Source organism: Lactuca serriola, chromosome 5 (genome assembly GCF_051521515.1).
Source record: "Lactuca serriola cultivar US96UC23 chromosome 5, Lser_US96UC23_V15, whole genome shotgun sequence".
NCBI lineage: Eukaryota > Viridiplantae > Streptophyta > Magnoliopsida > Asterales > Asteraceae > Lactuca > Lactuca serriola.
In genome coordinates, this window is record NC_136412.1 from 348,431,919 (window position 1) to 348,504,007 (window position 72,089).

General features: G+C 37.8%; 1 non-coding gene across 1 annotated transcript; it reads left to right on the plus strand.

Annotated features, from left to right (window-relative positions):
• Window positions 1–14,409: 14,409 nt before the first annotated feature.
• Window positions 14,410–14,516, plus strand: LOC145056162 (small nucleolar RNA R71). Its single transcript, XR_013685695.1, has one exon. It is a non-coding gene; the product is annotated as a small nucleolar RNA R71 (small nucleolar RNA).
• Window positions 14,517–72,089: the final 57,573 nt, after the last annotated feature.

The following is a 72,089-nucleotide window of genomic DNA, read 5'->3' on the forward strand; positions in this document are numbered from 1 at the left end:
ATTAAGATCAGAAAAGTTGCATTAATCTCTTTGAAAAATTCCCAACAATACCCAATACTTATCACAAGCTCGAAAGTGTAAAGGTATCATTTTTACAGTTTATAATAAAGTTAAATCCCAAACACGGAACCAATTTATTACTTTTTACTTATTACCAATTAATTAGAACAATTACGGATTCTCTTAATTGATTAACTGGAATGATAAAACCCTAGCTAGGTGATCAAACTAACAAGAATCAAAATCAAACATTCATTAAGAACAAAACTGAAGACTCTAGATAGAAACACAAATCAAAAACCAGATCTAATGATTAATCACATGAAAAGTACTTGTCTTTGCAGAACTGAAAACTAGGGTTTAGCCAAACATGGCTAAAATATGATCAAAACAGATAAAAAAACATCAAACAACTAATCTTACTAATCTACTTGAAGGAGATGATCCACAGTCTTCAGATCTTCAGAAATTGATGAAATCAGAGAAGAAACGCCTCCAAAATCGTATTTTCGTCGTCTGATACCTTTGGAATCGTCCACCCCCGTTACTGGAAGGCTATCAGGGTCTTTTTATACGTCTAAAAACAAAAACGACGCACCTGCGATCGCAAGGGGACAACCTGCAATCGCAGGTTTTGAAATAAATGCATCTGATGCTGTTTTTGTTGGATTAGTGTCTAAGTCCATAACTATTTTGGTATGTACTTGACCCGATGCTGGTACTTTTGGGTTGCCTTCACCAAAGCAACTTGATAGGATGAATCATGGAGAGAAAGGATTAAATATGGTTTATTAATATATTATGAGAATAATATATTAAAGGAGAAATCATATTGTTTAATTAATATTAGTGAAGAATTAATAAGAATTAAGTTTGTGACTAAAAGACATTAATTAAACTAAAGGGACTAGAACTGTCAATTGTATGATAGTTGAATATTGAGCTAATGGACTCCTTATTAAAAGGGTGGACGCATTCTATGGGAAACCCATTAGAAATTGTCCCAAGGCCTTTAAGGGAGGAACCCATGGGTTGCTTAGGGCTTAAGCGTCCAAATTAGGGTTTCCTTGTTAGATAACCCTAATAGCCTCACTATTTAAGGAACCCTTATGCCCCAAAAACGTGGACAAGCTTCCTTCTAGGGTTTCCACACGTTTTGGGCAGCCTCCTTCTCTTCTCTTCTTCATCCTCTTGCTTTTGGTGTTTGTGAACCATTAGAGGAGTGACATTTGTGACTCTAAGCTTTCTAAAGTCATTACAAGGAGAATTGTGATTGTTATTGCTACATAACAATCAAGGTAATATCTTAAACCCATTCTTATGTTAATATGATTACTTGTATGCTAGAATTAGGGTTTATAGTCTTGGATAAATTGCATGTACAATAGAGAAACCTAGATCCAAGTATTAGGGTTTGTATGAGCACATAGGATGTACTTATGACCAAAGCCCATCAGCGGTATCAGAGACTAGATTGGTTTCTATTGTATTGATGCCTTGTATGTTAAAAAAATTCGATTTTTGTGTTTCTGCATGATGGATTCGGCGAGTTGCCCCCTACTCGGCGAGTCCATGGGGGTACTCGGCGAGTTCGAGCGTCAGATGGAGCTATTTTCGGGATTTCTTGCTGTTTATCTTTGAGATACTTGCCTTTATCATATTAGATCAATATAAATCCGATTTTATGATATATATATGAGTATATTCTTGATCTAATTGAAGATATTTATCAATTAATAAAATATTTATTTCCTTATGTGATAATTGATTAATTATTTTGATTAAATTGGTAAATTGTTTTGCAAAAATCATTAAATAAATCAAATATGGATAATTATGTGATTAAATGTTAATTTAGATTATTTGTTATTTGATCCTTGTGTTATTAAAAGTTTCAATTTTCCCCTTTAGGTGTTATAGTTTAAATTTGAACTCAAAAGTTTAGTTTTGAAATTTAAATAGTTGAAACCCTAATGTTTTGAAAGGTTTCAAAACTTGCCCTCAAGTTTTGGAATTTAAATTTTGATTAAAAGTTTAATTTTGATTAAAAGTTTAATTTTGATGTATATTTAAATTCTAAACCTAATGTTTTGAAATGTTTCAAAACTTGCCCTCAAGTTTTGGAATTTAAAAGTTGATTAAACGTTTAATTAGGAATGTTAAATTCTAAAACCCTAGTATTGTTTTGAAAAGTTCAAATCACACCCTTATGGTTTTATTAATTAATTAAGGAGTATAATTAAAAGAAGTTTAATAATTCCATAAAAGTTTTGGTTTACAATTTAATTGAATTAAAAGTATAATTGTTAAATTTGACAACCTAGTATTTCAAAAGTGTAAAATACACCCTATACTATATATAACATTAAAAGTCTAACATTATATATATGTATGAGTAAAAGTCAGTCTTACCGTTAGTAGGCCTCATTTAGGAAGCTGGTCTATAACGGGTGTTTAAGGAAATTGCCTATAAAAGGGCGATTGAATGGGTATCCACTCTTACCCACCGCACTCTTGACTAGTGGAGGGTCGTTAGCCGAATGGGTAGGATAGGACGAAACCTTCCATTATAAGTATAATGAAGTACAAAAGTAACTAAATGTTTTACAAATTCCCAATCTTAGTTACTTAGGCAAAAGTGAATTGATGCAATTCCATGAAATTACACTTTGTGCCCTTGCGAGGACGTTAGTGGAGCGCGTGTGGTTTACCGGCACACTAAATGGTTCTAAGCAAAGGTAGCAAAGGGTGACTCAATGTTTGTCATAGTTCGGTGGAGCGTGTGTGGTTTACCGGCACATCGAATAGGTGACTGTAACATGTGAGGGCACTATGTAAGTTTGCATGGTTATTCACACCCGCTTTGTGATCCTTGACATCGCAGTCACAAACTAAAGGGGCATATCGAGATTTAAACATGCCATTGAAATGTTCAATGAATCTCAAAGGATCTAGGAGTTTTCATAGATTTAAAACTTAAATTTCTTTTTCGTGTTTCATGGTGGAAATTAGTGAATCGTCATTCACTTACCTTCAAATATTCTGCAACTAGATTACGACATCCCTTTTCTAAGTTGTAGCATATTGTGTTGGGTCCTAGCCTTAGTATCTCATTTGGGTGATTTACTAAGGACTTAATCAATCAACTAACTTGAATTCGTTTTCTCCCGTTTTATAGATGTCAAAGTACGACAACTATGGCCTTCCCAAATCCCATGGAACAAGCATTCCACATGAAGATGATATTCCACGATTCGATCGAGGAACAAGAGATCATGCTTCACTTCCTCCACCTCCTCCAATTATTCTCCCTAACCCACAAGTTCGAAGACTTGAAAAGTTCAAGCTCACTCAAACCCTTTTGGCAAGTAAACATAAAGAAGGAAAGTCGGTGTGTGCACACATCCTAGGGATGAAGTCACACATTGATAGGTTAAGAATGTCAGGATCCGTTGTCTGTGAGGAGATGGTTGTTGATTGGGTTCTTCAGTCACTTCCTAACTCGTATAGTGAGTTCGTAAGAGAGTACTATATGATGAACCACGGCGTGACCCTTATAGATCTTACCTACATGCTTATTGCCGCTGAATCAGCAATGATTTGGCGCAATGGAAAATCAAAGTTGATTGGTGAATCTGCCTTCCAGACCTCTATGGATATAGGCAATGGCAACGAAAGACATGCCATGATCGAAGAGTTTGATCATAAGAGAAAGGCAATATCTGAAATAGTTCCATGTGCTGTTCGAAAAGAGTCAACTTGCTTTTATTGCCAAGAGAAGGGGCATTGGAGACGAAGCTGCCCTATTTACTTAAGAGATCTAAGAGATGGGAGATTCAAAATGTATGGCTCTACGTTAGGTAAAAAATCCATTGACTAACTCTTTTAAGCTTCTATTCTAGATTCTTAATACATAATGTGATAAGATTACAATTGATGTTTTGAAGGATCGAAGAAAAGAAAGGAAGCTTAAGGGAAGAAGTGAGCAGAATCTAACCGTGAATGAATGGATTTCGATCGCATTACTTGAAGATTAGATTCTTGAGCTACTACTTAGAGTTAGAATAAGATTGCTAAGAAAGATGTATTAGCATAGTTTTTCAAAGAATTGCATTGTAAGGACAAATTTTTCCGCAATAAAATAAATTTTGATTTTATATTATTTATTTATCCTTGCAATGGCGTGTATGAAAAATTGATGTTAAAATGTTTCTATTATTAGCAATAATGGATTTGATTCTTAATTATGTTATATGTGGAAATGTCGGAAATTTACCGAATAGGGAAGGTTTCTCATCGCCCAAGTTTCAATTGGACAGAAACTTGGAATCATGCAACTTGGTTGCACGATGAATGAGGAATTTCACATTTGGAAATTAGACTAATTCATTGACAAAGTGTCGAGTGAAGGACTAGGAGATCAAGTACACAAAGTTGTGTGTTGATCAAGTCCACCATAAGAGTAACAAGATATTCGTCATGATTTACTAAAGGTTTAGTAAATATGATTATACTTATAATATTAAGTGTAATTCTGAATTGATTGAAAAAGTTTAAATCGATATCAGAACGAATAAGAAGAATCAAGTAGACAGAAAGATAAAAGTTTCTCCATTCTAAGAAGAAGGGAGAGTACCTTTATGCTTTATGATAGGTCTTAATGATTAAGAACCATATCTCAATTGATCCTCTAAGTGAGTCTTAGTACAATTGTATGTCTAAGAAGAGGATTCAAGAATTAAAGAAATGGTTAAATCAAGAAGTCAATCATACTTCGTTCCAAAACAAGTCTTAGAGTTAAGATTGTGATATTGAGTGGCAAGTATTAGGAAGGTTTATAACATTCATCAAATGTGGAAAGTTGTGATATCTTGGATAAGACAAAGACCAACTAGGACCAATTTATGAAATGTTTTGTCTTGATAAAAGCTACACTAACTCTTGAATATTTGGTTGTCAAAAAATGTTTATTGACAAAAGAATCTTATATGTCAAGGAGTCAGTGGGAGTCTTAATGGTCTTGAAAGGTTTCAAGAACAAATCAAAATAGACCTTATCGATCATCACTAGCACACGAGTTGAGGTTTACAACCTATCGTTTTGACACTATATTGTTTCTGTGTCGTTCTAATTGAGTTAATTATGCATGTGAGCCCTATGAGTTCTCATTTGAATGCATAAAAGGCAAGGGCCTTGATCAATGAAAAGTACATTGATAAGAAAAGGTGAGCTGCTTAACTACTTGGAAGACATGGTGGGCAGCTATGCTACCATAAGGCAAGAAGTCAAGATTAAGCAAGATCGGTCCATATGAGTTTGAATTTGTCGTAAACTTTGGTTTTGACAAATTCACATGGATAGGAACACATACACCATTAAAATCTAAGTGTCATAAGATTCCCTCCTTCATGAAAATGACTGTGAGGAAATGCTTTCACTAAGAAAGATTTTAAAAAGATAATGATTGTGAAAATTGTATTCTCGAATTCGATTATGGTTACGGTATCCCTTTCCATGATTTGAATTGTGAGGTTTGGCAATTAGTCTGAATTGTTTAGACACACATATGAGCTATCAAAGGCAAAGGTGTAGAAGCTTAGATAAAAGATTATCAAAGCATTAGAAACATGGACTTAAGAAAATTCAATAAGTATTGTTTTTCTGAAAGTTAAGCTGTTTCTGAATACATGTCAAAGCTAGTGGGAGCATAAGTGTTATGCTTATAATAATCATCATGATAGTGGGAGCATAAATGTTATGATTACATGATTATTATGGAAAGTATTGCAAGTTAGCAATATTAATTATAGAAAAACAAAAGTCATACTTTGAAAAGTTGTAAAGGTTGAATAGTTGTTTTGCTATAATTAAGGGAGAGAATACTATGCTTCATTTCAAATCTAAAGGCTTAGGTTGTGGAATGTTAATAATTTAGTCAAGGAAACATAGTTTGTTCTCAAATTTCGATTATGATTACGGCATTCCTCTTCATAGTTCGAATTTTGAGAACGTAGCACATAAAATATTATGGCAGAAGATTGATAAAGTATCGAATCTTCATTATGCATCGTGTCCCATACGCTTCGGGTATAGGATTGATTGCAAATGCTATAATATTTGACCATTCTAAAATTTTCAAAAAATGTCTAGCGCATCTAGAGGGAAAAAGGACAAGAATCGGTTTTGACTAAGATAATTAAACAACTATCAAAGGACAATCCAAAGTTCGACGAGGATTGGTCGCTTGTGAGTAGTTGGAAGTATAGTATTGGATGGACCATATCGACATTATTATGAATAGATAAGATTCTATTGAGAATGAGTTTTCATATGGTAAGTATGGAAAGGTTTCCATATTGGGAGTTGGATATTGAGAATAAATGTGTAGATTAGAAATTTTATGCAAAAGGATGTTCAAAGGAATGTACTTTGAGTGAGAGACATCACATCTAAGGAATTGTATTATAACAATCTACGATAGAGGAATTTGTGATTTCATTGGCAATAGTCATTGTGACTTTAGTGCAGTGACATTACAAAAGGATCGTTGCATAAAATGTTAGAATCTAGCATATTCAATAAGTGGCAAGAATTTGATATTATTTCACTTATGAAAAAGGATTTGGAGTTGTAAAATGAGTATGATTGGAAATGTGTTCGTTTGATCTATTTCACAAAGTAAGAACCATAGGTAAACATTGTGTGCATGCTAAGAGCATGGGACAAGTGTAATAATTCAAGTGGGAAGTTGATTACCCGAAACAACAAATAATGAGTAATCGTTCTGGTGATAAGTAAAAGGTGTTTTATTTATGCTCAAAGGTTTGAGGCCATATGGGATTAGTATTATTCTTGTGTTTCACTTTGCATGTTTTGACTTCCTGAATAATTTAATTGGTTAAGAACGACCAAATTATTCGAACGGGCCACAGTCGTTCATATGTTGGAAGTAGATATGAATGAAGACTGTCATGAATTGGTGTGTGGATTGTCTAAAGAGTATTAGACATAAGCAAATGATTGCTGCAATGTTCATGAGTGCTTATGAATATGATTTGAGCATTGGATTAAACCCACGCTCACTTGGATCACTCCATGAATTGTATCACGAGTGATTGGTGAGACGATAACATCTTATATTCTTGAAACCGAGATGTGTGAGTTGTATCTTGCAAATCGGTTGCACATTGATAATATGTAAACGCACTAGTAACTTGGTGTTATAAAACATATTGTTGTGTGTAATTTGGTGAGTGAGTGCAAGCAAGCATTGAATCAAAGTTTATTCGTTCCTTTTATCCAAAGTAGGATAAAAGCGATATCTTTGGGCCCCTCGATGATTTAGTGATGACAAACGTAAATGCTCGGCCGGGCTAGGGATAATTTGATTTGTTCAATTAGTCAGTCGTCATAAATTGGAAGTCGAGAAATAGTACAGAGAGAACGATTAGAAATCATGTCTCATGCGATATATAGAATGGAGGAATATATGATCCCTTATCTAAAGGACACGCGTATCTGATAGGATCAGAGTTGACAGCGGCTTTGGAAAGCTACGATTGCAGATCAGGATCTGAAGTCATAGGCAGGATAGTTATTAGACTTATCCAAGTGGGAGACTGTTGGATTAGTGTCTAAGTCCATAACTATTTTGGTATGTACTTGACCTGATGGTGCATGGTCCTTTTGGGTTGCCTTCACCAAAGCAACTTGATAGAATGAATTATGGAGAGAAAGGATTAAATATGATTTATTAATATATTATGAGAATAATATATTAAAGGATAAATCATATTGTTTAATTAATATTAGTGAAGAATTAATAAGAATTAAGTTTGTAACTAAAAGACATTAATTAAACTAAAGGGACTAGAACTGTCAATTGTATGATAGTTGAATATTGAGCTAATGGACTCCTTATTAAAAGGGTGGACGAATTCTATAGGAAACCCATTAGAAATCGTCCCAAGGCCTTTAAGGGAGGAACCCATGGGTTGCTTAGGGCTTAAGCATCCAAATTAGGGTTTCCTTGTTAGATAACCCTAATAGCCTCACTATTTAAGGAACCCTTATGCCCCAAAAACGTGGACAAGCTTCCTTCTAGGGTTTCCACACGTTTTGGGCAGCCTCCTTCTCTTCTCTTCTTCATCCTCTTGCTTTTGGTGTTTGTGAACCATTAGAGGAGCGACATTTGTGACTCTAAGCTTTCTAAAGTCATTACAAGGAGAATTGTGATTGTTATTGCTACATAACAATCAAGGTAATATGTTAAACCCATTCTTATGTTAATATGATTACTTGTATGCTAGAATTAGGGTTTATAGTCTTGGATAAATTGCATGTACAATAGAGAAACCTAGATCCAAGTATTAGGGTTTGTATGAGCACATAGGATGTTCTTATGACCAAAACCCATCAGTGGTATCAGAGACTAGATTGGTTTCTATTGTATTGATGCCTTGTATGTTAAAAAAATTCGATTTTTGTGTTTCTGCATGATGGACTCGGCGAGTTGCCCCCTACTCGGCGAGTCCATGGGGGTACTCGGCGAGTTCGAGCGTCAGATGGAGCTATTTTCGGGATTTCTTGCTGTTTATCTTTGAGATACTTGCCTTTATCATATTAGATCAATATAAATCCGATTTTATGATATATATATGAGTATATTCTTGATCTAATTGAAGATATTTATCAATTAATAAAATATTTATTTCCTTATGTGATAATTGATTAATTATTTTGATTAAATTGGTAAATTGTTTTGCAAAAATCATTAAATAAATCAAATATGGATAATTATGTGATTAAATGTTAATTTAGATTATTTGTTATTTGATCCTTGTGTTATTAAAAGTTTCAATTTTCCCCTTTAGGTGTTATAGTTTAAATTTGAACTCAAAAGTTTAGTTTTGAAATTTAAATAGTTGAAACCCTAATGTTTTGAAAGGTTTCAAAACTTGCCCTCAAGTTTTGGAATTTAAATTTTGATTAAAAGTTTAATTTTGATTAAAAGTTTAATTTTGATGTATATTTAAATTCTAAACCTAATGTTTTGAAATGTTTCAAAACTTGCCCTCAAGTTTTGGAATTTAAAAGTTGATTAAACGTTTAATTAGGAATGTTAAATTCTAAAACCCTAGTATTGTTTTGAAAAGTTCAAATCACACCCTTATGGTTTTATTAATTAATTAAGGAGTATAACTAAAAGAAGTTTAATAATTCCATAAAAGTTTTGGTTTACAATTTAATTGAATTAAAAGTATAATTGTTAAATTTGACAACCTAGTATTTCAAAAGTGTAAAATACACCCTATACTATATATAACATTAAAAGTCTAACATTATATATATGTATGAGTAAAAGTCAGTCTTACCGTTAGTAGGCCTCATTTAGGAAGCTGGTCTATAAGGGGTGTTTAAGGAAATTGCCTATAAAAGGGCGATTGAATGGGTATCCACTCTTACCCACCGCACTCTTGACTAGTGGAGGGTCGTTAGCCGAACGGGTAGGATAGGACGAAACCTTCCATTATAAGTATAATGAAGTACAAAAGTAACTAAATGTTTTACAAATTCCCAATCTTAGTTACTTAGGCAAAAGTGAATTGATGCAATTCCATGAAATTACACTTTGTGCCCTTGCGAGGACATTAGTGGAGCGCGTGTGGTTTACCGGCACACTAAATGGTTCTAAGCAAAGGTAGCAAAGGGTGACTCAATGTTTGTCATAGTTCGGTGGAGCGTGTGTGGTTTACCGGCACATCTAATAGGTGACTGTAACATGTGAGGGCACCATGTAAGTTTGCATGGTTATTCACACCCGCTTTGTGATCCTCGGCATCCCAGTCACAAACTAGAGGGGCATATCGAGATTTAAACATGCCATTGAAATGTTCAATGAATCTCAAAGGATCTAGGAGTTTTCATAGATTTAAAACTTAAATTTCTTTTTCGTGTTTCATGGTGGAAATTAGTGAATCGTCATTCACTTACCTTCAAATATTCTACAACTAGATTACGGCATCCCTTTTCTAAGTTGTAGCATATTGTGTTGGGTCCTAGCCTTAGTATCTCATTTGGGTGATTTACTAAGGACTCAATCAATCAACTAACTTGAATTCATTTTCTCCCGTTTTATAGATGTCAAAGTACGACAACTATGGCCTTCCCAAATCCCATGGAACAAGCATTCCACATGAAGATGATATTCCACGATTCGATCGAGGAACAAGAGATCATGCTTCACTTCCTCCACCTCCTCCAATTATTCTCCCTAACCCACAAGTTCGAAGACTTGAAAAGTTCAAGCTCACTCAAGCCCTTTTGGCAAGTAAACATAAAGAAGGAAAGTCGGTGTGTGCACACGTCCTAGGGATGAAGTCACACATTGATAGGTTAAGAATGTCAGGATCCGTTGTCTGTGAGGAGATGGCTGTTGATTGGGTTCTTCAGTCACTTCCTAACTCGTATAGTGAGTTCGTAAGAGAGTACTATATGATGAATCACGGCGTGACCCTTATAGATCTTACCTACATGCTTATTGCCGCTGAATCAGCAATGATTTGGCGCAATGGAAAAGCAAAGTTGATTGGTGAATCTGCCTTCCAGACCTCTATGGATATAGGCAATGGCAACGAAAGACATGCCATGATCGAAGAGTTTGATCATAAGAGAAAGGCAATATCTGAAATAGTTCCATGTGTTGTTCGAAAAGAGTCAACTTGCTTTTATTACCAAGAGAAGGGGCATTGGAGACGAAGCTGCCCTATTTACTTAAGAGATCTAAGAGATGGGAGAGTCAAAATGTATGGCTCTACGTTAGGTAAAAAAATCCATTGACTAACTCTTTTAAGCTTCTATTCTAGATTCTTAATACATAATGTGATAAGATTACAATTGATGTTTTGAAGGATCGAAGAAAAGAAAGGAAGCTTAAGGGAAGAAGTGAGCAGAATCTAACCGTGAATGAACGGATTTCGATCGCATTACTTGAAGATTAGATTCTTGAGCTACTACTTAGAGTTAGAATAAGATTGCTAAGAAAGATGTATTAGCATAGTTTTTCAAAGAATTGCATTGTAAGGACAAATTTTTCCGCAATAAAATAAATTTTGATTTTATATTATTTATTTATCCTTGCAATGGCGTGTATGAAAAATTGATGTTAAAATGTTTCCATTATGGACAGAAAATCCAAGCTTACCCCTATAATTCCGCTATTGAGGGATCAATCTCATTATACCACACATCTTCTTTGTCTTGATCAAATCTTTAGATTTAACTTGTTTGCTTCTTGATTTCGACTAGAACTTGACTTGGATTTGACTTTGAATTGCAGATTTCTTCAAGTTGCTTGATATATCATTTCTAACATATATATTGACTAGGCACATATTTTACTTTGAGGCCCTCCATATCTTCAATACTTCAAAAATGATAACTATTTTGTGGGTATAACAAGAGTTCCCTCCCAACCTCAAAAGACGTAGAAACTATAGGGTTCAGTACTTCAAGGAATGATAAGGGTTATCCAATCTAGGTTCTATTTAAGGCATTCAAGGAAATTATTTTCAAAACACTGTTTGTTTTTCTATCTCACACTTCCATTGTAAAAATTATCTGACTCATATGTTGATTCATATTGAAAACATTTAAAGCACTTGAAACGATAATTATTAAAATTGATTGTAATGAGACTGTTATTTTCAGTAACTATCACACTTCATCTTAACAGAGCTATCGAATGTAAAAATATATCCTCATCTCATGTAAAATTTTTTTTTTTTGGAATGCAGAAAATAAAAATAAAAATAACTAAAAATAAAATCTTTTTGGGTTTTTCTTTGTTTTTATGAATGCAGAAAAATAAAAACAGAAAATAAATTTTTTTGGATTTTCGAATTTTTATGTGCAAATGGAATAGAATAAAATGCAAATAGAAAAAACAAAATTTGAAAAATTTAAATAAAAAAATGAATTTTTTTTTTTTTAACAAAAATGCAAATAAATTTGTTTATAAATTTGTTTACACTAACCCCCTCCCCAAGCTTAAAATGATGCATTGTCCTCCATGCTTAGAGAGAAATGAACAACTCAATAAAGAATATAAGCAAAAATGTGCAGCCAGAAAATAATGTACCTGATAAGTTTGCAGAAATCTGATTTGGACAATGAATGTTGACGAAAAATCTGAATTTCAGCAACTCTGTCGATCCTCTGATTTCCCCAAGCTTGCTTGGAACTGTGATCATCTCTTTATTGAAAGCATAAAAACTAAAAACTACTCATCGGGTTGCCTCCCGGAAAGCCGCCCTTTTTTAAGGTCGTTGGCTCGACTTTGCCTAACCAGATTTACGAACTAGTGCGGTTGAGACTTCTCTGAAGCTCAACTCGTTTTCTTGTAACTCCAGATCCCTTCAAATATGGCAATATGGATAGATCTGGAACTTGTTCAGCAAACTGGAAAGTCTACAAATTTTTATCAAATGACTCAAAATTTAGATTTTTGAGTCGTTTTCTTTTTCCATTATTCTTGACAGCACCCAACTTCTTCTTTTTCTTTTTTAGCTTCATGTCAGAAATCACCTTTTTCTCATCTTCCCCAAGCTTAGCTTTTTCCATTAGCAGAATTTACATGATCTTTCATCTACCCAAGGTTATCTATGTTCAGCTCCTTTAATGTATAATTATCTAGTTTCCTGTCTAAAAATAAATCTTGCACAAAACCATTAGAAAAATCACAACAGTCCTCAGAAAAAGGACTGCTGATACCTAGATAATTAATAGAAAATTTATCAATTGGAATTTCAACATCATTAATTTTAAAGTGCACAATATCACCATCAAACTCCATAGAAAGAGTACCAGCAAAAACATCAATCTTGGTTTAGCAGTTTTCAAAAAAGGTCTTCCCAAAATAATTGAGTTTGCATCTAAAGTGTCCAAGTTTCCCATGTCCAAAATGTAAAAATCAGCGAGAAAAATCAAATTATCCACTTGAACAAGAACATCCTCCAGTACACCTTTTAGGTGTACTGTTGAGTAGTCAGCCAACTATAATTGTCCCGGTCTTTTTTAAAGTTCCCATTTTTAATTTTTCAAAAACAGAATAGGAAAGAACATTGACTAAAGCTCCTAAATCAAGCATGGCTTTTGGAAAATCAAGGTTCCCCAATTTACAAGGAACTGAGAAAATCCCCGGATCCTTGCACTTTGGAGGCAAACCTTTTTGTAAAATAGAGGATATATTTTTGCCAGCTTTTAAAATCTCATTAAATTTCATTTTTTTTCTTAAAAACACATAAAATTTTCAGAAATTTAGCATAGCAAGGGATGTGCTTTATCACATCTAAAAGTGGGATGTTTACCTCAACCTTGTGAAGAATTTCCATAATATCTTCATCATCTCTTTCATGCTTCGTACTCTTCAGTCTTGATGGGAATGGAGGTAATGGCTAGTACTCCTTCAGAATTGGCTTGGGTAGTGTTGGAGTTTCTTTTTCTTCCAGCTTTTCAGATTCTTCTTCAACCAAAACCTCTTCAAACTCTTCAGGTTCAGCTTTTTTTTCTATCCCTTCCACACCTCCTTCTTCTATCAGAACCTCTTCAAACTCTTCTTCATCTTTGTTTTCTGGTTCAGATGAGCTTGGGCCTTCATATGTATTTCTGCTTCTCAAGGAAATAGCACTCACATTGTGCTTTGGATTATTTTCTGTATGCCCTGGTAACTTTCCTTGAGACTCCAAATGACCCATAGAAGTGGCAAGTTGAGACACCTGTTGCTCCAGATTCTTGATACTAGCTCTAGTTTCGGGCTGGAATGCTTGGGTGCTCGTGGCAAGACTCATCACTATATCTTCTAAGGCCATGCTGGAACTACTGGGTTGCTGATGTGTGTTCTGATTCTGGAAATTTTGCTGCTGAAAGTTTTGCTGAAAGCCTGGCTGCTGAAAATTTCGCTGCTGCTGAAATCCGGGTGGAGGCTAAAATTGTTGTTTCTGCTGATAATTATTTTGAAAATTCTATTGGTAGCCCTCGACAACTTTGATTGCAACTGTATCCTCTTGCAATATTGGGCACATATCTGTAGGGTGATCAGTCTTTAAGCAAATCCCACATTGTTTCTTTGCAGTTGCATTTTCTTTAGTCAAGAGCAGAACAGCTTTTGTCAATTCAGATATCTGAGCTTCCAGATGAACATTGTTGAGTTCCTTGACCCCTCTTGGCTGATCTGGACACCACTCGTCTTCATTCCCAAAATGTTTAGACTCGATCGCCAGCTTCTCAATCAGCTCTCTGATTTCAGTTGGGGTCATGTCACCCAAAGAACCACCACTGGAAGCATTTATAAGCCGTATTTCCATGGGTGTTAGACCTTCACAGAAACAATTATAGAGCTGGTAATCATTAATTCCATGTTGGGGGCAACGGACCAACAACTTCTTGAATCTCTCCCAGTAGGTATGTAAAGCTTCTCTTTTTCCTTATTTGATACCAAGGATTTCTCTTCTGAGACTGGAGACTCGCGTTTCAGGAAAGTATTTCTCTAAAAACAGCTTTGCGAGTTCTGTCCAAGTGGTGATGGAACCTGATGGGAGTTCATACAACCATTCTCTTGCAGAATCTTGAAGCGAAAAGGGGAATGCCCTTAACTTTATCTGGTCTTCTGTGACAACATGAGACTTCATTCCTGAGCAAACCACATGAAATTCCTTGAGGAATTTATGTGGGTCTTCGTTTTCCAATCCTCTGAAAGTGGGAAGAAGATGAATCAGCCTAGATTTAAGTTCGAAGTTCTGGGCTTCTAGAAACGTAATGCAAAGGGGCTGTTGGTTGACCTCTTGAGTGGCCCACTCTCTAAGGGTCTTTTCTGCTTTGTCTCCACTCATAACTAAGTCTTCAGATTCGGTTTCTGAAGAGTCTGTGGTTTTAGTTTTAACGGAAGGGGGTGGGGAGTAAGTTTTATATGGGCTGTTTTGAGGAGAAGATGGGGGTACTTTTGGAAAAAACGGATCTGATTCGTTCCATAAGGGAATGCCTTGTGGTGTGGAGGTTTCTGGGGGTATGGAAGATGATGAACCAAAGTGTAACATCCGGATTCCCATGTATATTATTTTATTCCTTTATTTTTGGAGGTTGAGAGGGGACTCAGCGAGTTGGTGTTTTGACTCGCCGAGTATGGTCGCGGATTCTTATCCGGGTTCATAGCTGGACTCGCCGAGTTCATGAGTGGACTCGATGAGTCCATGCTGTTTAATGAAACCCTAATTTCCTGGGTTTGGGACCTATTTAAAGGCCCTTAGGGCAGGAATTTGCGGCTACCAAACCCCAGAGAGAAACCCTAAGAGATCTAGAGCGTTTGTGAGGAAGGAGAGGCTATTTTTGATCATTTTGTTGGTGTAATTGCAAGAAGGAGGTGACCAAGGCAAGAGGAGGCTGAAGGAGGTGCGATTCTGGTGATTTCAGAGTTCAGAGACTTCATCTTGAGGTATTTATTCGGACCTTCTTCAGATTTGGTGTTGATTCTTAGAGTTAGGGTTTTCTAACCCCTTTAGAGGATGGAAATGTGGAATAATTGGTCCCTTCTCGAGTTTATGCTTTGGATCTGGACTCAAAGAGGTCCAGAGACCTTAACCCTTGGATCTTTATGAGTTATTTTGGGAGCCATGAACTTAGGATGTTATTTTTGGGGCTAAATCACCAAGTGAGACCATCTAGATGTTATATGAGTGTCAAGGTCTGAACTTTACGTGATTATCTTGCTTGGGAAGGTTAGATCTATGGATTAAAGGAACAGATCTGACCTCAGGAGGTCAATGGAGTTTGTGCATGGCATGAACTCGCCGAGTCCAAAGATCAGACTCGGCGAGTAGGGTTAGGGTTTCCCGTAAATCACCCAGTGAGTAGACTTGCCGAGTTGGGGAAATAACTCAGTGAGTCAGAGGGGGATTAGAGGACTGGAGTTCAAGGCGGAACTCGCCGAGTTGTTCTTGAGACTCGGCGAGTTGAGTCGGGATGGCCCCGCGATTCATGCCAGGTGTGACTCGTCGAGCAAGGGGAGGAACTCGACGTGCCAAGCGGGACTCAAGAGTTAGTGGACACGTGTAGACTCGTCGAGTCGCCCAAGTGCACTCGACGATTCGGGTCAAAGTTTGACCGTTGACTTTTGTTGACTTTTAGGGTTTGGTCAACAATGTGCCCTTTAAGCCAAGAGAGGGGTAAAATTGTCTTTTACCCTTCTGAGGGTGCTAAGAGAGGGTTGAGTATAGTTTTATTTATGAGAGTATTTACTTTATGTGATTAGGCGGAGGCTAGATCATATTTCTACCGAGTCAGAGATTTACCGAGACATCTGAGGTGAGTCTTCTCACTATACACTACCTAGTGTAGTAACAGAGTTATGTGACCGAGTATTTTAGAGTTATATGCCAGTGTATGTGCATGTTATTATGTGTTGTGATTTATTATGATATGTGATATGCATGATTCAGAGTTTACAGAGTTAGGACCACTGGGTCCACAGAGTTATGGGACCAAAAGGGCCCCACAGAGATATTCGACCAGAGGGTCAGCAGAGTTACAGCCTTGAGTGGCTGATATGTGTTTATGTGGTATTTTGGGGAACTCACTAAGCATTTATGCTTACAGTGTTATGTGTGGTGTTTCAGGTACCATCGATGATCACGGGAAGGCGCCAACATGACTCGTACACACGCACACTGGAGTTCATATGTTTTGATCTTGGGGTTTTGTACTGAGATGATGTTGATACAATGTTTTGAAAAATGAATGTGAATGATACTTTATGTTTTTTTTAAAAAGGTGAAAATTTGTTTAAATTTTTACGGTGTCACACAAAGAGACCAGTTGATTGTTTTTTTCTTGCTACTTCTTTCTTCAGTTTCCTTGCAGTTCGCTCGATTTCTGGATCAAAAACTAAAGGTGTACCTGATCGAAAAATTCTTGGCATAAAACTATTAGAAAGCACCGTGCCCCCGGCAACGGCGCCAATTTGTTAACACGCTGTCGCGCGCGTATTAAACAAGTAAATTATCACTGCTTGTTGCACTAAAAATATAGCACAGGGAAGCAGGGTCGAATCCTCAGAGACACAACCTAATAGTCAATGCATTTTTGCATCAGGCATAATCTAGTCAAGACAGAAATTATTAAAAGGGGGATTTGAGTTAAACTAAAAACTAAAACTGCAGTGATATTAAACTAAACGAAAATCAATATAAAAAACGATTTCAGTTCTGCTGCGACTTTCCTAATCATGTAACTGATCCAGATCTGATTATTTGAGATGTATTCTATCTAAGCTGATACTGAGAAAAACTAACAAGCTCTAGTAATTTCTCTTTTAGCTAAATTAGTTAATCAAAACAAGCTCTTCAATTAACCCTAACTTTTTACCGGCTAATCAAACAAGCTCTTAATTAAGATCAGAAAAGTTGAACTAAGCTCTTTGTAAAATTCCCAGCAATACCCAATACTTATCACAAGCTTGGAAGCGTAAAGGTATAATTTTTACAAATTATAATAAAGTTAAATCCCAAACACGGAACCGATTTATTACTTGTTACTTATTACCAATTAATTAGAACAATTACGGATTCTATTAATTGATTAACTGGAATGATAAAACCCTAGCTAGGTGATCAAACTAACAAGAATCAAAATCAAACATTCATTAAGAACAAAACTGAAGACTCTAGATAGAAACACAAATCAAAAACCAGATCTAATGATCAATCACATGAAAAGTACTTGTCTTTGCAGAACTGAAAACTAGGGTTTAGCCAAACATGGCTAAAATATGATCAAAACAGATAAAAAAACCATCAAACAACTAATCTTACTAATCTACTTGAAGGAGATGATCCACAGTCTTCAGATCTTCATAAATTGATGAAATCAGAGAAGAATCGCCTTCAAAATCGTATTTTCATCGTTTGATACCTCTGGAATCGTCCACCCCCGTTACTGGAAGGCTATCAGGGTCTTTTGATATGTCTAGCAACAAAAACGACGCACCTGCGATCGCAGGTTTTGAAATAAATGCATCTTATGTTGTTTTAATGAAATAGGATGCTATTTTGATACTTTTTGGCCAACCTGCAATCGCAAGGAGACAACCTGCGATCGCAGGTATTGAGTTTTCACTTCCGGGTGAATTTTGGGCACAAAAGAACCTCGAAGGCAACCTGCGATCAAACTTGCGATCGCAAAAAGGTCACCTGCGATTGTAAGGAGACAACCTGCGATCGCAGGTTGTTCCTATGACGTCCGAAATTTTGTCTACTTTTCAGATCATTTTGAATCGCATCAATCGGAGTTACGGTTCTCGAGATATGGTCAAAACACTGACAGGGGGTCAAAGCTGCCAGCAACATCCTTTAACTTTGATAATGTATATTCTATCTTCGTGTGATCAATTCAATCGAATGTTTCTTGACCAAAGCATCTTCCAAACATTCCTCAACATACTCCATAAGTTTCAAGCTCCATTTTAAGCTCCAAACGCGCATCCAACTGCTCCCAAAGCACTATACCACTCGAACTATTTGAAATCAACATAAAACATGAGCAGTATAGGAATTCTAACGAAAGACATGATCTGAACATTATTTAAATAAATGACATGCAAATGTACAAAATATGATGCTAAAATGATGATAAAAACTACCCTAAAAGATGCATAAAATGGTATCTAACAGTTTGAATAAGTCTTATTATTCTGGAAGTCAAAACATACAAAGTGAAACAATAGTAAACAATTGACAAAAGACAGCAACTTTACTTATAAATAAAACTCCTTTTATTCATCATCAAGTGTCAATTACAATTTAGCTATTACAAGTTTCGGTTTATCTAATCACTAAAACTAATATCGTCCGTTAGCCCAATGCCCCTTGCATGCTGCAAGTGCTTAACCATAGTCAGTCCCTTTGTAAGGGGATCTGATGGGTTGTCCTCTAACGATATCCTCTTCACCAAGAGGTGCCCTTCTTCTACTTGATGTCTTATGAAGTGATATTTTCTGTTGATATGCTTCGATCTTCCATGATCTCTTGGTTCCTTGATTAAGGCAACCGCCCTTCATTATCGCAGAAAATCTCCACAAGCTCCTTTTTGGATGGAATGACTCCAAGGTCTCCGATGAAGTTTTTCAACCATATTGCCTCCTTCGATGCTTCGCTTGCTGCTATGTACTCTGATTCACACGTTGAATCAACTACAGTCTCTTGCATGGAACTTTTCCATGTCACCGTTCCTCCATTCAGGGTAAATATCCAGCTCGAATGAGAGTGGAAATTATCTTTGTCAGTTTGAAAGCTTGCGTCGCTATACCCTGTTACTCTCAAGTCATCACTCCCACTAAGATTAAGGACCCTGTCCTTAGTCCTTCGCAGGTACTTAAGCATCTTCTTAACCACAGTCCAATGAGCTTTACCAGGGTTCCCTTGATATATGCTCACCATGCTAAAAAAAAGGCTACATCAGGGCGAGTACAATTCATAGCATACATGATCGAACCAACTGCGAAAGCATATGGTATATGACTCATTTCTGCTATCTCAACCTCTATACTCGGACTCCGAGTCTTACTCAGTTTTGTATTGCCTTGGATAGATAAGTCACCTTTATTGGAGTTCTCCATGCTGAAACGTTTCAACACCTTGTCCAAGTAGGTACTTTGACTAAGTCCTATTAGTCTTTTACTCCTGTCTCTTAATATCCTTATCCCTAGGATGTAAGCAGCTTCTCCGAGGTACTTCATAGCGAAACACTTCCCAAGCCAGGACTTAACCTCCTGCAAGGTTGGGATGCCATTTCCTATGAGTAGTATGTCATCTACATACAATACCAGAAAGCTCACTATACTCCCACTAGCTTTAACATATATGCAGGACTCAAACTCGCTTCTCGAAAATCCAAACTATTTGACTTTATCATCAAAACAAAGATTCCATCTGCGAGATGCTTGTTTTAATCCATAAATCGATTTCTCAAGGTTACACACTCTATTAGAGTACTTTGCATTGACAAAACCATCTGGTTGACTCATGTAAACATCTTCAGCCAACTTTCCATTAAGGAAAGCGGTTTTGACATCCATTTGCCATATTTCATAGTCATGAAATACAATTATGGCTAGATTTAATCTTCTCTACTGGTGAGAAGGTCTCATCATAGTCAACTCTCGGAGTTTGAGTAAATCCCTTTGCAACCATTCACGTCTTATATGTGTGTACTTTCCCATCCATGTCGGTCTTTTTCTTGAGATCCATTTGCACCCGACTGTCTTAGGACCTGATACATTGTCAACCAAGTTCCAAACTTGATTGTCATACATGGACTGAATCTTGTTGTCCATAGCCTCTTTCCATTTTGAAGACTCGGGGGCTGCCATGGCTTCTCTGTTGTTATTAGGTTCATCCAAATTTACCAGTGTGCTATCACTGATAAATGATCACCTTCATCTGTTATATGAAAAGCATATAACACAGTTGGAACACTAACTATACTGGAATGCCTGCGAGGTACGGACTCGTCAATTGGCTCAACTGGATTTTCCTCCTCAGGTTGATTGCTAGTGTTTGAGGTTCCTTCACCGCTTGACTCTTGAAGCTCTTCAAGGTCAATTTGCCTCTCACTGTCCCCTTGGCATATGAGTTCTCTCTCACAAAGACTCCTCTCCTCGCAACGAAGACAACATTGTCACTCGGTCTATAGAAGAGATATTCACAGGACTTCTATGGGTAGATTATGAAAATACATCGCTCACTCCGAGGTTCGAGCTTGTCATGAGTCTCGCATCTCACGAAAGCCTCGCAACCCCAAACTATGATGTGGTCTAACGAGGTAACCTTCCTTGTCTACATCTCGTGAGGTGTTTTGGAAACCTTTTTGGTAGGGACTATATTAAGGATATGGGTGGAAGTCTCTAAGGCATACCCCCATAATGAGATAGGTAACGAAGCGCGACTCATCATGGAACGAATTATGTCTAGCAAGGTTCTATTCCTCTCAGCCACACCATTAAGCTGTGGTATTCTAGGTGTCGTAAATTGTGAAACAATTCCACACTCCTTAAGATAGTCAAGGAACTCGATACTAAGATACTCTTCTCCTCGATCGGATCACAACATCTTTATCTTCCTGTCCAATTGATTCTCCACTTCCTACTTAAACTCTTTGAACTTTTCAAAGGTTTTTGACTTGTGCTTGATTAAGTAGACATAGCCATATGTACTGTAATCATTAGTAAAAGTCACATAGAAGCGGTTAGCATCCCTTACGGCGGTTCTGAATGGTCCACACACATCAGTGTGTATGAGATCCAACAGACCTTCACCCCTTTCACAAGTATCGGTGACGGGTGACTTGGTCATCTTTCCAATTAAACAAGATTTTCAAGTGTCATCCAAATTTAAGTCGAATGACTCCAAAACTCCATCCTTTTGGATTTGGGCTATGCACTTCTTGTTGACATGTCCAAGACTACAATGCCACAAGCATGCCTTTTCCAAATCATTGGAAGAATCAATGTGTAACACATTAATCCCTAAGTTATCTACAACATTCATAGTTTCATATACACCATTGCAAGGTAATGCTTCAAAATAAAATACACCATTGTAATAAGCATTAATACCACCAATTTCTTTATTAAAAGAAAAGGTAAAAACTTGTTTATACAAACTGTGAAAGGAAATATATTTCTCGCCATATCGGCCGAGTAACAACAATTATTCAAATATAAATCCAAACCTTTACTAAACAATAAATAATAAACTCCAATCTTGGTTACATGCGACACTTTCTTATTTCCCGTGATTAAGTTTATCTTCCCGTGCATCCTTACTTCTTTTTAGTCCCTACAAATAAGAACAAATGTGAAATCCACAACATGTATCAAGGACCCAAGAATTAGCATGTGATGAGTTATTAGATTGAATAGTGTAAATACTTGCAAAGGAGGGTTTGATCTTCCCATCCTTTATGTCCTGCAAGTACTTGGGGCAGCTTTGTTTCTAGTGCCCTTATTCATGACAATGGAAGCAATCAGCATCCTTCGGATTGGAAGAGGAATTAGCCGAACCAACTTTGGTCCCACTAGAAGAGGATCCATCAAGTGACTTTCCTTTGCATCTCTTGGAGGGAGACTTCCTCTTCTTTCCCTTTCCATGTCCTATTGAAAGAACAGGGGTAGAAGTAGTAGGAGTGGAGTAGACACAACCGACTTTCCTTTAAGGTTGGTCTTTACAGTCCTTAGAAGGCCTTGAAGCTTGCTGAGAGTGACCTCCTCCTTGTTCATATGATAGGTCATACGAAACTGATCATAACAAGAAGGTAAAGAGTGTAAAATTATATCTATGGCCAACTCTTTATCAAAATTGACATTCAATTTAAGCAAGCCATCCACATATCTTTGCATTTTCTGCTGGTGGGCCGTGATGGGTTCACTATCCTTCATTTTGGTTGTGATCATGGAGGCAATGATCTCATACCTCTCCTGCCAAGCACTTTGATGGTATTTTTCCATCAAATCATAATACATTTCATAGGGATAGTAGTCCTCATAGGACTTCTGCAGCCCAACGGTCATGGTAGCAATCATTAGACACGACACCTTGTTCGTATCCCTCTCATCAGTAGTGTGTTCAACGATTTGTTCAGGAGTGGCAACGGTTACATCAATCTCCTTAAGCGCTTTTTTCAGTACATATTCTTTGTTGTCATAGCGAATAGCCATTATGATGTTAAGAATCCAGTCATTGAAGTTCGAGCCATCGAAAATGACCCTCCCACATGGGTTCATGAGGGAGAAAGAGCTTGAAGGAATTGGTGTGGAAGCATTGTTTGGGATAGACATCTGAAAAGAAGAAGAAGAAAGTTTAGGTTAGATGATAATGCTTAATATTACAACCAATATGAAATATTAAGGCTAGGACCCAACACAATATTTTACAATTGCGAAGAGGGATGCCGTAATCCAATTGTAAAATATTTGAAGGTAGGTAATGACGATTTACCAATTTCCACCATGAAAAACGAAATAGATTATTAGGTTTTAAATAGTTTGAAATTCCTATATCTTTGAGATTCATTGAACTTTTCAATGGCATGTTTAAATCTCGATTTTTCCCTTCAAGTTTGTGACTGGGATGCCGAGGATCACAGACAATGAGTGAATAACCATGCAAATTAACTTGGTACACCTAAATTCCAGATCACCTAATCAATGTGTCGGTTAACCAGACACGCTCCATTGATCTATGATTAACATCCAGCTACCCATTGCCACATATTGTCAGTCCAGATTAGTGTGTCGATTAACCACACACGCTCCAGTAACGACTTAACAAGGTGCAAAGTGTAATTTCATGGATTAGCACCATTTTCACATTTTTCCTAAAGTATCTAAGATTGGGAATTTAATAAAAAAATTAGTTACTTTATATTTATCATTATACTTTTAATGAGGGAGAATTAATGTCCTATCCTACCCGTTCGGCTAACGACCCTCCACCAACCAAGGAAGCGGTGAGTGAGAGTGGACACCCGTTAAACCACCATTTTATTGGCAATAACCTTATACCCCCTTATAGACCGGCTTCGTGAATAAGGGTTGAATTTTAACTTATAAAACTCTAGGGTTTGGAATTAAAGTTTTATTGATGAGACTTTACAAATTCCAAAACTTGAGGGCAATTTTTGAAACTTGTCAAAACTCTTCACATTTATAACTTATGAGTTTAATACGATTTTAATGTATGAGACCTTTCATTTTCCATAACTTGAGGACAAGTTATGGAGGTCATTAAAATTCATTTAGATCATTTTCTAACAACTAAAATTATCACATAATTTATGATCTAACTAAACTCATAATAAAGATAATTTCAAGTCAACAATTTGAAAGCAATTTTGTTTATCATATAAAAACAACAATTATTTTAAAACTTTGACAATTATCTTGCGGTTGGATGAGTATAAGCACTACCATATCATAAAAAACATTTACAATGATCCAAAATAGTTTGTGGTAGTGTTCCCAATCCAAACCAGGCCAAGAAATTCGAAATTCTGCAAACAGAGCCTTCAACTCGTCGAGTGCATGAACTGGACTCGGCGAGTTGCTCTGTTATTAAGTGGACTCGTCAAGTCTGTTCATGGACTCGGCGAGTTCACCAGTCAGAGGCCAAAATTTTGATTTTTTCAGCTTTAAAAAACTAGTAAGCATCAAATATAATAGAAAACAATCCTAGGCTCTAATACCACTGTTGGGTTTTGAGCACTATAACACTCCTATGGTGCACATGCAACCCTAAATGATTTGGATCTATGTTTTCTCTAATTATATGCATTTTGTTTTACCAAAGCATTCACCCTAGCTAGCATACAATTGAAGCTATATATAATAAAACTTAGTTTGGATGCTTACCCTTGAGTAGGATAGAGTTCTTGACCTTTGAAATCTTGAGCACCTCAAGTGTGATGCCTCTAATGCTTCACAAACACCAATAAGAGGACTCTTTAAGAGAATAAGTTACTTGACTCAAAAGAGTGTGTAGCCGATTTTGGCTCATGGGGGGGGTCTATTTATAATGTGGCAATTGCTAGGGTTACACTTTGTAAACCCTAATGCTCCATGACTTTTCACATTCTTATGCTCCATATGTTTAACCTCCATGGATGATCTTATTGGTTTAGCCCATAATCATGGACCATTAACCCACATTATAAGAATCAATGATTTACATAATCAATCCCCGTATATTGAATTAGTCTCTTTTGACCATAAAATTAATTCAAAGTTAATTCTTGATCAATACTAATTAAATAACTTCATATTAATATATTATACTTGTAATATATTAATAAACCATAAATAACCTTATTCTCAAAATTCCATCCTGTTAAATTGCACTAGTGAAGGCAACCCAAAAGGACCATGCTACTATCAGGTCAAGTACATCCCAAATATAGTTATGGGTTTAGACACCAAATCTAACACAAAGTGCTCGTCAGGAAAAGTTTGAAATCATTGCCTCCACGACCCACTTGCAGAAAATGCAAAGGTTTGTGGACAGCTTGCTGAAGTTGAATGTGAACTTCGATGAAGAGTTGGCCATTGATATTATTCTACACTCTTTGCCTCCTTGTTATGATCAGTTTTGTAATGACTTATCATGTGAACAAGGAGGAGGTCACTCTTAGCAAGCTTTATGAAGCTTTTGAGAACTGCTGAAAGTAGTCTAAAAGGAAAATATGTTGTATCTACACCTACTCCTACTGCTGCTGCCCTAGTCCTGGCAATTGTACATGGGAAAGAGAAGAAGAGGAAGGCTCCTTCTAAGAGCTGCAAGGGAAAGTCTCATGATGGATCCTCTTCTAGTGGGACCAAACTTGGTTCTGCTAATCTCTCTACCAATCTGAAAGAAGCAGAGTGTTCTATTGTCATGATAAAGGGAACAGGAAGCGAAATTGTCCCAAATACTTGCAGGATGTGAAGGATGGGAAGGTTAAGCCCACCCATGCAGGTATTAATATTATTCTATCTAATAACTCATCACATTCTTGTTCTTGGTTCCTTGATACAGGTTGTGGTTTCCACATTTGTACTGATTTGCAGGGACTAAAAAGAAATATGGATGTGGAGCATGAGAAAATGAACTTGATCATTGTGACAACCGTCAATTTTCGGTCAAGTTAAAGTCAAATAAAGTCAACAAGTCAAATCGGTCAACTCAACTAACCCTTGTGTACTAGGGCTTACGTTAGGTAATTACTATAAAACTCGCTATTCTAATGAGAAATCATAAATTGAAAAGTCCGTACATCTAGATTTCCTTAACCTAAAATTGTGGTAAGTAACGAACAAAACCGATAAAACAATGTTGCATACTCATCAGGAGTGTGTAAGATCCTTAAACATGGCTTAACGGGGCTTACGGACCTTGCGTTGCGGAGCCAATCACTCAAAAAGGTCACAAAAGAAATCTATCCATGTATGTCAAATCTCTCCCAAATCTCTCCACGTATGTCAAATCTCTCCCAAATCTCTCCAAGTATGTGAAATCTCTCCCAAATCTCTCCACATATGTCAAATCTCTCCCAAATCTCTCCACATATGCCAAATCTCTCCCAAATCTCTCTAAGTATGAGAAATCTCTCCAAGTATGTGAAATCTCTCCACGTATGCCAAATCTCTCCCAAATCTCTCTAAGTATGAAAAATCTCTCCAAGTATGTGAAATCTCTCCCAAATCTCTCTCAAAAGTTCCTTAAACTTTTTATAGTCTTTCGGGCCATCCCGACCCTTAACCGGGTCAAAAAACAGCTCGAAAACGGAAGTCTACGCGAAAATCAGTCTTAAGCAGCAGAACCCTCTTAGGAACCAAACTTGTCAGAAGCGAACTACCCTATCTCGGACTGAAGGCTTGCATAGACCGAACCCGAAGGTCCCTTCGGACCGAACCTCGCCTGAGCACCGAACCTCCCTTCGGACCGAGCCTTCCTTTCAGCTTCGCTCCATTTCGCCTTCGGGCTATTTCGCTCCAAGCTCACCTTTGGCCCAGCAGCAGTAAGGACCGAACCTCGGCCTAGTACCGAGAGGTCTCACAGAAAAGCTTCTTCTTCCCGGTTTTCGACTAGTTTTGCGTTTTAGCCCCGTTTTTAATTGTTTTAACGCAGGATTTTCACCAAAAACTTTATTTTAACATATAAGGCCCCATATTTATTAATTTATCACGTTTTTTGGGATAAATCTTATCCAAGAAGAGTGGGTGAAGTACAAGAGGTGGAGTGTTGACCTTTCTTTGTTTTATAACACAAGCAACCACCCATACCCCCTCCATGACCAACCCACACCCCTCCCCACCATCCCTAGTCATGTCAATGTCCTTTATCATCATTTCTATCCATTCTCACGTTCTAAGATCTGGGAAAACTCACCCTCTCTCCTCACTTCACTCATTTTCTCTCATTTCCACCAAAAGATCAAACACTTTTCTCTTAACTCTTCTCTCTCAATTTCGAGATTTCCAAGGCTTTCCTTCTACTTTTGGTAAGTATATTCATCCTCCACATAATTATTTCACTTCCTTCTACTCAAATCATAGATATTTTACACAAACATCATCGCATTCATGTTAGATCTTCGAACCTTCAAGACATCTTCTTAGTGTTCTTGAGTGGAACACTCCCTTTCTCCATCATCCATCTACTGAAATCATATAAGGTGAGTTCATGCCCCTATCTTTTCATGTTTTTCTTAACTTTTAAGGAGGGGGGGATACAAGTTAAAACACCAAGAACATAACTAAACTTTTCCAACAGCTTTCATCAAGAAAGTTTAACTCCATTCATGGACTGTTTTGGTCAACTTAATTAGATGCAAATAGTTCAGGTTTATACCTTTAAAATGACTACTTGCACACCTCGATACGATTTTTCTACAATTTATGGTGATTTTTACAAAACTGCCTATCATTTCAAGAGCAAATCCAGACCAGTCTGTGATTATGGACCTTTTCACACAAGTTGGAGGTCATTAAAAATCATAATAAAATTTATGAACAAACTAGACTCATTTCCCAAATTCTCAGAATTTACGGATTCTAATTTGGACATTTGATGATTTTTCTATAAATTTTCTAAGAACAGTAAGAGAAATGTTAACATTAGAAATATGTTATCAACTTCATTTGCACCTTGTAACTTGTTGAGCAAGGTGTGTATCGTTATGTGAATATATGTTTTTACATTACATGTCATTTTGTCTTGGTGTATTGGCATACATCAGAAAACAAATGGATTTTTACCTTCATAAGTATGGAAATTAATTAGTTGTTATATTGCATGTTATTTCATTTTAGTAAAAGGTATATATACTTATCGGTAAACAAAAGGGTTTTTACCTTCACAAATATAGTAGTTAACCATAGTAAACAAAGTTATAACTATTACATTTAAACATTTTGATAAACTATAATAGGTATGGTTTATGTTTCCATTAACACAACAAACACATTTCAGAAGGTTTTATTCCCACAAAAAAAGGTTTTACACTCACGCACACCACACGTAAACTTATTAACTTAAATTGTGAGATATTCTTCTCAGTACTCCTAGAGTACGGGTTAAAATTCCTGGTAGTTATAACCAGAGTCTCTTGTAGGGAGAACGTGATAGTTGTGTATAGATCTATATTGGGTTTGACACCCCACACCTTGCTGCTAGCTACAGTGGGATCTACAGGTCTACAGGTGACAAGTGTCATAACATTCTTTCGACGCCTGAGAAACGTCGTGGCAGGTTCATTCAGTCATAGTATGGTTATAGCGACTCACATAGGGAGTTAACAACACATAAAGTTTACGGGGATTTTCATAAATCAAAAGGGGTTTTATGTCGATTTAAAATCACTTTTTATATCAATAAGTATGGATATTACTGTACACTTTCGGTCTTGGTACTTAAGACTACGCATCATTCATTACGGGATTTTCCTCAAATCAAAAAGGGTTTTTCTACCGATTTAAAACCACTTTTATATCTTTAAGTATGGAAAATACTTGTTTATTCTCGGTCCTGGGATTTAGGACCACATAACTTTTATAAGGAAAATATTGGATTTTTCTTGGTAACACACGACACATTACAAAGAACGGTTTCCAAACTCTTTATCTAAAAAGCTTATGAACTCACCAACTTAATTGTTGACACTTTTCAAAACTACTTGTATTCGCAGGAAGTCAACGAAACCAAGTAACCACAACCTTTTGAGGATGGAACGCTACGGCGTTGAACAACTATTTTTATATCATGTCGTGATCAATCATTGAAATATGTAATACTTGAAACCATGTAATTCTTTTCTGATTATATTTATGATTGGTTGTATTTACTTTGAGCACTATTATACTCATTGTTGTGATACTATACATGAAGTCCTCCACCCCTGAACGTTTCCGCCATCCTTGGTTTAGGGGTGTGACAATCATGGGGAATAGGAGAATGTCTTCTGTCACCAAGATTGAAGTTTATTCTTTATTGCTTAGTAGTGGGTTAGAATTAGATTTGAATAATTGTTGCTACTCATCCGACATGATGAAGAATATTATTTCCTTTCATGGTGTGTACAAACAAGGTTTTAGATTTTCATTTGATAATGAAACTGGTTCTATTAATGCTTTTTATAATAATGTATTTTATTTTAAAGCATTGCCTTGTAATGGTGTATATGAAACTGTGAAGGTTGTAGACAACATAGGAAATAATGTGTTGTATATTGATTTGTCGAATAGTTTGGACAAGGCATGCTTGTGGCATTGTCGTCTTGGACATGGCAACATGAAGAGCATAGGCCAACTCCAAAAGGCTGGTGTGTTGGAGTCATTCGACTTAAGGTCATATGACACATGTGAATCTTGTTTACTTGGAAAGATGACCAAGTCACCCTTCACTGGTACTTGTGAAAGAGGTGAGGGTTTGTTGGATCTCATACACACCGATGTGTGTGGACCCTTCAGAACCGCCTCAAGGGATGCTAACCGCTTCTATGTGACTTTTACTAACGATTACAACAGATATGGTTATATCTACTTAATCAAGCATAAGTCAGAAACCTTTGAAAAGTTCAAAGAGTTTAAACAAGAAGTGGAGAATCAACTGGGCAGGAAGATAAAGATGCTCCGATCCGATCAAGGTGGTGAGTATCTTAGTATTGAGTTCCTAGACTATCTTACGGAGTGTGGAATTATTTCACAATTGACGCCACCCAGGACACCACAGATTAATGATGTGGCTGAGAGGCGCAATCGAACCTTGTTGGACATGGTTCGTTCCATGATGAGTCGAGCTTCATTACCTATCTCATTCTGGGGGTATGCCTTAGAGACTGCCTCCCATATCCTTAATCTAGTCCCAACTATGAAGATGCCAAAACACCTCCCGAGATGTGGATAGGGAAGGTTCCCTCGTTAGCACACATCAAGGTTTGGGGTTGCAAGGCTTTCTTGAGACGCGAGACTCATGATAGGCTCGAACCTCGTAGTGAGCGTTGTATTTTCATCGGCTACCCACATAAGTCCTTTGGATATCTCTTCTATAGACCAAGTAACAATGTTGTCTTCATTGCGAGGAGAGGAGTCTTTCGCGAGAGAGAACTCATATGCTTAGAGGACAGTGGGAGGCAAATTGACCTTAAGAGCTTCAAAAGTTGAGTGATGAAGGAACCTCAAACACTAGCGATCAACCTGAAGAGGAAACTCCTATTGAAACAATTGACGAGTCCATACCTCTGAGGTGTTCCAGTAGAGTTAGTGTTCCACCTGTTTTATATGGTTTCCATATAACATCTGAGGGTGATACATTTACAAGGAAGCCATGGCAGGTCCCGAGTCTACAAAGTGGAAAAAGGCTATGGACAGCGAGATTCAATCCATGTATGACAATGAAGTTCGGAACTTGGTTGACAATATACCGGGTCATAATACAATCGGGTGAAAATGGATCTTCAAGAAGAAGACTGACATGGATGGGAATGTACACACATATAACACATGATTGGTTGCGAAGGGCTTTACTCAAACTCATGGAGTTGATTATGATGAGACCTTCTCACCAGTAGCGAAGATTAAATCTATAAGGGTTATGGTAGCCATAGCTGCATTTCATGACTATGAAATATGGAAAATGGATGTCAAAACCGCTTTCCTTAATGGTAAGTTGGCTGAAGATGTTCACATGAGTCAGCCAGAGGGTTTCGTTAATGCAAAGTACCTTAATAGAGTGTGTAAGCTTGATAAATCCATTTATGGAATGAAACAAGCGTCTCATAGATGGAATCTTTGTTTCAATGAGAAATTCAAAGAGTTTGAATTTTCGAGAAGAGAGGATGAGTCCTATGTATATGTCAAAGCTAGTGGAAGTATAGTTATCTTTCTAGTGTTGTATGTGGATGACATACTACTCATAGGAAATGACATTCCAACCTTGTAGGAGGTTAAGTCTTGGCTTGGGAAGTGTTTCGCTATGAAGGACCTTGGAGAAGCTGCTTACATCCTAGGGATAAGGAGATTGAGAAACAGGAGTAAACGACTAATTGGACTTAGTCAAAGTACCTACTTGGACAAGGTGTTGAAACGATTTAGCATGGAGAATTCCAAGAAAGGTGACTTACCCATCCAAGGCAATACCAAACTGAGTAAGTCTCAAAGTCCGAGTATAGAGGCTAAGATAGCTGAGATGAGTCGAGTATCATATGCTTCCGCAGTTGGCTCGATCATGTATGTTATGACTTGTACTCGCCCTGATGTGGCCTTTGCTTTGAGCATAGTCAATAGATATCAAGGGAATCATGGTAAAGCTCACTTGACTACGGTAAAGAATATTCTTAACTACCTACGTAGGACTAAGGACCGGGTCCTTACTCTTGGTGGGAGTGATGACTTAAGAGTCACAGGGTATAGTGACGCCAGCTTTTATACTGACATAGATAATTTTCGCTCTCATTCGGGCTGGATTTTTACCCTGAATGTAGGAGCAATAACTTGGAAAAATTCCAAACATGAGATTGTAGCTAATTCAACGTGCGAATCAGAGTACATAGCAGCAAGCGAAGCGTTGAAGGAGGCGATATGGATGAAGAACTTCATTGGAGACCTTAGAGTTGTACCAGCTGTAAAGAAGCCTATGAAGATTTTCTATGACAATGAGGGTGTGGTCGCCTTAACCAAGGAACCAAGGGATCATGGCAAATCCAGGCACATTGACAAAAAAATATAACTTCATAAGACATCGTGTGGAAGAAGGACTCCTCATGGTAAAGAGGGTATCGTCAGATGAGAACCCAACAGATCTCCTCATGAAGGGACTGATTAGGGGTAAGCACTTGCAGCATGCGAGGAGAATTGGGCTGAAGGACGATATTAGTTTCAACGATTAAGATAACTGTTTAGAAACTTGTAATAGATAAAATGTAATTGACATTTGATGATTAAATAAAAGGTGTTTTATTTAGAAGTAAAGTTACTATCTTGTGTCAATTGTTTACTATTGTTTCATTTTTCATTTTTGACTTCCAGAATAAGAAGATTATTCAATCTATCCACGGTCAATCATACTTTGGAAGTAGGTATTGAGGCAAGACTATCATGAATTTGGCTTGTAGATTGTATGAAGTGTTTAGACATAGCAAAAGATTGCTAGAACATTCATGAGTGCTCATAGGTCTGAGTATTGGATTAAACCCAGGCTCACATGAATCACTTCATGGAATTTATCACGAGTGATTGTGAGACGATAATATCATATAAATATTCAAACCCAGATATATGAATTGTTGACTATGAGTTCATTGTACATTGATAGTGTGAAAACGCATCAGTAACTTGGTGTTATAAAATGCACTATTGTGTATGATTTAATGAATAGTTAGTACAAGCATATAATGTCGAAGTTTATCTACTCCTTTTAATTCTTGGAGGATTAAAAGCGATATCTTGGGCCTCTCGATGATTTTGTCTTGACTTATGTGTTGGGCCCGATCAGGACTTAATTGATGTGTTCAATTAACTTCTATGTCAAACAAATCGGAAATCGGGAAACAGACTGTTGGACAATAAGTATGACATTGTTCCATGTATTTGTCCGACTGATATCTTGAAGAATAGAGGATTATATGATCCCTTATCCAAAGGACGCATCAGAGTTCGACAACGGCTTTTAAGAGATACGATTGCTAGTCGGTTTTTGAGTCGTACTTGCAATTATAGTTAATAGACTTATCCAAGTGGGAGACTGTTGGATTAGGTGTCTAAGCGCATAAGTATTATTGGTATGTACTTGACCCGAGAGTAGCATGGTCCTTTTGGGTTGCTTTTACCAGAACAATCTGATAGGATGGACATTTGAGAAAGAGGTTATTTATGATTTATTAATATATTACAAGTATAATATATTAATATGAAATCATGTTATTTAGTTAGTATTGATCAAGAATTAATTTAGTGATCAAAAGATAGACTAATTAAATCAACGGGGACTGATTATGTAAATCAATGATATATATATATATATATATATATATATATATATATATATATATATATATATATATATATATATATATGGTTTGGGCTATTGATCCATGATGGGCTAAGTTTATGTAAGTTTCCATGAAGAGTTAGCCCACATGAGATATGAATCATAACCCAATTGTATGGATTAGGGTTTACCCATGACTCTTGGATTAGTGCATTGGAACCTCTCTTTCAAGTCATCCAATTGTTGGTGGTGTTTGTGACTTATTAGAGGCATCACATTTGAGGTGCTAAGTTCTTAAAGGTCAAAGATAACAAGCTACAACAAGAGGTAAACAATCTAACTAGTCTTATGATTCAATAATCAAATTTTGTATGCTAGTTTAGACTTCATGCTTTGGAAAACAATAATGCATGTATATGTAGAGAAAACTTAGATCCAAATCATCTAGGGTTGTATGAGCACCATAGGAGTGTTATAGTGCTCAAAACCCTTCACTATGTTGGAGTTTGAGTCATTTCCATGAAAGTATAATGCTATTTGGTCTTTTTGGGGCATGCAAAGTCACCAAGTCATTGACTTTATGAGTTTAGACGTTATTTGGGACTCAAATATGTGGTTTGGACTTATGGTTTAAGCATTAAGTGCTTAATGGCAAAAGTGAGATTAAGAGGAAAGTACGTTGGGCATACAAGCCAGTACGCGCAACGTACAAGCCATTAAGCGAGTAAGCATAGCGTACAGCTGAGTACGCCCTACATACTCAGTCAGATTGGACTTCAAATTTATGGGCCTCGGGTTGGGCCATTTCTTGGACTAAGCTGTTGTGGGCCTTCGTGGGCCAATTGGGAACAAGTTTATGGACTAAGGAAATTATTGGGCTTTAGGATAAGGCCCATTGGAAAGGCTTGGGCTCAATTTGGAAAATTCGACCATAAGTGAGCCATAATTGGGCTTTGATGATTATGAGATATTGGACCATCGGAATGCGTAGTGTTTGGACTAGAATAAATTGTTGGGCCTTAAGGTAAGACCATGTAGAGGTTTGGGCATCGGTTGATTATTTGGCTTTTGGGCCTTCAAAGTGTGAGTTTGGGTCTTGGTTTTTAACCAATATAGGTTAGGGGTAAAATGGTCCTTTTACCCCAAGTGTGAATTTATGGTTATGCATTGAAACCCAAATGGTTAATTGGGTGTTGTTTAGATATTGACATTTCGGGGATTTGTCCGCCAATAACTAAAGATTAATTCGCGGGACTTCGGCCGTGTGATGTGAGTCTCCTCACCATACCAATAGGTCGAAGGCACCAAGGCCGGCCCATTATGTTATATGTAGTATGCTAGTTGATTATGTGATATGCGGTATCCTAGTTGTTTATGTGATATGTGATATGCTAGTTGTCTTTGTGATACTTGCATGGAAGACCCCGGGAGGAGCCCGTGACACTTGGATATCCGACCATGTGGGGGAGCCCATAACATTCTAGGTAAAGACCATGGGGGAGCCCATGGCACTTGGATATTAGACTATGTAGGGGATCATATGGCATTCCAAGTAAGACCATGGGGGAGCCCATGACACATAGGTATAAGACCCTGGGGGAGCCCACGACATCCTGGAGTAAGACCCTGGAGGGAGTCCACGACATCCTTATATGTTTATATGCATGGCTTATGTGATTGATATGGTTTATGTGATTAGGTGGATTATGTGGGGTATGCTCTGGGGAACTTACTAAGCTTCATGATTACAATTTTGTTTATGGTTTCAGGTATCATTGGTTTGGAAAGGAAGGGCCCGACTTGATCGCAGCGCATACACCCATGTTTTCCGTATTTTGTGATTTTGGGATGAACTATGATAAATGTTTTTAATTAGAAATGATTTGGAATGTTGAATTAAACGATATATGTGTTTTGACCATAATAAAAATGAATTTTTTACCCCAAATTTTTGGGTTGTTACATGCGATGATTAGACAATTCCACGAAAATCCTGAACTGGAGAAATCTGGCTGAGAACTGAACCTTGGCATCTAGTCTTCCAGCTATGAGGTCTTCACTCTTCCCCACTTGTAGTAGGCTAGAATCTAACCACTTCAACAATCCTTCTAAATTTCTGGCCGACTTGAACTCTACTACTTGATCTCACCCTTTACATCCAGATGCTCAGGAAAACCTACACCCACAACAGCATTCACAAATTCCAACACATAAACAAAAACTTCAAGGACAATAATCAATCCATTAAAAATAAGAAATCACATAACACCAGAGCCAAATATGATAATTTCATTCAACTGATCATTCAAGATTACAACTGAACTTACAGAACATAAACATAAAATACAATGATATAAACAATGTAGTACCCGACCAAATCGAAGAACTGATAACTCAAACCTCGGTCTCTAGGACTCTGGTAGTCCCATAACTTCCATCAGGTAGCTGCCAAGCTAGGGGTGTAAGGTTCTGAACCTCGCCAAAAATAAGAAGGGAACAATGAGCTCTAATGTGGCCCTCCTGGCCGCAATGGAAACACATATGTATACTCTGCCTATAGTCACTGCCAAATTGCCCCTCCTTGCTACACTTATGACATGCAAAAGATATACACCTCCCACTATCAAACTTCCCGCACTGCCACACTCAGAACTCCTCCCCTCAGCTGGTCCTGAACTCGGATCGGCGGACTTGAATCGCTTAGCCGCCCACTGATACTGCCCTAAAGTTGCCATGTCCTCATTCTTCTGGATATCCAACTCAATCTCCCTCTTTCTGGCGCATGACTGCAACCCGGTCAAGGTCCGATATGGTTGATTCGATACAAACTCTCGATTCTCCGTCTTGAGCATACTCAAGTATCGAGACATCTGTAGCTGCTCTGAAGCGGCATACTCCAGGCAAAAAAGGGCTCTCTCTATAAACATCTTGGTGATCTCCATCACCAAATCAATCGTCTGCTTAATCAGAAGACATGCTTGTGCTAGTCGCACGTGCTCCACAAGAGAAATATAATCCACATGGAACATATCTAAAAACTACTCCTAAGTCACCATGGCCCGCTCTGCATGCGAAAATCCATGGGTCACAAACTTTCACCAATCCTTCGCACCCCATCGAAGAAGATTCAATGCTAATTTCACCTTTTGGTCCTCGGGACACGGCCACGTGTAGAAACATCCCTCCACATCTGATATCCATCTTAGAGAAATAATCAGGTCCTTGTCAATTCTAAACTCCGTAGGCTTCGTATAACCGAACTCTCGGTACTACATCACCCCGACTATCTGGAATCCTACAATCGTGACGGATGCAGTGGCTACAACAACAGCAACCAACATGACGGTGGCATAATGCCGATCAAACTCCTCGATCATCGCAATCTTGATCGACCTAAACAACTCAAGAATCACATCGGCCTTTTCAGCAGCAATGATCCCACAGATCTCCTCATCACTCAGACCTACCCTCACAATGCCACCAACACCTGATCCTACACCTCCGGTAGCCACCATACTAAAAATATACAACGGAAAGACCAGACATCAAAACACAGTGCTCAATACACCAAATGTGCACCTATTAGTTCCTTAGTAACCTCAAGATTCCTTCTAACTCTCATACAGATCCTATGCTTTCAGTAGTACGGACCCATACTACCTTCCACACCTATTCGTATTCGATTCATAATTCATCCCAAGGTCCTAAGTCAATGCACTAGACCACTCCTAGGTGTGCTAAGACCTACATGTTCCTATGAGTTACAACTAACTTCATAAGCACTCCCCTAGGATCATCCTCGCTCCTGCACCGTTGGTTGCTTTGTGAATGCTTGTTGTACACAACATGGGGTTAGATAGACTTTCGAATAATCAAATCTACCCTAAATCCACAAACAAACAAGGAACTAGAAATATGGATAAGTCAATCATTCTAAGGCTATTTAATCCTGGCCGTATACAACTATACAACATACATTTAGAAATCACACAATCAAATATCATATGTCAAGCAATTCTTTGTACCATAAGGTATTCCTATCCAATAGTTCCTATAAGAACTTTAGCTTATCCATCAACATGTTTTTCTAACAATTCACATATCAACAAATTCAAAATTCAACACATATAACAAGTATGTGTATTTTGGAAACCATTCTCCTGTTCGGGCTTTAGCTGACTGTACACACCGCATCTTCTTGTAAAACGAAGATTAAGTAAAGGTCCATATTTCCGATCCCAAGCCAACAATCAAACAAAAACATGACAAGAGATCGAGCCCATGCCCCTAACCCAAACCTTTTATTATAAATTTCTTTTTCAAAAACATTTTGTGAAAATTCTTGGATCCTAGTTTGAGTTTGGATTCTCGCAAGTGTTCCTCCAAATCCCTCAAACCAGGGCTTTGATACCAACTTGTAACATCCCATTTTCACAACCAAAAATTTTCATTTTATTTAAGATAAAACTTCACAGTTATAAATCCATTTTAAGAATACCATTTATTCCAAATTACAATTGTCGAAAATCAGAGTAATATAATAAACACAGAATCCTCAATGCTACTGATGTGTGTGTACAGTTATGCCTTTGCCTTCCCGCTATCACCGATAGAACCTGAAAACATAAACAACTGGATAAGTATAAAGCTTAATTAGTTCCCCCAAAATATTGCACACAACAGAATACATAATGCATACAACAGACTATAGCTCAAAATACCCAAAATACCCTTATGTCAAACTTGGTCAAAATCTAGTCCGAGTCAAGAGGTCAAAAGGTCAAAAAGTCAACCCAACTCAGAATATACATGAATCATAACATCATTCATCACCATGCATTGAAATATTACAAATGGTATTGTTTACATTCAGTACATTGTTTCAAAACATTACAATTCCAAAACATAAACCGTTCGATATTATTTAAACAAACATCATGACATAATTGGACACATTTTTCTTCGATTTACCTGTTACCTGAGAATACAAGTATTTTGGAAAACGTCAACATATGAAATGTTGGTGAGTTCATAAGTAAGGTTTGAAAAGAAATGATTTGTATAGTTTTGAAAACCTCAGAAAATCCGATATTTTCTAAAAAAAATGTTGTATATGAGAAAAAGTGTGAAGACCCGTAAGTATGCTTGTTGATTATTATAAACGTGAATAATTGTTAGACTTTGTATATATATCACATAATTAAGGGTGTTGAATTTCCCAGGGAAAACCCGATGTTTTCCCAATACATCAAATTACGTGGCTTAGTTAGTATTATTCCGATACGACGTTGTTTTCTATAATTCCAGGTGACATTGGATTAATTATGGGTTGTGAGTCGTTATAATCACGCATGCATTAATGAAATGACTAGTTTACAACTATACAAACGATCCCTTAGGCGTCGTCCGTACTACTCACTTAATCCAACCACCCTGACTTCTCATAGCCCCACAACCGAGGAGAAAAGCGGGTGCGAAGCCCCCGTTATTTCCATAAGTCGTTCAAGGCTATCGTGAATGCAAAAGGCACTTGGCCCGACTCGCATTTGACTTCTCGGCTTTGCTAGCAGTACCAAAGGACCCTTGGGGCCCAACAGCACAATAAAGCTATTGAAAGTCCTTTTACACGGAATTAGGTCATATAAGGCCCAATAACATGTAAGCGCGTTCCCTTCGGGCCTAAAGATCATGTCATTGGGCTAGCTAGGCCCAACAAACACGATTTGAAACTTTCGAGCCCAAAGATGGTGTATTGACTTCTCGTAAACTTCCGCGTGTGTATTGAAGTGTCATTGTTTATTGATTTTTGATTCGTTATTGATTCGAGACCGAATCAATTCGTTTGGTAACGATTTTGGTGTTGAAGGTGTATTTATTATTACGTTTCGCCGGTAGACGTAGTACTCGTATTTTTATTTTAAGGGATCCATTGTTTTAAGAATGTGAGTTTATCTTCTTAAGCCCTTCCCCGGATAAAATTTACACTTTTAACCCTTTGAGTATAAAAGAATTTCCGGTTTAGTCCTTAAACTATTTTTCTTGACACTTTAGTATCAAAACTTATTGGAAAGACATTTTTAGCACAAATTTACTTGATAAATAGCTTAAGTCCTTCAAAAATGAATTTTTTTCGGTTGAAACCTCCATTTTCGTAACTTTTACAATTTTGACCCAAAATGGAAATTTTTTGCATCTTTGGTCCCTTTTTAATTGGAAAAGCATTTTTGACCCATGAAATATTTGGTACACTAGTAATCCCCTGTTTTACAGAAATGTGCAGTTTCAGCCCCTCCAACTCAAAATTTTCGCAATTTGGGGCTTTATTGGGCCGAAAAGCCCATTTTGGCCCATTATGTTTAAATTTCACATTTTTAACCCTTCAAAAGTGTTAATATTCAGAAAATACATATTAGAAACTGTTTAGTCTCATCTCAACCTTCAGAATCTATATTTTGTCGTTTTGGGCCCCTTAGTTTTGTATTTTAGCATTTTGAGCCCAAAAATGGGTTTTAAGTCCAAAAATGTTCATATTAACCAACTTGGTTATTTTTTCTAGAATTGATTAGTGTGAAATGGTATAAGTTATACTTATTTCATTCATCATATTGTAGATCTCGGTTTTTAGGTTCTTTTGGCTAGTATAAACATCACAATCACATAAGACCATACATATAAGCATAAAAATCACACAAGGCATACATATACTCATAGATCTACACATTTGCTTGTATTCTCCCCCACAAAACCTATAAATACTGAAAAAGAGGGGTATGAAGCTCACCTTTGGGTGTGATTTCGGTTTTTGGAAGAAAATGAGAAGAATTTCGGCCTTAGCAACCTTCCTTGGAAGATTTCGAACTTGGATGCTTCTTAGGTGCTAGATCATGAGTTTGAATGAATTAAGAGGTGATTTTTGGATGAAATGAAGTAGCTAGCTTAAGGATCTAAGAGATTTCTTACCTTAGATGATGATTTTTGTGTAAAAATCCCCTTGATTCCTTCTTAGATCTCGAAATATGGATGAGTTATGAGAGTGTTTCCTTGAGAGAAAAGTGAGTGAAATGTGTGTGTGTATGTGCTTGAACTCGGCCGAGAGCAAGAGAGAGAGGGAGAAAAAGAGTAGCTAGACTTGGAAGTATGTGAGTGCATGGATGTTTGAGTCTTCATGCATGGATGTCCCTTGAACAATTGTGAGGTGTCACTCACAAAGTCAACTCTCCTCTTCTTTTGGGCTTGGGCCGAGAATGGGGAGGGTGAGAGGAGGTTTTTGGGATTTTTGCCCTTAAGCCCATGTTATATCTAGGTTGGATGATTTTTGGCCTAAAAAAATATAAATATGATTTTTATGACCCATTAGGTTAGATTAGGTTAATTATGGTCTAAAATGGTTCATATAATTAATCTATCTCATTCTAGGCCCAATATGACCCAAAATATTGAATTAAATGGAAGTGGGTCCAATTAGAGCCCATTTAAGAGTTCTAAGCCCAAGATAGCCAAATTGGAAGCTTATTGGTCCATTGGGCCCAATAAGGAAGTCCTAGTCCAAAATGGACTTAAACAAGAACTTCTAGGGTTTCCAATTGCTTAATGACTATTTGAATTGCTTGCATGGGTGTTTGATTGAAATTTTGCTAACATAGAGTATGCATCATTCATGCTCTTATGTTTTTGATTCATAAATTGGTTTAAGTGTTGGTTACAAGGAACAAAAATTCCTAATTGTGACATCATCCCCCCGTTAGAGGGAATTTCGTCCCGAAATTCTTTTGAAAGCTAGATTTGAGAATGCTAGAATAGGTGAGGGTATTTTTTCTTCATTTGGTCTTCGCGTTCCCACGTGAATTCTGGCCCACGCTTCGCGTTCCACCATACTTTCACGATCGGGATGCGGCTTTGCTTAGTACGCTTCACCTCCCTGTCCATGATTTCAACCGGTTCTTCAACGAACAGGAGATTCTCGTTGATTTCAATCTCGTCAAGGGGAATGACGAGCGTTTCATCTGATAGGCACTTCTTTAGATTGGAGACATGGAACACGGGGTGTACACTGTTTAGCTCCGCGGGTAGCTGTAGTTTGTACGCCACTGGACCTATTCAGGCAACGATCTCGAAAGGTCCAATGTATCGTGGGTTCAGTTTTCCCCGTTTTCCAAAACGAATGACTCCTTTCCAAGGTGAAACTTTTAATAGCACTCGATCCCCGACCTGAAACTCTAAGGGCTTTCGCTGTTTATCAGCGTAGCTCTTCTGTCGGTCACGTGATGCTTGTAATCGAGCTCTGATTTGAACTATCTTTTCTGTGGTTTCACGAATGATCTCTAGTCCCGTTAGCGCCTTGTCAGATGCTAGTGTCTTTGCTAGCTAGGTGTCACCCACCTCAGCCCAACACAACGGTGATCTACACTTATGTCCATATAGTGCTTCGAAAGGAGCGACTTTGATGCTCGAATGGTAACTGTTGTTATAAGAAAATTCAACTAAGGGTAAGTGGATGTCCCAAGACTCCCCAAAGTCTATCACACATGTGCGAAGCATGTCTTCGAGCGTCTGAATGGTTCGTTCTCTTTGACCGTCCGTTTGTGGGTGATAAGCGGTGCTCATGTCGAGATGGGTTCCGAGTGCTTTCTGAAGTGATTGCCAAAAATGTGAAGTGAATCTACTGTCTCTATCTGAGATGATAGACACTGGTATTCCATGAAGTCTCACGATTTCTCGAATGTATAAACACGTCAGTCTCTCCATCTTGTATGATTCTTTTATTGGCAGGAAATGGGCGGATTTCGTCAGTCGGTCAACTATTACCCATATAGTGTCTAATCCGCCCGACGTCTTGGGTAGCTTGGTCACAAAATCCATAGAAATCCCTTCCCACTTCCACTCGGGAATCACCGGTTGCTGTAATAATCCTGAGGCCTTCTGGTACTCCACCTTTACCTTGGCACAAGTAAGGCACTTACCGACATAGGTGGCAATTTCTGCCTTCATGTTAGGCCACCAATAGTGTTGTTTAATATCCAAATACATCTTGTCCGGTCCAGGATGGATGGAGTATCGCGTCTCATGGGCTTCCTTTATGACTACCTCCCTAAATCCTCCGAGTTTAGGGACCCAAATACGATTCTTGAAATGGTATACTCCGTCCTCTCTCACCTCTAGGTTCTTTTCCATTCCGCGTAATGCTTCGCTTGCTCTGTTTTCCGTCTTCATGGCATCTGACTGGGCTACCCTAATCTGAGTGGTTAGGTAAGATTGGATGGTTATCGATAGAGTTTTTGCATGACGATTAGAGTACTCTTTCCGGCTCAATGCATCAGCTACTACATTGGCCTTGCCTGGGTGATACTTGATTTCACACTCGTAATCATTTAATAACTCCACCCATCTTCGTTGCCTCATATTCAGCTCTTTCTGATTCAAGATGTGCTGGAGACTCTTGTGGTCTGTGAAGATGGTGCACTTTGTACCATTAAGGTAATGCCTCCAAATCTTCAGAGCAAAGACCACGACTCCCAATTCTAGGTCATGGGTCGTATAATTCACTTCGTGCGTTTTTAGTTGGTGGGATGCGTAAGCTATCACTCTTCCACGTTGCATGAGAACGCAACCTAAACCCTGATTTGACGCGTCGTAGTAGACCACGGAATCTTCCGTTCCCTCTGGTAGAGATAGTACCGGGGCGCTGCAGAGCATCTGCTTCAGGGTTCGGAATGCAACTTCTTGTTTTTCCATCCATTTGAATGGTACACCCTTTTGTGTAAGTGAGGTAAGTGGCTTGCCGATCTTAGAGAAGTTTTGAATGAACCTCCTATAGTAGCCCGCTAGGCCTAAGAATTGACGAATTTCTATGGGTGTTGTCGGAACGGCCCATCCTTCAACGGCTTTGACCTTAGAGGGATCCACATGAATTCCATCTTCACTAACAACATGACCTAGGAAGTTCACGCTACGGAGCCAGAACTCACACTTGGAGAGTTTTGCGTATAGCTTTTCCGATCGCAAAGTTTCTAGGATTTGTCGGAGATGTTGGCCATGCTCTTCCTCGCTTCGGGAATAAACGAGAATGTCGTCAATGAAGACGATGACAAAGTTGTCGAGGAATGGTTGACAGATTCGGTTCATCAGATCCATAAATGCGGCAGGAGCATTCGTTAGACTGAAGGGCATTACGACAAATTCATAATGTTCGTAACGAGTTCGGAAAGCGGTTTTAGGAATATCCTCTTCCCGGACTTTGAGTTGATGGTATCCGGATCGTAGATCTATCTTAGAGATGTAACTAGCTCCTTGGAGCTGGTCAAATAGATCGTCGATTCGTGGGAGTGGATAGCGATTTTTGACAGTGAGTTTATTTAACTCCCTGTAATCGATGCACATTCTAAAAGACATGTCCTTCTTTTTGACAAAGAAGACTGGAGCTCCCCATGGCGAGTAACTAGGTCGGATGAATCCCTTGCCCAGGAGTTCACTGAGTTGGCTGGACAATTCCTGCATTTCAGCAGGAGCTAGCCGATAGGGCGATTTAGCGAGAGGAGTTGCTCCTGGAACGAGGTCAATTCAGAACTCAACTTGTCTCTCTCGGGATATTCCAGGAAGATCTTCAGGAAATACGTCTGGGAATTCATGTGCTACGGGAATGTCTTGAATGTTAACCTCTTCCTTGGTTTTATCCACTATGTGAGCCAGAAACGTCAAATCGTTCTTTCGTAGATGCTTATGTGCCTAGATGCACGAGATGAGGTGAAGGTTCGTGCTAGGTTTGTCTCCGTAAATAACTAGGGTTTCGTGATTGGGAAGGTGAAGGCGAACGGCCTTCTCGTGACACATAATTTCAGCATGGTGGGGGCTTAACCAGTCCATGCCAATAATCACATCAAAACTCCTAATGGAAACAGGCATTAAGTCTATTCGAAAGACGTGTTGATTTAAGGTTAGGGTACATCCGGTGTAGATTTCCCCAGTGGATTCGGTTTTCCCATTAGCCATTTCCACCGTAAAGGTTTCATTGAGCTTCTGGGGTTGTTGTTATAATAAATGTTTAAACTTATTGCTCACAAAACTTCGCTCGGCTCAGGTGTCAAATAGGATGCATGCATAAGTGTGGTTTAGGGGAAACGTACCGGTAACAACGGCGGGATCCTGAATCGCCTCCCCCTGACCCATGGTCAACACCCTTCCTGTTCCTCCATTTACGGGATTGTTGTTGTTAGGGCAATCTCGGCGGAAATGCCCAGTCCTCCCACACCCATAGCAGGTGTGGCTAGGCCCAGCATTGTTGCCGCCGGGGTTGATGTTGTTGTTGTTGCGGTTGTTGTTGTTGTTGCTGTTTCCCTGTTGTTGATTCTGAGGAGGGTAAGTCCTGCAATACCTTGCCGTGTGCCCCTTCCGATTGCAACCGGTGCACTGCAGCTCCTTGCACTCTCCATTGTGATGGAAACCGCACTTGTTGCACTTGGGAAGATTACCAGAATAAGGTCTAGGAGCATTCGAAGCAGCTGAGGCTGGAGCATGTGGTGTGGCCGGAACTTGTGCGGTGGCAGCATTAACTACCACTGTCTGCTGCTTCTTAGAAGTCTCGGGGCCTTGACGCCCCTTCCTCTTGTTGTTCTTCCCCTTCTTGCCATCACCTTCCTTCTTTCCTTCAGCCTCCGCTGGCTTCTCACCCTTCTTGTTGTTGTGGTCATACAGCTTCTTCGCCAATCTCTTAGCACTGTCGAAAGTTTCAGGATTTGCAGCTATCACGTTTCCTTGGATCAGAGAGGTTAGTCCCCAGATGAATCGCTCAATCTTCTTTCCTTCCGAGGTGATCATACCCGGACATAACAGAGATAGTTCACTAAATCTTGATATGTAGGCATCGATATCAACATTCCGTACAGTGAGGTTCCACAACTCTTGCTCCATTTTCTGAATCTCACCACGAGGGCAATATTCGGCCATCAGCATTTCCTTCATTTCTGTCCATGGAATGGAATTGGCTACGGGGAGTGTCACGGCTTCCACGTGCCCGTTCCACCAAGTGAGCGCTTGGTCGACAAAAGTGCATGCAGCAAACTTAACTTTCATCTCTTCAGGGAAATCACATATCTCGAACACCGATTCCACCTTCTCGATCCATCGTTTTAGGGTGATCACTCCTCCGGTGCCGTTAAAGGTTCGTGGTTTGGCGTTTGTGAAGTCCTTGTAGGTACAGGTTTTGGTGGGCCCTTGATTCATTCCATTGTTCGAACTCCCCGCCCCTTGCCCGTTGCCTGCTCCGTTGTTCCCTTGGTGAATTTGTGCCATAGCTGCAGTGACCGCAGCAGATACGGCTCCCTGGAATGCAGTGGAGTCAACTTCGGGTGGGGTTGGTCCAGGGTTTCCGCAAGTAGGTCGGTGAGGCATCTTTCTGTCATGAAACGGAAAGATGTTAAGTGCATGTGGTTTCTGTGAGGTTGTGATCCTACTGACTAGGTGCTTGGTACGAACTTAAGTACTTCTACAAATTAGCATATAATCATGGATTCGCAACACATTGCAATTTGTAATGTCATAATAAAACACGTAAAAGTTCACTAATATTATCCGCGTTTGATACATGAAAATTTTGCTCGAAAGAGCATACATAAGTGATATTAGTTTGACAGCATAACGACTCTATGAGTAGTGTAGTCACTTAAACATAGAGTCGGGGTACATAGCATAGATCCTAATGGCCTAGTCAGATAAGCCTATCCCTAATCGCGATGAGCTATGCCCGGGGATGGTGCTGAGGAAGTGGATGCTCCCTGAAGACGAGTCACCTGTCGTTTTGCGTCCTGGAGTCGAGACTCCCACCTCACCTGCCTCATATGGAACTCTCGAAGGACGTCTCGTGTCTCCTGCTATGCACACTCGACCCTAGTCCACAGTTGGCGTACCTGGTCGGCGGTGCTCTGAGCAAGGTTGCCAGTATTCCGTAACCGTCTCACCATGACCGGAAGGGCTCGATCGGCCGGTCCTCCGTCCCTCAGGTCAAAGAACTCGCGTGACATGCCGAACGGGGGTCGCTGTCCCTGCTGTCTGCTCCATCTCCAAAGATCAATACCCCAGGGGGGTGTAGGACCAGTGGGGCCCACCCGATAAGCAGGCACCCTAATTGGGTAAGGGGGGTTGATGACTTCGGACTCCGCATCCGAATCACCCCCTTCGCTGTCGTCAGGTTCCTCCTCAAAGTTTCCTTCATCTTCTTCTGGTTCGGCAGGCTCGCCCTCGGCTCCTGCCTCCGGTTCCCCGTCAGATTCCTCCTCGGGGTCTTCCTCAGGCTCTTCGTTGATCCATCCGTTATTTCCCTGGTTAGGGAAGTAAGGATCTCCGGGGTGATGGAAACCAACCATGCTGTCTACGAGAGTGTGTAAATATGCTACCATTATTCCTAGGATGCTACCACTATTGTACAGACTAAACAGACGTTCTCCTTTTGGTGATAAAGGGGTATGTTTTTAGGTTCCCTAGCTATCACGATCTCCTCAGGACGTGTGGTAGTGATACCTTGGTAGGAATGTGGTTGATCAGGCTACATCCGTTCCTTGATACAACTAAGAACAGTCCTGGATTAACCGAGATACTAGCATTATCTTGTTTGATTCGGTGTTAGGTTCTCGTTCCTAATACAAGCAAGGGTGTTTTATTGTTATGTTTTACTTGTTTTGTTCAGAGTTGTGTTAGTCCCTCTTTTGGTTTATAGTTGCATATCAATGTGTGGCTAGATATGCTAGTTCACTATAAACAGAGCTCTGATACCAACCTGTCACACTCCCGAACCAGCCGGCGGAAACGTCCGAGGGCTATTGTGACTCAATTGAATACCATCACAATGAATATACATGAATCATAACATCATTCATCACCATGCATTGAAATATTACAAATGGTATTGTTTACATTCAGTACATTGTTTCAAAACATTACAATTCCAAAACATAAACCGTTCGATATTATTTAAACAAACATCATGACATAATTGGACACATTTTTCTTCGATTTACCTGTTACCTGAGAATACAAGTATTTTGGAAAACGTCAACATATGAAATGTTGGTGAGTTCATAAGTAAGGTTTGAAAAGAAATGATTTGTATAGTTTTGAAAACCTCAGAAAATCCGATATTTTCTAAAAAAAATGTTGTATATGAGAAAAAGTGTGAAGACCCGTAAGTATGCTTGTTGATTATTATAAACGTGAATAATTGTTAGACTTTGTATATATATCACATAATTAAGGGTGTTGAATTTCCCAGGGAAAACCCGATGTTTTCCCAATACATCAAATTACGTGGCTTAGTTAGTATTATTCCGATACGACGTTGTTTTCTATAATTCCAGGTGACATTGGATTAATTATGGGTTGTGAGTCGTTATAATCACGCATGCATTAATGAAATGACTAGTTTACAACTATACAAACGATCCCTTAGGCGTCGTCCGTACTACTCACTTAATCCAACCACCCTGACTTCTCATAGCCCCACAACCGAGGAGAAAAGAGGGTGCGAAGCCCCCGTTATTTCCATAAGTCGTTCAAGGCTATCGTGAATGCGAAAGGCACTTGGCCCGACTCGCATTTGACTTCTCGGCTTTGCTAGCAGTACCAAAGGACCCTTGGGGCCGAACAGCACAATAAAGCTATTGAAAGTCCTTTTACACGGAATTAGGTCATATAAGGCCAATAACATGTAAGCGCGTTCCCTTCGGGCCTAAAGATCATGTCATTGGGCTAGCTAGGCCCAACAAACACGATTTGAAACTTTCGAGCCCAAAGATGGTGTATTGACTTCTCGTAAACTTCCGCGTGTGTATTGAAGTGTCATTGTTTATTGATTTTTGATTCGTTATTGATTCGAGACCGAATCAATTCGTTTGGTAACGATTTTGGTGTTGAAGGTGTATTTATTATTACGTTTCGCCGGTAGACGTAGTACTCGTATTTTTATTTTAAGGGATCCATTGTTTTAAGAATGTGAGTTTATCTTCTTAAGCCCTTCCCCGGATAAAATTTACACTTTTAACCCTTTGAGTATAAAAGAATTTCCGGTTTAGTCCTTAAACTATTTTTCTTGACACTTTAGTATCAAAACTTATTGGAAAGACATTTTTAGCACAAATTTACTTGATAAACAGCTTAAGTCCTTCAAAAATGAAAATTTTTCGGTTGAAACCTCCATTTTCGTAACTTTTACAATTTTGACCCAAAATGGAAAATTTTTGCATCTTTGGTCCCTTTTTAATTGGAAAAGCATTTTTGACCCATGAAATAGATTTGGTACACTAGTAATCCCCTGTTTTACAGAAATGTGCAGTTTCAGCCCCTCCAACTCAAAATTTTCGCAATTTGGGGCTTTATTGGGCCGAAAAGCCCATTTTGGCCCATTATGTTTAAATTTCACATTTTTAACCCTTCAAAAGTGTTAATATTCAGAAAATACATATTAGAAACTGTTTAGTCTCATCTCAACCTTCAGAATCTATATTTTGTCGTTTTGGGCCCCTTAGTTTTGTATTTTAGCATTTTGAGCCCAAAAATGGGTTTTACGTCCAAAAATGTTCATATTAACCAACTTGGTTATTTTTTCTAGAATTGATTAGTGTGAAATGGTATAAGTTATACTTATTTCATTCATCATATTGTAGATCTCGGTTTTTAGGTTCTTTTGGCTAGTATAAACATCACAATCACATAAGACCATACATATAAGCATAAAAATCACACAAGGCATACATATACTCATAGATCTACACATTTGCTTGTATTCTCCCCCACAAAACTTATAAAAACCGAAAAAGAGGGGGTATGAAGCTCACCTTTGGGTGTGATTTCGGTTTTTGGAAGAAAATGAGAAGAATTTCGGCCTTAGCAACCTTCCTTGGAAGATTTCGAACTTGGATGCTTCTTAGGTGCTAGATCATGAGTTTGAATGAATTAAGAGGTGATTTTTGGATGAAATGAAGTAGCTAGCTTAAGGATCTAAGAGATTTCTTACCTTAGATGATGATTTTTGTGTAAAAATCCCCTTGATTCCTTCTTAGATCTCGAAATATGGATGAGTTATGAGAGTGTTTCCTTGAGAGAAAAGTGAGTGAAATGTGTGTGTGTGTATGTGCTTGAACTCGGCCGAGAGCAAGAGAGAGAGGGAGAAAAAGAGTAGCTAGACTTGGAAGTATGTGAGTGCATGGATGTTTGAGTCTTCATGCATGGATGTCCCTTGAACAATTGTGAGGTGTCACTCACAAAGTCAACTCTCCTCTTCTTTTGGGCTTGGGCCGAGAATGGGGAGGGTGAGAGGAGGTTTTTGGGCTTTTTGCCCTTAAGCCCATGTTATATCTAGGTTGGATGATTTTTGGCCTAAAAAAATATAAATATGATTTTTATGACCCATTAGGTTAGATTAGGTTAATTATGGTCTAAAATGGTTCATATAATTAATCTATCTCATTCTAGGCCCAATATGACCCAAAATATTGAATTAAATGGAAGTGGGTCCAATTAGAGCCCATTTAAGAGTTCTAAGCCCAAGATAGCCAAATTGGAAGCTTATTGGTCCATTAGGCCCAATAAGGAAGTCCTAGTCCAAAATGGACTTAAACAAGACTTTTAGGGTTTCCAATTGCTTAATGACTATTTGAATTGCTTGCATGGGTGTTTGATTGAAATTTTGCTGACATAGAGTATGCATCATTCATGCTCTTATGTTTTTGATTCATAAATTGGTTTAAGTGTTGGTTACAAGGCACAAAAATTCCTAATTGTGACACACGAATACCCTTAGAGAAGATTTAATTAAAATTTCACAATTGACAAAAACATCTATAATATTTGAGAAATTACATATACACCCTTCATTATAAAGCTAAAAATATAAGTTTCTAGGGTTCTTATATTTTTGCGGTTCATATATATATATATATATATATATATATATATATATATATATATATATATATACACACACACACTCTAATAAATGAATATTTTTTTGTCATATGTCACACTCTTATTTAATTTGTCAAATGTCATTTTGTGGTTATTTTGAATTAATTATTTTTCCACATGTCATTTTATAAGTTTTTCTATTTTATTAAATTTCATATAATATTTTAATATAATAATTACAATAAATGTAATAATAAATGGATATCAATTTCGTTAATAAAGTTACCTTTTAATTTCAAAATTCTCAAATTAAAGCTCATTAGTTTTTTTTTGTCTATTTATTTAAATTATTTGTTTAAATTTAAAAGAAAAAAAAAACACTTTAATTTTAATAAATCAATATTTTTCTAATTTTTCTTATTAATTCAAACTTTTTCAAATGTTTAGAATTTTTATATTTATATTTCTTTTAAATGAACTCATGTAATATATGGATCTTTATATATATATATATATATATATATATATATATATATATATATATATATATATATATATATATATATACACACGAAAATTAATTAAAATATCAAAGCATCCAAGATTTTATTGATTTTTAAGACATAAATATATAATACATAAAAGAGATAAAATGTTTGCATATTCAACCTATCATTATTTTCCAGCACCATTTTCATCTCCTAAAGCACGAAATCATGCCTCAAGGTGTGTTGCCACCATCACCGCTATTAATAGCCACTCCCACATTTTTGAACATGTTATCGGCCCTTTCTTTATTATTACCTACAAACACACCTAAATGATTTCCTCTTGTCTGTCCTTTGCCCAGGCCTTCAACTTTTCCACCTAAATTCTTGATTATCGTAGCAACAAGTTTGACACCAAGTTTAGCTCCAATGTAATTTGTTCTCGCGTTTTTAAGTGCAGCACGTACATTTACATTTCTGCAAGATTTCTTCTCCCCTCCAACGATCTTTCTACCACAAACCATTACAGTTGTACAAATTAATAAGTAAATAACTAAAACAACAAAAGTATTAACAAACTTCATATAGGAATTTCTTAATCGTCTATCGATGACTTGAAGTAAGTGATAAAAATATAACATGTATAAATAAGGAGTTAAGATGTCGCTAATTTAATATCACATTTAAGACGTAATTACAGTAACGAGTTACGTGTCAAAATTCATACATAAATATATTAATTTTTTGTTTCAACTTTATACAACTAACATGTATGATTTGACAAAATCATGGAATACTTTTTTGTTTGTTTTTCCTCTATATTAAAAAATTAATTTTATTATTTTATTCATATAACATTATTAGTAAACCTTATCATTTAAATTGTCCACATCAACCTCAACCTCAACCTGGGCATATGGTAATTGTGGGAGGTCAATCACACAATTTTATTAATATTTTAGATGTGCAAAAGCATGTTATGAAAAATTTCACCTCTTGACTCTTAGGCTTCCATCATGAAAACTAAAAAATATCCAAAATTAAACCTTTTTTAAATACTATTATTATTATTATTATTATTATTATTATTATTCAACAAACTAACTAGTCATAAGTTTCATTAATTTAATTATCATTATACAATAAGGGAGATGCAAACGGACAACATGTATAAAAACTATCAAAAACTAAACCTTATATCAAAAATAGCTTTAGACAAATAAAATAACGGTAAAAATATTTTCAATAACACATATTTGTTAAATTTTAACTATATTATTTTAATTTGTGCAACATATATATATATATATATATATATATATATATATATATATATATATATATTTGTGCATGGTAAAATATTTAAAGCATATGCATGCATGCGCGCGCACACACACGTGTGTGTGTGTGTGTATATATATATATATATATATATATATATATATATATATATATATATATATATATAACATCTTGAATTTATGAGGTAAAAATTTCATTTTTAATTCAATCAAAACATTAATTATCTTTAACTCAACATTCAACATCATTTTTCAAAATATTTAAAAGTATTTTATAAGGTAACAATTATTAGAGTACAATCTCAGAACCATCATAATGCGGAAACATGAGTGGTTGCGCTGCGATCAAGTCGGGTCATTCCCTTCCGAACCAGAAGTACCTGAAACCATAACCATAAAACCATAAGCACAAAGCTTAACGAGTTCCCCAAAGTACCACATTCCATACATAATAATCACATACTGGGCCCCCTCCCTTCATCGAGCCTCGCCCAGCATCAGGTCCCGCCCAGCATCGGGCCTCGCCCGACATCGAGCCCCACTCGGAATACATATATGTCGGTCATCAGGCCCCGCCCACTACACATATAATCATATAAACATATAATCCTACGAACATGTGCAATAATCACAAAGACAATAACATACTGTACAATTATAAAGCCCCGCCCGACATCAGGCCTTACCCGATAAGCATACCATCACATAACACATGAAAGAGTCATGCAGACATCTAGCATCCTAAAATATAAACCATGGTCCGACATTGGTGCCTTCTGATGGGTTTTAGCCTTAAGAACTTTCCTATGTGCGCATGCAAAACCCTAATGCTTGGATCTAGGCTTTCTAATTAAACATGCTTTGAATCCAAGACTTCTAATGACTATTTAGGAATAAGAACAATGTTAAAACAGATCTAGAATCATACCTTTGAATTCCTTGTTGATCTTGATGTCTTGGAGCTTCTAGAGTCACAATTGTCACTCCTCTAATGGCTTACAAACACCAAATAGCAAGGAGGATGATTTGAGAGAGAGGAGAGAGGAGGAAATCGGCCAGGGTTTCTATACTTTAGATGAAGTCCCGATTTCCTTATGCCATAAGGTCTATTTATACTTGTAGACTCCTTAAGGGTTACAACCTAAACCCTAATTGGATAATCTTCTCTTAAAGATATCCAAATCCATTCCTTAGATAACCCCTTGGACGATTTGAAGCTATCCCAAGCTTCTAGAATCCGTCCAATACATATCTATATGGATTTACAGTCTAAGTTTAACTATCAAACAATTGACAGTTTATACCCTCTTATTTAATTAATCTCTTTAAGTCACCAAATTAATTCCAATTAATTCTATGACTTATATTAATCAAATAACAATATTATTATTCTTTATATTATTCCCATAATATATTAATAATATTTATTCTCTCTTAATAAATCATCCTATCAAGTTGCTATGGTGAAGGCAACCCAAAAGGACCATGCACAACCGGGTTAAATACTTGCCTAATATAGTTGTAGCCTTAGACACTATTCCAACAGTCTCCCACTTAGATAAGTCTAGTAACTATATGCACTAGTACAATTTGGTTTGCAATCATAGCTCTCAAAGACGCTGTCAAACTCTGATCTAATCAGTCTTGTCCTTTAGATAAGGGATCGTACAGTCCTCTGTTAGATATCATGCTGACAATCCTATGGAATGGTTAGTCAAGCATTTAGGTTTCTCGATCTCTGATTTATTTGACATAGAACTTAATCGAACACATCAATTCAGTTCTGACCGGGCCCGACACATAAGTCAAATCAAATCATCGAGCGGCCGAGATATCGCTTTTACCTTCTTAGATAAAAGTTACAGATAAACTTCGACTTATATGCATTTACTTATTCATTAACCAACTATACACAACAATGCGTTTTATAACACCGAGTTACTGATGCGTTTTCGCATTATCAATGTACAATCAATTAACAAATAACAAACCATATATCTAGGTTTTAAGACTATATGATATTATCGTCTTGCGATCACCCTTTTATATCATATTCCATAAGGTGATTCCAGCAAGCGCGGGTTTGTTCCAATGGTCAAAACTAGTTCATAAGCACTCATGAATGTTGCAGCAACCCTTTGCTATGTCTAACACCATTTAGACAATCTACACACCAATTCACGACAATCTTCATTCATATCTACTTCCAACATATGAACGATTGTGGACAATTTGAACAATTCGATTATTCCTAATAAACTCAATTATTCTGGAAGTCAAAACATGCAAAGTGAAACAATAGCTAAACAATTAACATAAGATAGTAACATTACTCATAAATAAAACTCCTTTATTTAATCATCAAATGTTAATTACATTTATCTATTACACGTTTCTAATACTATCTAATCTATACTAATATCGTCCTTCAGCCCAATACTCCTAGCATGCTGCAAGTGTTTAACCCTACTCAGTCCCTTCGTAAGCGGATCTGCTGGGTTATCTTCCGATGATATCCTCTTCACTACGAGTTGTCCTTCTTCTACACGATGTCTAATGAAGTGATATTTTCTGTTGATATGTCGTGATCTACCATGATCCCTCGGTTCCTTAGTCAAGGCAACCGCTCCTTCGTTATCACAGAAAATCTCTATGGGCTCCTTTATGGCAAGTACAACTCCAAGATCACCGATGAAGTTCTTTAGCCATATTGCCTCTTTCGACGCTTCGCTCGCTGCAATGTACTCTGATTCGCACGTTGAATCAACTACAGTTTCCTGCTTGGAACTTTTCCATGTCACTGCTCCTCCATTTAGGGTAAAGACCCAGCCCGACTGCGAACGGTAGTTGTCCCTGTCGGTCTGAAAGCTGGCGTCACTATACCCTCGCACCTTCAAGTCATCACTCCCTCCGAGGACTAAGAACCATTCCTTTGTCCTCCGAAGGTACTTAAGGATATTCTTCACCGTAATCCAATGTGCTCTGCTAGGATTCCCTTGATATCTGCTAACCATGCTCAAAGCAAAGGCAACATCAGGGCGAGTACAAGTCATAGCGTACATGATTGAGCCAACTGCGGAAGCGTATGGTACTCGGCTCATTTCTGCTATTTCAGCTTCGGTACTCGGACTTTAAGTCTTACTTAATTTGGCATTACTTTGTATCGGTAATTCTCCCTTCTTCGAGTTTTCCATACTAAAACGTTTTAGTACCTTCTCTAAGTAAGTGTTCTGACTAAGTTCAATTAGTCTCTTACTTCTTTCTCTTACTATCCTTATTCCCAAAATGTAAGAAGCCTCTCCGAGGTCCTTCACAGCGAAGCACTTCCCGAGCCAGGACTTAACCTCCTGCAGAGTCGGGATGTCGTTTCCTATGAGTAATATGTCATCGACATATAGAACGAGGAAGCTTACTATACTCCCACTGGCTTTGACATATACACATGATTCATCTTCACTTCGTACAAATCCAAACTCTTTGACTTTCTCATCGAAGCAACGATTCCATCTGCGAGACGCTTGCTTAAGTCCATAAATGGACTTCTCAAGCTTACACACTCTATTCGGATGCTTCGGATCCACAAACCCCTCTGGCTGAGCCATGTAAACATCCTCAGCCAACTTTCCGTTAAGGAAAGTGGTCTTGACATCCATTTGCCAAATCTCATAATCATGAAATGCGGCAATCGCTAGCATCACTCTAATAGATTTTATCTTCGCAACTGGTGAGAAGGTCTCATCATAGTCAACTCCAGGAGTTTGAGTAAAGCCCTTCACCACCAATCGCGCTTTATATGTGTGTACATTTCCATTCACGTCGGTCTTTTTCTTGAAGATCCATTTGCACCCAACGGTCTTACGTCCGGGCACATTATCAACCAAATTCCAAACTTGGTTATCATGCATGGATTGGATCTCGCTATCCATTGCCTCTTTCCATTTCACAGACTCCGGGCCTGCCATGGCTTCCTTATAGCTATTAGGTTCATCAAGGTTTATTAGTGTACCGTCACTAATATACGTGTCCCCTTCGGTAGTAATATGAAAACCATAAAACTGGGGTAGAACTCTAACTCTATCGGAACGTCTAAGAGGTAAGGACTCGTCAATCGGTTCAACCGGAGTTTCCTCCTCGGGTTGAGTGCCAGCAGTAGAGGTTCCTTCATCTATCGACTCTTGAATCTCTTCAAGCTCGATTTGCCTCCCACTGTCTCCTTGGCTTATGAGTTCTCGCTCTCGGAAAACTCCTCTCCTCGCAACAAAGATAACATTGTCCTTCGGTCTATAGAAGAGATATCCAAAGGATTTCTGTGGGTAGCCGATGAAAATACATCGCTCACTTCAAGGTCGAGCTTGTCGTGAGTATCTCGTCTTACGAAAGCCTCGCAACCCCAAACCTTGATATGTGCTAACGAGGGAGCTTTCCCTGTCCACATCTCGTGAGGTGTTTTGGCAACCTTCTTAGTAGGGACTCGGTTAAGGATATGGGCGGCAGTCTCTAAGGCATACCCCCAAAAAGAGATAGGTAGTGAAGCACGATTCATCATAGAGCGAACCATATCCAATATGGTTCGATTACGCCTTTCTGCCACACCATTCAACTGCGGTGTCCTAGGAGGCGTCAATTGTGAAACTATTCCACACTCCTTAAGATAATCGTGGAATTCAAGACTTAGGTACTCTCCTCCTCGATCGGATCGAAGCATCTTGATTTTCCTGCCCAATTGATTCTCCACTTCATTCTTGAACTCTTTGAACTTTTCAAAGGTTTCTGACTTTTGCTTGATTAAATAGATATACCCATATCTACTATAATCATCGGTAAAAGTCACGTAGAAGCGGTTCCCATCCTTCGTGGTTGATCTAAACGGTCCACATACATCGGTATGTATTAGGTCCAATAGACCCTCACCCCTTTCACACGTACTCGTGAAGGGTGATTTAGTCATCTTTCCAAGTAAACAAGACTCGCACGTGTCATCTTCCCTAAGGTCGAATGACTCCAACACTCCATCCTTTTGGAGTTGGGCTATGCGTTTCTTGTTGACATGTCCAAGACGACAATGCCACAAGGATGCTTTATCCATACTAGTGGAAGAATCTATGTTCAAAACATCATATCCTAAGTTATCAACAATCATAACAGTTTCATAAATTCCATTAAATGGTATAGCTTCAAAGTAAAAGACACCATTTAGATAAGCCAAAATAGAACCATTCTCATTATTAAAAGAAAATCTAAAACCTTGTCTATATAAACCATGAAATGAAATGATGTTTCTAGCCATTTCTGGCGAATAGCAACAATTGTTCAAATCTAAACATAAATTATTCCTAAGCACTAAAGAATACACTCCAATCTTGGTCACAAGCGACGATCTTCTGTTCCCCATGATTAGATTGATTCTTCCTTGCTCCACATCCCTACTTCTTCTTAGTCCCTGCACATTAGAACAAATGTGGTAACCACAACCGGTATCAAGAACCCAAGAAATAGCATGATTAGAATCGTTAGATTTAATTGTATATGTACCTGCGAAAGATGGCTTGATCTTTCCTTCCTTGATGGCTTGCAGGTACTCTGGGCAGCTTCTCTTCCAATGTCCTATCTTGTGGCAGTGATGGCACTCTGCCTCTTTAGGGTTAGGGCAGGGCTTAGCGGGATCAATTTTGGTCCCACTAGAAGAGGCATCATCTTGGGCATTAACCTTGCGATAGTTCTTAGACGAAGCCTTCCTCTTCTTTCCCTTTCCTTGACCAATAGCCAAGATAGGAGCAGCGGGTGGATTGGGAGTTGGTGCAACAGACTTGTCTTTGAAGTTACTCTCAGCGACTCTCAAGAGACCTTGGAGTTTGCTTAGGGTGACCTCTTCTTTGTTCATGTGGTAGGTCATCCTAAATTGATTGTACATCGGAGGCAAAGAGTGAAGCACCATGTCGATCGCCAAGTCTTCCCCAAAGTCAACATTTAACTTACGAAGGCGGTCGACATATCTTTGCATCTTTTGCAGGTGCACGGTAAGAGACTCTCCATGACCCATCTTAGCAGAAATCATGTTAGTGAAAATCTCATAACGCTCTTGTCTCGCGTTTTGGTGGTATCTCTCCAATAAGTCTTGATGCATCTCGTACGGGTACATGTCCTCGTAGGACTTTTGGAATTCGGAGTTCATGGTGGCTATCATGATGCAATGTACCTTCGTTGCATCTCGCTCATGAGTTTCAAAAGCGGTAATTTCAGCCGGAGTAGCGATTTCAGGGTTGATTTTCTCGAGCTTCTCATTGAGGACATACTCCTTATCCTCATAGCGAGCAATGGTGCGAATGTATCTTATCCATTCGCTAAAGTTCGTTCCATCGAAGGTGACCTTTTGGCAAAGGCTCATCAATGTGAAAGAACTAGCAGCAGCGTTGTTTGCGTTCGACATCTACAATTAGAAAAAGGACAAAGATAGATTAGAATATGAATCCCTAATTATCACCCAATAAGAAAAATTAGGGCTAGGATCCAACAACAACATTTACATATTAGAAAAGGGATGCCGTAATCTAACATGCAAATAAATTGAAGGTAAGTGAATGACGATTCACTAATTCTCCACCATAAAACCTAACTATTAGTCCTAAATGTATTGAGAATTCCTAGGTTCGGATGAGATTCATTGAAAACAATTCAATGGCATGTTTAAATCTCGATATGCCCTTCTAGTTTGTGACTGGGATACCGAGGATCACAAAGCGGGTGTGAATTACCATGCAAATTCACATGGTGCATTCATTGTAACGATCACCTATTTGATGTGCCAGTAAACCACACACACTCCATCGAACTATGATAAACAATGAATCACCATTTGCCACCTTTGCTTAGAACCAATTAGTGTGCCAGTAAACCACACACGCTCCACTAACTTCTTAGCAAGGGTGCAAAGTGTAATTTCATGGGATTGCATCAATTCATTTTTCCTAAAGTAACTAAGATTGGGAAATTTAAAAAAAAGTGTAGTTACTTTGTATTACTTATTATACTTTTAATGAGAGGATGAGGTTTCCCTATCCTACCCGTTCGGCTAACGACCCTCCACCGATCAAGCAAGCGGTGGGTGTGAGTGTACACCCATTAAGCGCCATTTTATAGGCCGCAACCTTATACCCACCTTATAGATCGGCTTCGTGAATGAGACCTACTAACGGTAAGACTAGCATTTTAGTTATACATATATATATATATATATATATATATATATATATATATTAATCTTGTAATATTATATTTGTATAGGGTTGTATTTTAAACATTTTAAAATCTAGGGTTTGAAATTTAAATTGTCTAAATTAAAACTTTTAATCACAAAATATAAATTTCAAAACTTGAGGACAAGTTTTAAACATTTAAAACATGGAGGATCAAATAACAAATAATTTTAATTAACAATTAATTTCCTAATTATCTATATTTGATTTATTCAAGATTTCTTACAAAATAATTACCAAATTAATCAAAATGATTAATTAATTATCATATAAGGAAATTAAATCTTTTATTAGTTGATAAATATCTTTAATTAGATCAAGATAATAGTCATATATATCAAAAAATCGGATTAGGGTTGATCTAATATGATTAAGGTAAGTTTCCATAAGATAATCATGAAGAAATCCCGAATCTGGCCATTCCTGACGCTTGGACTCACCGAGTGCACCAAGGGACTCGCCGAGTCAGGCCAACTCGCCAAGTCCACTATGGAACTCGCCGAGTCCATGACTCAGAAACACAGAAATCGAATTTTTCAGTTTAGTTTCAAACAAATAAGCATCAATTTAATGAAAACCAAGCTAGGCTCTGATACCACTGATGGGTTTTAGCCATAAGAACTTTCCTATGTGCGCATGCAAAACCCTAATGCTTGGATCTAGGCTTTCTAATTAAACATGCTTTGAATCCAAGACTTCTAATGACTATTTAGGAATAAGAACAATGTTAAAACAGATCTAGAATCATACCTTTGAATTCCTTGTTGATCTTGATGTCTTGGAGCTTCTAGAGTCACAATTGTCACTCCTCTAATGGCTTACAAACACCAAATAGCAAGGAGGATGATTTGAGAGAGAGGAGAGAGGAGGAAATCGGCCAGGGTTTCTATACTTTAGATGAAGTCCCGATTTCCTTATGCCATAAGGTCTATTTATACTTGTAGACTCCTTAAGGGTTACAACCTAAACCCTAATTGGATAATCTTCTCTTAAAGATATCCAAATCCATTCCTTAGATAACCCCTTGGACGATTTGAAGCAATCCCAAGCTTCTAGAATCCGTCCAATACATATCTATATGGATTTACAGTCTAAAGTTTAACTATCAAACAATTGACAGTTTATACCCTCTTATTTAATTAATCTCTTTAAGTCACCAAATTAATTCCAATTAATTCTATGACTTATATTAATCAAATAATAATATTATTATTCTTTATATTATTCCCATAATATATTAATAATATTTATTCTCTCTTAATAAATCATCCTATCAAGTTGCTATGGTGAAGGCAACCCAAAAGGACCATGCACAACCGGGTCAAATACTTGTCTAATATAGTTGCAGCCTTAGACACTATTCCAACACCTTCGACCCACTAAACTCAGTGAGGAGACTCACCTCAAGCTGTTGAATCGCATAGACAAGAGCTCAAACAACCGATCTGGAAAATCCTCGCGCTAACAACAAAAGATAATACCAAATAAATAATTGGTCCTCAACCCTTAGCTAGAAACCTAGTTAGACTATCCAATACTCAAGATAAAAGTCCATTTTACCCTTTCCTCACTTGGCCCAAAAATTCGAAGTCCAAACGAAAAGCAACAAAAGCCCAATATGGACAAAGTTGCAAATTGCACCCAAAGCCTATCATGGGCCTAATCCAAGAAGGCAAAGGCCTAAAATATCCATTGGTCAACCCTGGTCAAACTTCTGGTCAAAGGCCAGGGGTAAAAAGGTCAACAAATCTAGGAAGCCCAAACAGACTGAGTACACCCCGTGTACTCAGTTGGTATGCCCATCATACTCCTGGTTGACTCAGTACGCACGGCGTATGCACCCTGCTCACAATCCACTTAGAAAAGGTCTTAATCCCTTAATCCAAAGCGTCCAATACTCAGAACTTGTTCCAAATCATGCCTTAATCCGTAAAGTCATTAAGGTGCAGTTTGTTTTTTCGAAGCAAAAACTTCTGAAGTCTGCAAACCACATCTGCAAACCTCTACGACAGAAGAGGTGGACAAAATGGATGCAATATGTAATAAAAAGTCTGTTTGATTTTTAACCTCTGCAGACTGCTGCAATAAACTGAAATTTTAATATTGTCACACCCCAAAATCGGAACGGCGGAAACGTTCTGGGGTGGATGACGTCATGTCAAGTATCACAACCCATGCATTATAGTAATCAAAGTACAACAACCATTGCATTAATAGTAATAGTTCTACATGGTTTACATTAAAATACAACAAAGTAATACAAGTATTAATATAGGTACAGCTTGGTACTAAACTGTCTTCGTCAGAAGCTTCGGGGATGTACCTGTCTAATGTTGACCTGAGAATACATGTTATTTGAAAAGCGAGTATCAGCATTTTTACAAATGCTGGTGAGTTCATAAGCATTTAGTGTCATTTTATTCAAATAACTTTAATAAAAGTGGTAGTTTTTAGAGTATCCAATAAATTAGAGTCCTTTCCAGAAAATCCTATATTTTCTTTAATCAAAGCAGTCTTCTACCAAGACTGGACGGAGTTCTGTGGTAAAAAGTAGTTTTCCCTTAATCGCTATCATTATCAAAATACAGAATTTGATTATTACAGAAAGCAAGAGAAATCAGGGAAATAACATATGCCTCAGCAGTAAAGACTGCTGACTAAGGCAAAAGGAATCATAGACTCCAGGAGAGTATCGAACAAACGACACGCCTGGCTCAGTCTAACAAAGGGAGACACAGACCCCAGACGGTACCAAATGAAAGGTACAGCTAGCAAGGTCTAAAAACAGAGAATACAGACCCCAAACAGTATCAAATGAAAGATACAGCTAGCAAGGTCTAAAACAAAGAATACAGACCCCAGACAGTATCAAATGAAAGATACAGCTAGTAAGGTCTAAAAACAGTGTGACTCTGAGAGTGGGTTTCCAGCATACAGTGTAAATTGTTGGTGAAATATCATTACCTTAAGGCCATGAATTATAAGGTAACATGGGATACTCGTAACCATACTAACCGACACTAGAGTACCTGACGCCCTACAAGCGTCTATAAAATGTGACATTTGTCACCCCTTGGCTTGGTAGGTCGTGGACTGTAGCTAGCAGTCAGGGTGCGGGGATGTCAATCTCGTATAGATCTATACACACAATGTCCGCTCTCCCTACAGGAGACTCTGGTTACCAACTAGACGACGGAGAAGGTCGTGTCCCAAAGATGCATCCCAAATAGTGGGTAGTGGGTTCCCAATATAAGTGTTGAACTAGAGGTAGAGACTCATAACTGAACTGACTAGATTAAACCTATATGGCTATGCTCGTATACATAATATATAACTAATGAATCAAACGACCTTAGGACGGCCATCCGATCCCACCAGATCACATCTCAACGAAGAAAAGGAAATAGGGCGGACAAGCCTTCCTAAGTCCTTCAATCATTATTTATATGCATCTATACAAGCACATACATACATCTAACTACGTCTGAGTGTGTAACAAGTGGAAACATATCGTAAAGTATAACCAAATTGTGATGTATAACCGAATCGTGTGGGATAACCGAATCGTGAAGTATAAGCGTACAGTGTGGAATGACCGAATCGTGAAGTATAAGCGTACAGTGTGGAATAACCGAATCGTGAAGTATAAGCGTACAGTGTGGAATAACCGAATCATGAAGTATAAGCATACCAAATATATGTGTATCACGAAGTGGAAGCGACAACAGGTGAAGTAAGAACGTCTAACAGGTATAAGTGTATCACGAGGTAGAAACGACAACAAGTGAAGTAGGAGCGTATCGAGTATAAGTGAAGTAGAAGCGATATCAAGTATAAGTGAAGTAGAAGTGTATCGCTAAGTAAGAGTGTAAACAAGTATAAGCGTTTAACTAAGTAGAAGTATCAACAAAGTAAAAGGATAACAAGGCAGTGGTATATAACGAGTAGGGTATCAAAACATGGAAGAAAAACTTTATACTTAAGAAAAATCACGACAGGGTATTCTTTTGTAAAATAAGTTTGAAAACCTTTGGAAAACTCTCATAAATCTGTTTTAAATGAAACATTGATAAAACAACATAAGTAAAAGATTTGTACAAGTGAAAGCATTTTAGAAAAACCATTTATAGTGTCATACCTGATAAAACAGTTTATAGTGTGGTAAATCCTTGTGCATGCGGGTTATCAATCACATGTGATTGATATGATAACTGGCATGTTTAACTTGTATCCCCCCCTATAAAACATGTAAAAACATTTAAAAGGTTCATTCAGGGGTATGAACTCACCTGGTGTAAGTGGATCCGATGAAGGTGCCGGTTGGGTGCTCGGTGTCAAGTAAAGACTTGGACACACTTAGTGGCCTATTTAACATATGATAACATATGTTCACATACAATTAGTACATTTAATACTAATTAAACAAGTATACGCACTCTAAGGAGCGGAAAACACTTTGGTTAAGTGTTTGGGGTGTCCCGGGTAACATTTAAGGGTGTGAATGACTTAGGAATGGAGTTTACTCTCCAAGAGTAAACTCTCCATATCGTGTTTACAGCCCTGGGACAACTCCCCATGAGTTTACGGCCGTAAACTCATGGTGAGGGGTTCTAGGATGTTTAAAGGCCTTATATTAATCGTGGAATTTTGCTAGGTCCAAATCTAAAATGTATGAATGGGTTTAAGCCATTTAAAGGGACCAAATGGGAGTTTACGGCCCATGAACCACCCCTATGGGAGTTCACGGCCGTGAACTCCTATACCTTGATTTTATTGAAGTTTAAGCCCTTGTTTCAACCCTAGCATTTTCTAGTGAAGGTATAAGGCCATTTGGGGGGATTAAAACTACCATTTGACATGGTTTGGAGGTGTTTACGGCCCAAGCATGTGCTTGGGCCGTAAACTCCATTTCACCCCTCAAATCTATGTGTTTAAATGTTCTAAACCCGAAATAACAAGTCCCTAATTTATGTATTAAGCCTAAGGGTGGTTTGGGAGTGTTTGGAACTTGATTTTACAAGTTTAGAGGGTGTTTACGGCCTAAGCATGAGCTTGGGCCGTAAACCCTCTTTTAAGTCCCAAAAGTTGTTTTATGCTTCAAACACTCCTAGGCTAAATCCTTAATTGGTTCCCAGGCTCAAAGGGACAAATTTGGGTCATTTTGGCCTCATTTAAGGGGTTTACGGCCTGAGGAGGCTCTTAGGCCGTAAACTCCATTCTAACAGCTTCTAAGGTCGATTTTTGGGGTAAAGTCACAGCTAATAATGTTTTGAACAAGTTAGGGTACAAGAACTTACGATTTGGAGGCGTTTGGTTGCGGATTTTAGGCGAAATCGGACTTTTATGAGAGAGTGTATAGAGAGAGGGTGAAAAGGGGTGGAATGAAGTCCATTCCCCCTTATATAGTGGCTGGAGTTTAGGCTCAATGGGAAACTACCCAATATTGTCGTTAAACGGGGCTTTTGGTCGCACCCGATTTAATGGTCGTAATAAAATTTAACTTTTTCCAAATTAATATGGAAATGTAAAGTAATTGTTTTCTTTATTTTATTACGACTTTAACGACATAAAAATATAAATAAATAAAACATTTATTTATTTGGCGACCTCTAATTAACGGAACTTTTATAAAATGGAATATTTCGTTAACGGTAACGGGGTAATGTAACGGAAGAAACTTTGGGTTGTCACAAATACTTCTTTTGGCTAAGTACAAAAACACTTTTCTACAATTATAAATACGTTAAATATCATAAAAAAACACTTTATTTTAAAAAAATCAGATTAAATCTTAACTTTATTTTTTCAATAAAAGGCTTCACATTTCATTTTTCACCAAATTGGCCCTTTTTGCAATAATCTTGCGGTTTTAAACAACTTTTGGAAAATTTCACAAGAAACATGAAAGTTGAGTTTAAAATTTGACAAAAGCTAAACAACCAACATCAAGTTATTCACTAATTAATACATATAAAAAAAAACAATCGCCAATACATAATAAGGTCAAAACATCAACAAATTGTTCATTTATCTTCTCCATTCATTCATTATCGTGCAATAAGTGAACATCTTCCACCACACAAACAATGGCTTCTTCCTTGAGGGTAAATTTTTCAAAAGCATTACCATTTTGAAGTAAAATTAAAAACCAATACCCATTCCACAATTAATTCCATCACAAGGATGATATCAGCAAGGGTAAAATCATCCAAGAAGGTCAATTTGCATTGCAGATTCCATTCGACTTCATAGTCTCCCATAACATTACTTTAATTTGACCTTGTCTGTAATTTCTCCATTGATTTGCCACCAAAACCATTTCAATCCCTAAATATTCCAATACATGTTATCAAACCTACCCTTATGCTTAAGCTAAAACTTCAAGCCATGAAAAACGATTCATCAGAAAACATAAATGATTCAACAACACTCTGTGATCCCTAATACCAATATTATCAATACAAACTCCTCAATTCCATAAAGAACCAAAGCATGACCTGCAATAAGTGGTTTGAAGAGGTTTAAAAAAAACACCTAACTTTGAGCTTTTGCATAGCTCAAAGGGTCCCAAATCCAAGGTCTAACTTTACAACTTCAACAAAGGAGCTAGTACACATGCATGTGTTGATATCATCCATCAAGATTGTATTTTTATGCATTTAGGGCACCTAAAACGTCCAGATCTAGGGACCATGCTCCTGGAGCAAACTCATTCTTATAAAAGCAATCCTAAGATACAAAAAAAATATGCCACAAACCACCCCAAACTAGATCTACCCAAAGATATGACAAGATTAAAGCTTTTTACCTTCAATAGGTTGCAAAAGATGAGTAACTTCTAGATCTCCGAGCTCCACTCCAAGTGACAATTCTTCAACAAGCTCCAATCTCTCATGCACAAAAACACACCAAGATTCATTACCATGGCTTAAGAACTCCAAGATTGTGGCTAAGGGTGAAAATTAGGGTTTAGGAGGTATGGAGGTTGATAAGAGGCAAGGCTCAATGAATAAAAGAAGCTTAAATAGGGTAAAGACCCTACAATTTAGGGTTTCTAGCTGAAGGGAGTACGCCCCACATACCCCTGAGTACGCCCGCCGTACTCAAATGCCACCTGCGACCAATACATCCACTACCCCCGCGTACTCAATGACTACACCCCGCATACTAACAAGACCAAAGCTTTATACCTCCATAAGCTATTCAAGGTGAACTAGATGCAGATTCTTGAAGCCCAATGCCAATCCAATCTTGATTAGCAACTCCTTCTTCTTGAATGGACACTAAAATGGCCACAAATGCACTCTTTAAGCTCAAAAACACACTCTCTAACGATTTTAGGGTTTTCAGGGATGTTTGAAGGTGAAAGAGGCTGGTTAGGGTGAAGCTCAAATGAGATAAGGATGCTTATATAGGTCTTAAGTCCGGAAATTAGGGTTTGAACATCCGTCATGTATGCCCTGCGTAACTTTTGGTATGCCCAGCATACATGTTGGCCCTCCGCGATCATCCATGCATGGTACGCTAAGCGTACTCATGAAGTACACCCATCGTACTTAAGGGACTTATTATGCTATAATTAAATTTTCAAGGGCTTCAACGGTAATACCAGATTTGGAGTGTCACACGTAGGTTGTTGACCCTGCATTGGAGGGTTTGGGTACCTTATTGGGGCGGTGTACGCCAGGTTCTAATGGAGGAGGCTCACAAGTCGAGATTCTCCGTTCATCCTGGGGCGACGAAGATATATCAGGATCTTCGCCCTGATTACTAGTGTCCCTTCATGACGCGGGACATAGCTTTTTATGTGGAGCGATGCTTGGCTTGTAGGAAAGTCAAGGCCGAGCACCAGCGACCTCATGGCAAGATGCAGCCGTTGGAGATTCCCGTGTGGAAATGGGAAGACATCAGTATGGATTTCATCACAAAGCTTCCTAGGACCGCACGTGGAGTGGATTCGATTTGGGTTATTGTAGATCAGTTGAACAAGAGTGCTCATTTCATCCCGATCCTGGAGAGTATATGAGTAGAGAAGCTAGCCGAGATCTACGTACGTGAGGTGGCGACAAGTCATGGAGTGCCGGTTTCGGTTGTGTCAGACTGAGATGTTCGCTTCACTTCCAGATTTTGGAAGAGGTTTCATGATGAGATGAGTACTCGTCTTCATTTCAGTACAACTTTTTACCCTCATACGGATGAGCAGAGCGAGAGGAAGATTCAGACTCTAGAGGATATGCTGCGTGCGTGTGTATTAGATTTTGGTGGGAGTTGGGATACGTATCTTCCATTAGTATAATTTTCATATAACAACAGTTATCACGCCAGCATAGATACCAAGGTGGTACTCAAGACTACCGAGATGATCCAACAAGTCTGGAGCATGCTCCAAACTATTCAGAGTCAACAGAAAAGTTATGCCGACAAGCTTCGATCAGACCTAGAGTTTCAGGTAGGGGACATGGTTCTCCTGAAGGTGTCACCTTGGAAAGGTGTCATCCGGTTCAAGAAGCAAGGCAAGTTGTGCCCCATGTACATAGGTCCGTTCAGGGTTTTGGCTCAGGTGGGCCGGGTTGCTTATCGTTTAGATTTTCCAGCAGAGCTCAGTCAGATTCACAACACCTCTCATTTCTCCCAGCTGCAAAAGTGTTTAGTGGATGATTTCGCAGTTGTACCCTTAGAGGATATCCAAGTGGATGACCGCCTGAATTACATAGAGAGACCGGTAGCGATTCTCCATTGGAAGTCGAAAAACTTGAGGAACAAGGTTGTACAGTTGGTTAAGGTGCAATGGATGCACCGCGAGGGTTCGGAATGGACGTGGGAGTATGAGGAGGAAATGAGGGAGCATTACCCCAAGTTATTCGAGGCAATGGACTTTAAGGACAAAGTCTGATTCAAATGGGGGAGAATTGTAACACTCGGTAATTCACCAAGGTATTATTTATGTATTGGATTAATTATTTTCTATTGATTGGGCTTGGATCCATTGGATCCTTGTAAAATGGGCTTAAGGGGTGTCGTACGCTGGGCGTACCACCCTATGTACGCCTAGTGTACTAATGAAAGTTGATCTCACATGCCATCCATGTACGCGCAACGTACTGAAGAGTACGCACAATGTACGTGTGTGGTCCCCAAAACCCATTTAAGGGTTTGATACCTATATAAAGAACATTATGCCCTAAAGCCCAGCCTCCCTCTCACCCTTATGCTACTCCCACGAAACCCTAATCCATATTTTGTGTGTTCTTGTTCTTGGAAGGCTTCTTGAGAATATTTTTAGTGTTTTGATCCATTCTCCAAGGAAGTGAAGAGCAAAGCAAGGCGGTGGTTCAAAGGAGAAGGTGTAGATCTAGGATTGTTGCTTCATTTTAGACCTTTTCAGGTATAAAGTCTTGAACTTGCTCCATAAATGCTTAGATCTATTATATTGAGTTTTTGAACCTTTTTGGTCCCAGTAATGGAGCTTTATGGTTCCAAATCCGTTTCTAGGCTTAGGGTAACCACCCTTAGTGCTATTTGAGTCCCCAAAGACAGAAAAGTTACCACCTTGAAGGTCTTGATGAGGTCAAGCATGAGTATTAGTCTTTTCTACGGAAGTAGGTTGTCATATGTCAAGTTTGGGTCCATTTGGGGGTTTGCAAGCCACCAAGTAATCGACTTTATGGGTTAAGATACTTTATTAGACTCGGATTTGTGTATGGAGCTTTAGGTCTTAAGGGGTTAAGCTCTTTTTGAGATTATGGCTTAATAAGGGAGTACGCTGAGCGTACAAGCCCGTACGCACAACGTACAAGCCATCCAGCATGTACGCTTAACATAAAGAGGAGTACGCCCCACATACTCACTGGATTTGAGCTTTGCGTCATTTGGGCCTCGGTTTGGGCCATTCCTTGGACTTTGCTATTTTGGGCCTTAGTGGGCCATCTGGAATTGAACCTTTGGACTAAAGAAACATTATTGGGCCTTAGGTTGAGGCCCATATGAACTGATTGGGACCAATTGGAAATTGGGCCATATATTGGGCCTTGTAGGAGTGTTTATCTTTTTGGGCCAAGGGTTGAGTAGAGTTCATTTTGGGACAAGAGTATGTGAGGAGTAGAATTAAATTGTGATTACAAATTAGTTATGGATGAATGTGATACTTGGCTGGTAAGATTTATAAAGGGGAAATGTCTTTGTTGGTGATTGGTACACATAATAAGTTTGTTTCGACATGTTTTGCTAAAGATATTGTAAGAGTGGCTTAAGGTATGAAACTATACATTATTCTAACCCATCAATTTTTTCTATAAATTGTTTTTGACTGATTTATTATGTTATTTATTCATGCAGAAATATTATTACCCACCTAATGCTTCAACTCATGTTATCTTGGCTGCAATAAAAGATGCAATGTCAGCTTTGAATAACTTTTGCATTTGAAAAATCTTTATGTGAAAAAGGTTAAGTTCAAAACTATGGCAAGGTAAGTATATGTAGCTACTTTTGGAGTTTTTCATCTAATGAGATTTACAAATGGTAGTTTTAAACTCCATTAGTTTAATTTCCATGTTATTGTAGCTTATTGGTGATGACCACGATGGGTTCCACAAATATTAAGAGGCTATAAAGTCAAAGTTCAAAACATTCGAATCTCAGAAGGATGCCTTTAGAGGATGAACTTCATTTGGTGAAAGAAAAATAGATAGTTTATGAAATGATTTAAATTGAGAAATAGACAAAAAGAAGAGTTATGTTGGTAATTTTATATTTTATTACTTTTATTTATGACTACCTATATACAACATATTTTATCTTTTGAAAAATAATTTTTTTACCAAAACATATAAGTTATGAGAGCTTATTATGGTAAGTGAAGGGAAAGGCTTGGAAAAGATTATAATGTCCCCACCCGTACTCCATTTGGATGAACTTTTTGTAACAGAAGAACGTGGTTCAATCTTCTCTTAATTTTTGGGGGTTTTATTTTGTAAGGGAGTTAGTAGGGTATTATTAGACTCATCAAGATGAGTAGCTATCTTTAGTTTATCTTTAATAATAATCATGAATTAATCTCATATTTCATCATCTTTTTGTAGAATTCTAATGGTGCTTTTGTTCAAGCAAATTCTACATTGATGGAATTTGTTATGATTGGTTTCTAAACGTTCTTAATAAAAAAAAATGGAAAGAAAATAGTGGATTTTGCAAAGCATTAGTGTAGGAAATGAAAACCAAAATATAAAACCTAAATCCTCACATAAAAAGGAAGTTAGCTCATCCTCAAATGCGACTAAGCATAAAGTTGATGTTGCTAAACAATGTGTGCAAAATATTACACAGAAAGTACATAGGTATACAACGTTCTTCGAGTTCTAATTTTTAGTTTGTGAAATCCTAAATGAGTACCATTACATTTATTTTGAGTGTTGGTCAAATTTTATCTAGATTATCTTATGGATAGTTTTTTATGGTAGATTAAAACTCAGCACATTATGTGATATGGTCAAGATGAAATCTACTAAAAACATCAAATTACTAGCTAATAATTCACATGGTTTTAACTTGATATGTTTATCTTTGGATGTTATGAAGGTTTGAGTGGCTTGCGATATGCCATATTGGCCCCAATTCCAATTCAAATCAAGTGTCGTTAAATCAATGCATTTGACTCCTTGTGCATTGTTGTTGTTTGGTGTTATCTGGTGTTCATCACTAAAACATAAGTTGATTGGTTATTTTGGATTTTGGACTAGCTATATTTAGTTGGTTGTCTACCCATACAAGTGGTCCTTGAACAAATTGTTACGGATATGTTTTTTGGTGATTTGGTGCTTCAATTGCTTCCTGGATGCTCATCATGGTATCTTCAGAAGTTCGTTTCTATTTATCGACTTTGGCTACCTTTAAGGCTGACTTGCTTCTCTCATTCACTAAATTTTATTGCTATTTATACTTTAATGTTTCTACATAGTAATCTCTTAAGCTCAATTGTATCTTGGGATTTTGGTTACCTCCTAGGTTATCTCTCTCTCTCTCTCTCTCTCTCTCTCTCTCTCTCTCTCTCTCTCCCCTACATGAAAGTTCATTGTTATTTTCATACTTTGGCTACCTTGTCCTCAAGGTGGCAATGAGGATATGTAGTCTTAAACTCATGGAACCGTTCCTAAGTCACATACTCTAGATTAATACCCCTATTGTTCCATCACCCATGTTGCTAGGAAGCCTTTATGTAAGACACTTGAATATCCATAAATAATTAGCGGTCGCTCGATGAGACTTCCATTCTCAAACTCTACTGGAAGCTTTGTCGGGTTAGATGGCATTGTATCACATTATGGTTTAATTTGTTGTATATAATTTTTGCATCGTGAAAAAGGGTTTATGAAATAGATTACATCAAAGTATTTGTTAAAAAGGTGGTACAAAGATATAATACATCAACCACATAAGAATTGTATTGGTTTATGGGTCTTATTTACTTTGTGTAGTCTATATTCCCTAGTTTAAACTAAATCAAGTTACAACAAAATACTTGGATGAAAAATATTTCATAATTCATTATTAGTTTCAAGTGTATAAATAAAACTTGTTTGTAATGATTATTTTGGAAACATATAATAAATTTATGGCTTTTTAACACCTTTTAAAAGCTTATGGTTTGAGCTCGATTGAGAATATATATATATATATATATATATATATATATATATATATATATATATATATATATATATATATATGAAATTTCCATTTTTTGTTTTTTAGGTGAAAAGGGAAAAAAACGTCATTTTGACATTTCAACAAAGACATATTCATAGTTTAAATATTATATTCACGGTTTAATAAACATATTAATTCAGTCATTTACTATTTAACACAAAATTATATATTAATTCACAACCTAATACAATCCTTTATATACAAATTTGCAGCTTAACATAAGTCAAACTCAAATTGTACCGCCGCCGCCAACTACCACACACTGCCTCCAACCACCGGTATGACCATTGCCGCCATCTTTCCCTCATTGGATCTATAAAAAAATCATGTATTCACAACTTATTATTTATGATAAATCATGCATTTACGATTTAAAACTTATGTTTTTAATTG